The 72089-nt window shown below is 46.4% G+C and overlaps 2 protein-coding genes and 1 long non-coding RNA gene across 3 annotated transcripts in view; 2 read left to right on the top strand and 1 right to left on the bottom strand.

Moving 5' to 3' along the window:
- Window positions 1-14804: 14804 nt before the first annotated feature.
- Window positions 14805-16116, top strand: LOC309565822. The gene is made up of 3 exons (XR_014225834.1): window positions 14805-14890; window positions 14978-15079; window positions 16054-16116. It is a non-coding gene; the product is annotated as an uncharacterized lncRNA (long non-coding RNA).
- A 1394-nt stretch (window positions 16117-17510) lies between these two features.
- ZNF276 (zinc finger protein 276) lies at window positions 17511-64313 on the bottom strand. The gene is made up of 11 exons (XM_082270234.1): window positions 64151-64313; window positions 57774-58083; window positions 57096-57139; window positions 51612-52034; window positions 36467-36539; window positions 31936-32019; window positions 31109-31219; window positions 29135-29210; window positions 28942-29059; window positions 22952-23051; window positions 17511-17842 (listed from the first exon to the last, which is right to left on the bottom strand). Exons 1-11 carry the CDS (start codon window positions 64275-64277, stop codon window positions 17581-17583), a joined length of 1728 nt encoding a protein of 575 aa, XP_082126360.1. The 5' UTR covers window positions 64278-64313; the 3' UTR covers window positions 17511-17580.
- Window positions 64314-67255: 2942 nt separating this feature from the next.
- The window catches only part of VPS9D1 (VPS9 domain containing 1), a 92773-nt gene continuing 87939 nt past the window's right edge, over window positions 67256-72089 (top strand). Inside the window, exon 1 of the mRNA XM_082270233.1 lies at window positions 67256-67430. Within this exon, the coding sequence (XP_082126359.1) occupies window positions 67332-67430 (99 nt within the window). The 5' untranslated portion in view covers window positions 67256-67331. The remainder of the gene's footprint in view (window positions 67431-72089) is intronic.

The raw sequence follows: 72089 nt of genomic DNA, 5'->3' as shown, positions 1-72089 counted from the left end.
AGTGATATCTGCCAATTTTTGCTCCTTAATAGTCCTCTGGTGTTATTAACTCATATTGTGTCAGTTGTGCCTAGGGAGGGTTCGAGCCATGTTTGAGGGTTGGTAGGCAGGACGTAGACCCAATAGTCTAATCAGCAGCTCCTACGGGGGTAGTGCTACACGTGGGGGCTCGTCCGGGATATCTACAGTCCTGCAACACAACCCTCTCAGCCACAGAATCCCCCTCAACGCAGAAATGGATCCTACCGCTGCAGCCGAGTGGTGCAGGGAAGAGAATGTCGTAGTGGAAAATGGCCTGGTGGTTGAAATCAAGGGAGAGGTCTGGAGGGAGGAAAAACTCCTCCCAGTTTTAAGGGCACTGTCCACAGACAGGAAATTCTGGGTGACTGACATAAAGACAGACACCACCGTTCCACACACGTATGCATTGTGTGAGTGGAGGAAGGGGGTCCCTGATTACTTTAAGGGAACCAGTGTAAAGACTACTGACCAAACTTTTCTTAATACATCCAGAAGTCCTTGTCCAAGAAGGGAGTCCAGAGTCACCACCTTTGTCTACCTTTAGCTCAGAACTGTGTGCTGTTCTCGGGGAAATCGTAGCAAAATGTAGTAAGGACTCCCCAAACTATCTGATGACTGGATATAGGAAGCTCAGGACATTCTCTGGGAAACAGCCTGTGCCTTCAACAGAAGATGGGTTTGAAGAGTGGTTAGATACCGCCACTCAGGCTTTGGAAGAGTGGGAGGTACCAGAACAGCACAAGAAACAGAGAATCACAGAAAGTTTAAGGGGACCTGCACTAGAGGCCGTACATAATCTCAAGCTAAGCAAAAAGAACTGTACTGCACAGGATTATCTAGACATTCTACAAGATGTATTTGGTCGGACGGAGAACGTGGCTGAACTTCTTTACCAGTTAGACCACTGTTACCAAGAAGAGGAAGAGAAGTTGTCCGACTTTATTAGACGCCTGGATAAGATCATCCACCAGATCCTGTTAAAGAAAGGGATAGACCCCCGGAAGGTAGATGAGACTCGTGCACGGCAGGTGCTGAGAGGGGCTCAACCTTTAGATCCCATTGCCATACTGTTGCGAACTCGTCAAGATGGTGGCATTCTAGAATACCCTGACCTGATTCGAATGGTCAGAGAGGAAGAGGTCATGTTGGACAACAAAAAGAAGAGTCGTCAGTTTGACTCAACTGCTCGAGTCAGAGTGATAAGTGTAGAAGAAGGTGACTCGCAAGTTGAACTCCTAAAGACCCAGGTGTCCCAGTTGATAGAAATGGTGTCTATCTTGACTAGTCAGGCATCCACTCTAACTAATGGGAACATATCGGAGAAGCCAGATGAACCTGCTAACCGTAGAGCAGATCCGGAACCGAGACCTACAAGACCTACAAGATTGTTAACTTGTTTCAACTGTGGGGGAATAGGACATGTTAGAGGAGTATGTCCCAGCCCAGGAAAGGTTGTCTCAAAACCTCGCAAGCCAGCGGGAAACTTCAGAGGGCCCCGGTGAAGGAGTCAACCGGGTGCCCGCCAGTTTCAGGGGACTCCAGGAGGCTCACTGGTTCAGGGAAACTGAGTCAGGGGGTCAGATCTAGGTACAACGCCCCTAGTTCTATACTCCAGGCTACTGAGGGAAGGAAAATCAATGCACACTGGGCCCAGCGGGAGCCGAATCCAAGAAAAAAAAGGAAAGAAGAAAAGAGCTTGGGTGCAGAGAACTGAATCAGACAACAAGGCCACTTCAAGAGAATTCCCAACTAACTTGGTCGGGCCTTCCCCTGTAGTCTCCGTCCAGGTAGAAGGAATTTACACAATAGCCCTCCTTGACACTGGGGCCCAAGTGACTCTTCTGTATAGAGACTTCTATGATAAACACCTCACCCATCTACCTCTGCAGAAGTTGGAAGATCTGGAGATATGGGGTATCGGGACTCAAAGTTTTCCCTATGACGGGTATCTGCCAATCAAGTTGACCTTTGACCCATCAGTGGCTGGTGAAGCTGAAACCTTCGACATCCTAGCGGTGGTCTGCCCTCATCCGCCAGGGGCCAACAAAAGCTCTCTCATCCTAGGGACCAACACTGACCTGGTAAGGCGCCTCCCGACACAACTGGTCCAGGGACAGGATGCTCCAGCGCCAAGGATTCACCCCATGCTACGGCAGGCCTATCAATGATTAGTATTGGAGCAAGAGACTCCTGCAGAAGGAGTTGGAAGACTCTGGAAGTTGGACAGAACGGAAAAGGTCTTGCAGCCAGGAGAGGTGGCTTGTCTAAAAGCTTCCGTTAAACTCACATGGAAACAGCCGGGCCCTTTTATCATCTTTGAATCAGGCCCACAGGAAGAGGAGAGAGGGATAGAAGTAATCCCTGAAGTGATCCCTTTGAAGGTGTTACAGAAAAACCGTGGAAGGGTCTTAGTGAGTGTCAGAAACACCTCTACTACTACACCGGTGAAGGTACCGGCCAGAGTGCTGTTGGGCCAAGTTAACCCGGCTACCCCAGTTGTCCCATCTGATCTTAAAGAGGAGGAAAGGGGTGAAGTTGTCATAGAAGAGCTCTGCTCTGGAAACGCTGCCCTCCCACCGTTGTGCCTTGGCCCGGGTGAAGAGGGCCAAGGCACAACTTGCTCGATGGCGAGGAATATTTTCTAGGGATGAGTTCGACGTGGGATGCGCCAGGAGTGCCACTCATAAGATCCGCCTGAGTGAGGACAAACCTTTCAGAGAGAGTCCGGCGAGTTCCCTTAGGTGACTTAGAAGATCTACGTCAGCAGCTGGCGGAACTCAAGAAGATTGGGGTTATTCGAGAATCCAGGAGCCCAAATGCTTCTCCGATAGTGGTAGTCCGGAAGAAAAACGGATCTTTGAGGCTTTGTATCGACTACCGAACACTGAACAGAAGAACCATCCCAGACCAGTATACCACTCCTCGAATTGAAGACGCCCTACAGAGCCTGTCAGGGGCGAAGTGGTTCAGTGTGATGGACTTAAAGAGTGGGTACTATCAGATCCCCATGCACCCTGAAGACCGGGAGAAGACAGCCTTCATCACCCCCGTGGGGTTCTTTGAGTTCAATCGCATGCCTCAGGGGTTGTCCGGAGCCCCTGCTACTTTCCAGAGGCTGATGGAAAGGACCGTTGGGGATATGAATTTGATAGAGGCACTGGTATACTTGGATGATGTTATCGTGTTTGGCAGGACTTTGGAAGAACACGAGGAGAGGTTGGAAAAGGTCCTGAAGAGACTACATGAAGAAGGCCTGAAACTTTCTCCTGAGAAGTGTCAGTTCTATCAATCCTCGGTCCATTATCTGGGCCACATCGTGTCTGCAGAAGGGGTGGCCACCGACCCGGACAAGCTGGAGGCTGTCGCCTCCTGGCCGAGACCTACAAATGTGACCGAACTTCGGTCGTTTCTGGGCTTTTGCTCCTATTACAGGAGGTTTGTAGTGGGGTTCGCCAAGATTGCCCGACCCCCTCAATGAGTTACTAAAGAACGAAGAAGATGACGTTCCTGAACTGGTCAAGCCAGTGAAGTCCACCATGGGACCCCGGAAGGCTAAGGAGTCCATCCAGGATCAATGGACCCCAGAGTGTAAAGGGGCGTTCATTCAGCTGAAAAAGAATCTAACCACTGCCCCTGTGTTGGCCTACGCAGACCCCATGAAACCATATGAACTACATGTCGATGCCAGCCGAGATGGGCTGGGTGGGGTACTCTACCAAGAACATGAGGGTCACTTGCGACCTGTCGCCTACGTAAGCAGGAGTCTACTACCTGCTGAAAAGAATTGCCCTACCCACAAACTGGAATTCTTGGCCTTAAAGTGGGCAGTGGTCGACAAACTGAAAGATTACCTGTACGGAGCTAAATTCATTGTCAAGACGGATAATAATCCACTCACCTATCTGTTGACCACAGCCAAGCTGGATGCCACAGGACATAGATGGTTGGCTGCCCTCTCTAGCTTCAACTTCAGCCTGAAGTATCGGCCAGGAGTCGGGAACAGGGATGCAGATGCCCTATCCAGAAGGTTGCATGCACCACCCGAACCTGATGAAGAATGGACCCATTTGGCTCCAGAAGGGGTGCGTGCCCTATATCAGGGAACTGAACTTTGATCCAGAGGAGGATCAGGAGCCGAAAATTTGGGGTTTCGGCTGTCGGAGTACCCAAATACTATTGCAGGGTGACCCAAGTTGAAGGGGAAGATCTACCCGGCTGTCCAAAAGGGACCTGAGGAAGGAGCAGCTGGAAGATCCTCTGGGAAAACTTATTTTGGAAGCCTTGGAGATCCAGCGCCCTGAGTTACTTCTAACAGACTCTCCTCAAGGGGCCCGTCTTTTGCATAGAGAGTGGACCCGACTACAGATCCGAGAAGGGGTGGCCTACCGAAGAGGTCCATCCGAAGATCTGGAGGAGAAGTGGCAACTGTTCTTACCAGCTAAATACAGGGAGAGAGTTCTGACTACTCTTCATGATAATCATGGCCATCTGGGACCTGAAAGAACTTTTCAGCTTGTCAGAGACAGGTTCTACTGGCCCTGTATGAGGGCGGAAGTTGAAGAATACTGTCATTCTTGTGTCCGATGCATACAAAGGAAGACTTTGCCACGTCAAGCAGCCCCAATGGGCCATCTGCAAAGCCAGGGACCCATGGAACTGGTGTGCATTGATTTCCTTTGCCTAGAGCCTGATCTGAGTGGTCAAGGGAATGTCCTTGTGGTAACAGACCACTTTACCAGATACGCCCAAGCATTCCCAACAAAGGATCAGAAGGCCTCAACGGTAGCCAAAGTTCTTGTAGAGAAGTTCTTTGTACATTGTGGGTTACCACAACGCCTCCACTTAGATCAGGGAAGAGACTTTGAAAGCAGACTGATCAAGAGACTGTTAGATCTGTTAGGCATCCAAAAGACTAGAACTACTCAGGAAAAAAAGCTCAGTAAAAAGGTATAAGTAGTGGGGGTGCATCCATCCCGAAATTGTTTCACAAGGAATATCCTGTAGGATGGAACCCAAAGGTGGGCCTCCTGCACGGAAAAAGCGGGGGAATGGGATGTTTCTGATGCTCTTATGTAAACAGTACAGACATATAGTCAGATATTAAAGTAAAGCAGAAGATGTAGATAGAATAAAAAGATATATCCTTTACACATATAAATCACATATAAAATTTACAAAATTGTATACGGCATATATACATATCTCCAGATGCCTGTTAAAGACAAAAGAACAAAAGAGCAGATCCAACTTCAATTTGTGCCATGCACATGTGCTGGGGAACTGAAACTTGGACCCAAAGACCCCTACGCGTTTCGACTAAGTAGTCTTCCTCAGGGGGAAAGGTGGTCCAGAGTTCCTCAGAACATATATCTAAACATACAATGTAGAGAAGAGATTCACATTAACTGACATATTAAATATCAAAATTATGTAGAAAGGCCATTATGTATTGTACACTTGCATTCAGTATTGGTAATTGCACTTAGAAGGTCTGCACATGTAGCATATTCTGCAGGTCTCCCCTCAGGGACCCCCAAGAAAGGAAAGAGCCCGATCCAAGTCAGGGGACCACAAGGGGCAGGAGCAATGAAGGGCCGAAGCCGAACCTGATGGAGACATGGCGGGGTGGCAGGTAGGAGGGGAAAGGGGAAGAAAAAGAGATAGAGTGAAAAGAAAAAGAGGAAAAACGAAAAAGAAAATTGAATAAGAAGAAAGGGAAAAAAAAAAAATGTATATTAGACTATACAGAAGGAGAAAAAAAATATTCAAAAGAATCCAAATTTATTTTTCAAAAATAGTCCAAAGAAATATATATATGTGTGTATATATATGTGTGTATATATATATATATATATATATATATATATATATATATATATATATATATATATATATATATATATATATATATTGGAAAAGGAAAAAAATATATATATATATAAATGTAAAGGACTTGTAAGTCCAAGTACCTGCTTCAGTTGTCAGTCAATAGTCCCCCGAGCACAAAAAAGGACAAGGGGATGACTATGTAGAGAGGCCAAACAAAAAAATATATTAAAAAGCAAGAGGAGGAAAAATCACTCCTCAAGAGCAAGAAACAACGATCTCCAAACTAAAAAAAAAAAAAAAAAAAGGAGGGGAGGAGATAGAGTGAAAGGAGAAGTAGATGCAAAGAGGAGGTGAGACAACAAGGAAAAAATGTATAGTGTGTGTTAAGAATTGCCAAGATGTGCATGAATGAATAAAACAAAAGACCAAGAATAAAACATACCTGCTTTTGGAACTCGACAAACGTACCTCCCCACAGAAAGTAGGGAATGAGCACCTGAGCCGAGAAGTCAGGTATATAAGGAAAAGAAAGACCCACCTCTCGCTCCCATGTACCAATCCCACCATGCCGCCACCAAGGTGAACGCCTACAGCCATCGCCCACTGGTGGAGAGAAACCCCACCTGCCCCCCGTAGCAGACATCCCCCAGACCGCCCCGAGCCAAGGCGGTCATGTGTTGCCGATAACGGGACTAGCTGGTCTCCGATGGAGTCCCCATCATGGCGGAGGTACACATCCGGCCCGACAGGCCGGAAGTGACCTCATCACAGGAGCCGGAAATAGTCCGGCGGCCATCTTGGAACGGGACAAACCAGGGGAAAGAATGCCACGCCGACACAGTATCCGGTGTACGACCACCGGAAAGGAAGGACCCAACCCCAAAGGGGGGAACCTCCTAGCCCCGACACCTCCCAAAGGAGGGCGGGGCCACATGTGCCGGGCGGTCCCTAGAAAGGAGGAGGAACTCCCAAAAAGAAGATCCGAGAGCGGGAGAGTGCAGACATGCGCAGTCCATGATCTAATACTAAGAAAATCATGCAGAGGAATCTGGATGAACAGGGAAAAGAAAATAAATAAAACAAAAAGATAAAAATGAAAAGGAAAATAATACATAATGAATGAATGTACAAATTACAATGAACATAAACAAGAACAAAAAAAAAAAAAAATGGGACACTTGCAATGGACACATGGGAAAATATGAGAAAAAAAAAAAAAAAGGGAGAAAGGATGTATTTCAAAAATAACTAAAAATACATAGGTGAGGATAAATAAATATAAAGGAAAGAGAGAAAAAAGGGAAACATGGTCATTGTGAGATTACATGAGATGTTCAGATCGACCAGATACAAAACCGTCTAAAAAGGGTTTAAAGCTGACAATTTCATTCAGCCCAGGAAATATGTTAGCCTTTAAAGAGTGTATCCATTGCGCTTCTTTTTGTAGGAGCGACTTATTCCAGTCGCCCCCCCTTTCAATTTGTTCAGGTGTCATAGCCTCAAGAGCCCAAAAGGTAAATTTAGGCATATGGTAGCCATGGTTGTTAGCAATATGTTTACCTATAGTGGTGTATGGGTCCCCTATCTCCGCAGAAGTCACATGTTCTTTTATCCTTCTCCAAAATTCCCTTTTTGTCTTGCCTATGTAGAAGGCTCCACATGGGCAATTTAGAAGGTAGACAATGCCTATTGAGAGGCAATTGACATGATGTTTCAAACTGTGTTTTTGACCGTTGGGTAATATGTGAGATCTGGAACTTAGGAGAAAGGGGCACCATTGACATCCACCACAGGGGTATGTTCCCTTGGCCTTCCCCATGTCTTCCACCGAGATGGAGGAGGAAAAGGAACTTGAAACTAATTTATCTTTCAAAGATATAGGTCTTCTGAACGTTATTAGTGGCTTGGGGGGTAACAGTTGTGCAATTTTTTTGTCAGCTTGCAAGAGATGCCAAAAATTGGAAAGATGCTTACGAATAATATTATGTTGAGAATTGTAAGTAGTGATAAAACGCAAAGGTTGCTTAATGGTCATGTTGTCCATTGCCCTATTTTTTAAAAGAGAGGATCTATCCTTGGACGCCGCCTTATTGTAGGCCTTACGCAGACAGTTTTTTGAATAACCCCTATGTAATAGGCGGTTTCGTAGTTGAAAAGCTGCCTGTCTGAATTTGTCATTGTCACTACAAATACGACGCAGCCTCAGAAACTGTGAGTAAGGTATAGACTGAATGAGAGGTTTGGGATGGAAACTGTCCGCTCTCAGGATAGTGTTGCCTGCCGACGGTTTTCTGAACAGATCACTGGTCAGAAAGCCATCGGGGGCAACTTCTATCATTACATCCAAAAAAGATATTTTATCCAAACTATATGACATGGTGAATGATAAATTGAAGTGATTTAAATTCATGGACATAGATGGTTGGCTGCCCTCTCTAGCTTCAACTTCAGCCTGAAGTATCGGCCAGGAGTCGGGAACAGGGATGCAGATGCCCTATCCAGAAGGTTGCATGCACCACCCGAACCTGATGAAGAATGGACCCATTTGGCTCCAGAAGGGGTGCGTGCCCTATATCAGGGAACTGAACTTCGATCCAGAGGAGGATCAAGAGCCGAAAATTTGGGGTTTCGGCTGTCGGAGTACCCAAATACTATTGCAGGGTGACCCAAGTTGAAGGGGAAGATCTACCCGGCTGTCCAAAAGGGACCTGAGGAAGGAGCAGCTGGAAGACCCTCTGGGAAAACTTATTTTGGAAGCCTTGGAGATCCAGCGCCCTGAGTTACTTCTAACAGACTCTCCTCAAGGGGCCCGTCTTTTGCATAGAGAGTGGACCCGACTACAGATCCGAGAAGGGGTGGCCTACCGAAGAGGTCCATCCGAAGATCTGGAGGAGAAGTGGCAACTGTTCTTACCAGCTAAATACAGGGAGAGAGTTCTGACTACTCTTCATGATAATCATGGCCATCTGGGACCTGAAAGAACTTTTCAGCTTGTCAGAGACAGGTTCTACTGGCCCTGTATGAGGGCGGAAGTTGAAGAATACTGTCATTCTTGTGTCCGATGCATACAAAGGAAGACTTTGCCACGTCAAGCAGCCCCAATGGGCCATCTGCAAAGCCAGGGACCCATGGAACTGGTGTGCATTGATTTCCTTTGCCTAGAGCCTGATCTGAGTGGTCAAGGGAATGTCCTTGTGGTAACAGACCACTTTACCAGATACGCCCAAGCATTCCCAACAAAGGATCAGAAGGCCTCAACGGTAGCCAAAGTTCTTGTAGAGAAGTTCTTTGTACATTGTGGGTTACCACAACGCCTCCACTTAGATCAGGGAAGAGACTTTGAAAGCAGACTGATCAAGAGACTGTTAGATCTGTTAGGCATCCAAAAGACTAGTTAATATATAAATAAAGCTGCGCTAACAAATGAAACAGTCCATGTGAATGTCCATAAATGAAAGGGAAAAATGATGACCCTTGTGCAGGTACCGCTTACCAGATTCCAATCATTAAAGAGCCAAGAAATTAAAGGCAGAGTCTTCAAATGTGGAACACAGCAAGCTTCTTAGGGCTCCGATGTAAATCTCCTCAGTGGTATATGAATAGAAGTAGAAAAACAACACCATAGTGTAAACCAGTAACAAAAATAGGAAAAAAATGCGTTGTGACTTGTGCGGGTACCGCTTACCAGAAGTAGCAGATACTGTAGCCAAAATAATGGGAACCGAATCCACAGACCTCAGAAGGCAGCAACCCGTACCGTGGTGATGCAGGTGTCCAGGGATACGTTTAAATGAGGAAAAAAAAGGCAAACGCCATAGCGTAAAACCATAAAACAAACGATGATAACACCCAAATAGTGATAACTAAAAATCCAATAGTGGTGAATAGTGACAGCCACCACCGAAGAGGGTAGGTTCCCTTATTGACTGTACCAAGAAGTTTAGGCAGGTAGTGAGATAAACCGCTTACCAGATAGACTAGAAGGTAGACGTATAATAGAACCTAGAGGGCACCAGTGAGAATGGGTACTCTTACCAGCTCCAGATAATAATTGAGCGGGGGTTCAAAGTGACGCTGGACAACACTCCTGATAGCGCTCGTCAACCAGACTCAGGGAGGGATGCAGGTTACCCAAGAAATGAGGAGGGGAGAGCCATAGCATAAAATCCAACGACTATTTATTGACACAAAAATGTATTGCACTTACAAATATCAGACGACAAGGAACGTAGATGAGAGGGGTTGGAGGGAGGTAACAGCCGCCGGCCGGACGGCACCGCTCGCCCGTCCTTCACAACAAGTAGGTGGGTGTGACGTCAGCACGCCGTGACCTGACTAGTTTCATCAAAGATGATTTTTTTTTTTTGAAAAAATCATCTTTGATGAAACTAGTCAGGTCACGGCGTGCTGACGTCACACCCACCTACTTGTTGTGAAGGACGGGCGAGCGGTGCCGTCCGGCCGGCGGCTGTTACCTCCCTCCAACCCCTCTCATCTACGTTCCTTGTCGTCTGATATTTGTAAGTGCAATACATTTTTGTGTCAATAAATAGTCGTTGGATTTTATGCTATGGCTCTCCCCTCCTCATTTCTTGGGTAACCTGCATCCCTCCCTGAGTCTGGTTGACGAGCGCTATCAGGAGTGTTGTCCAGCGTCACTTTGAACCCCCGCTCAATTATTATCTGGAGCTGGTAAGAGTACCCATTCTCACTGGTGCCCTCTAGGTTCTATTATACGTCTACCTTCTAGTCTATCTGGTAAGCGGTTTATCTCACTACCTGCCTAAACTTCTTGGTACAGTCAATAAGGGAACCTACCCTCTTCGGTGGTGGCTGTCACTATTCACCACTATTGGATTTTTAGTTATCACTATTTGGGTGTTATCATCGTTTGTTTTATGGTTTTACGCTATGGCGTTTGCCTTTTTTTTCCTCATTTAAACGTATCCCTGGACACCTGCATCACCACGGTACGGGTTGCTGCCTTCTGAGGTCTGTGGATTCGGTTCCCATTATTTTGGCTACAGTATCTGCTACTTCTGGTAAGCGGTACCCGCACAAGTCACAACGCATTTTTTTCCTATTTTTGTTACTGGTTTACACTATGGTGTTGTTTTTCTCCTTCTATTCATATACCACTGAGGAGATTTACATCGGAGCCCTAAGAAGCTTGCTGTGTTCCACATTTGAAGACTCTGCCTTTAATTTCTTGGCTCTTTAATGATTGGAATCTGGTAAGCGGTACCTGCACAAGGGTCATCATTTTTCCCTTTCATTTATGGACATTCACATGGACTGTTTCATTTGTTAGCGCAGCTTTATTTATATATTTTCTTCTTGGGGTGTCAGTCGCACTTGAAGCTGCTGCTTTGCTTTTTTGAATTAGCGCAGTTGTTTTTTCTCCTTTAAATCCAAAAGACTAGAACTACTCCCTACCATCCACAAGGGAGATGCCAGCCGGAATGATTTAACAGGACTCTTTTGGACATGTTGGGGACTTTGAGCTCAGAGAAGAAACAGCATTGGGGCAAACATGTAGCTGCCATTGTGCATGCCTACAACAGTACGGTCAGTGATGCTAATGGATATTCCCCTTATCGTCTAATGTTTGGACGAGAGGCTCGGCTGCCAGTGGACTTGGCCTTTGGCATCTCGCCCGATCACACCTCTTCAGTATCTCACAAGGGATATGTGGACCGACTGAGGAATAGTCTGAAATCAGCCTATGATAAAGCTCAGGCAACATCTGATCAACGTGGACTAATAAAAAGGAATTTTGACTTAAAAGTTCGGATCCAAGACTTGCAACCCGGGGACAGGGTATTGCTGAGGAACTTGGGTGTCCCGGGAAAACACAAGTTGGCAGACCGCTGGAAGTCCCAACCTTATGTTATCTGCAAGCAACTACCAAACCTCCCTGTGTATCAAATTCGGCCTGAAGGAAGTGTGGGTGCATTGAAGACATGGCATAGGAACCATCTACTACCTCTCTCTGAAGCAGTTCGCATGCCTCCTGTCGTAGATTCGCCAGAGACCCCTTCGACCTCTCGCCTGTCCAGACCAGTCACCAGATCTCAGTCGACACTCCCCAATGTGAGGGAGGGAAATTCTCCATCTGAAGATCTTGAAGATGAAGAGGAGGTACCTGACTGGATGTGGTCATCTCAGTTACCAGAACCCACACCTGCCTCCCTGTCTTCATCCGAATTGGCTGACAGAGGAACCCTTCGGGCGGAAGCCCCCGAATTCATACCTTTCCACATGCTTCCAGAATAAGTAGTTGATGATGAAGATCCTGAGGAGGAGGTTGCACCTTTCTCTGAAGAACTGACCGCTCTTGAAACATCAGATTCCTGTGTGTTGGAACATGAGGAGGAGGACATTGAAGAATCCCCAGAAGTGGCTGGTCCTAGTACCTCTGAGATCGTGCATCCTAAAGAACAGTGGGAAAGAAGAGTCATTCACCCACCCAAAAGACTGACCTATGACCAATTGGGTGAATGCTCGGAAGAAGCTATCTTTACTTCCAAACAAACTCTTCATCAGCCTAGTTCTTCCACTGCAGATTTGGTGGAGGACAACCCTAGCTCACCCCAGGCACATCTGTACAAGCCACTCAAGTGTCGGGGGTCTGTGAACAGAATTACCTTCCCTCCCCCGACAATTGGTGGGAGGTTCCTATGTCGAACCTGTGTTGTAATATGCAGTTGTTAAGTTTGAACTCTGCTTATGAAAAGGAAGATGATTCCCTGTTATGCATATGTTTAATGTTTTTTTTTTGTGTACTGCCAACATATGCACTGGAGTACATGCTGTTGTCCTCTTTGGGGACCAAAGTTTCTCAAGTGGGGGGAGTGTGTAGCGGGGTCTTCCATTATACAAGTTGTAAAAGACTGCTGCTGGACATTTTAAGGAACTCGGCTCCATCTAGTGGCCAAACTGCCACACTGCAGCTTGGTGATTTTCATCAGAAGTTTCTAGTGGCCAAACTGCCACACTGCAGCTTGGTGATATTAATCAGACGTTCTTTTATACTACGATACCCACAATTCAGTTGGAATACCAGGGTGCATTGCTTCACCGCACAGCCTTTTGGGGGAGGCTTTATAAAGGAAGGGAGGAGCCAGGCTCTGTCTCGTCTCCTCACACAACTAGAAGGAAGCAAGTGCTGTGGGCTGATGCTGCGGACTAAGCCTGAAGCCTGGGCCTGAAGTGACTGAGTGGAAGCATTTCATCTTCAGTAAAGGAGCCTTCCCAGAGAACCCATTGATGCTCTGCAGAGACTGGTGTTGCCCACATCTAACCCCAAGCGCGGCTGGTGACAGAAATCAGAGGTGGAGAGCTCCTGAAGAAAGGGGCTGGTTGGTGAGAAGGGCACCTGGCCACAAATTGATTCCCTGTTGGGAGAAAGTGTCTCCGGGTGGTACTATATCAGTAGCTGATGTTCTGTCACATACTTGAGGCCTAGTGTACCTTCACATAAATCACCAAGTGAGTACCAGTGCATAAAACGCCAGGATACAACACTTGCAACACTAGTGAGCTGCCCATCCCTGTGAGACAAGACATTAGGTGCATGTTTGGAGCCTTTAACTTTACTGTGTCCCTCCTAGAACTGCCTATTACCTCTCTTGGATTATAAATTGTGCACCAACATTTGCTAGCGAAGACATCCATCCGGGAAAAGAAACTGTGTGTGTGGGGTCCGTATAAGTCTGGCCTATATGGTAAAGTGATTGGACGTGTACAGAAAGTAACTTTAAGGGAAGGGCTCCTGTGTGTCATTTAACTACACAAGTAGACCTGTGTAGCTGTATTAATTACATGACTTACCAATTTGATTAAATTCCAGTTCATTAGATGTCTCCTGCAGTATGTTGTGAAGTCCATTTGTATTCTAATGTATGCTGTTCTCATTGCACCCCAGTGAAGTTGTTTTAGCTAAACGTAAACTTTGGTGTCGCACCTGGGCCACAGGGAGCTACTGGAGAAAGGTAACCAGATATTTATTCTCATTTAAAGTGATATCTGCCAATTTTTGCTCCTAAATAGTCCTCTGGTGTTATTAACTCATATTGTGTCAGTTGTGCCTAGGGAGGGTTCGAGCCATGTTTGAGGGTTGGTAGGCAGGACGTAGACCCAATAGTCTAATCAGCAGCTCCAACGGGGGTAGTGCTACATTTATAGATTTTTTTTTTTTTCTTACTAGTAATGGCGGCGATCTGCCATTTTTTGACATTTCAAAAAAAATCCTGGTGTGCAGGCTATAAAATTTTTGTTGGCCATCAACACAACGGCCGATTTTCGTACAGTCAGTACAGATTTCGACAGGGAAAAATCTTATGAGCAAGACTGGGCATGCTCAGAGAAGAAAGAACTCAAAGAAAGCAAACCAGCACATGACATCACTTCTGAAGTAGATTTTTGTTGGGCGAGAAAATTCGTGGGCAGTCTAGGCACATTCCAACCAACACAACACAACTCTGGACAAAAGACGGACGATCGGTCGGCCGATAATCGCTGCGTGTGTACGAGGCTTTAGGCAGTGAAACTGATCAAATCACCTGTGTGAAATAATGGAAAGCCTGAAAACATGACCTGTTGTGGGTATTTGAGGACTGCAGTTGAGAAACATTGCCTTAGTGCAGTGATGGAGAACCTTGGCACCCCCAGACGTTTTAGAACTACATTTCCCATGATGCTCAGCTACACTGCAGAGTGCATGAGTATCATGGGAAATGTAGTTACAAAATATCTGGGGTGCCAAGGTTCCCCATCACTGCCTTAGGGTGTTTGAATCGCGCATGTCCCCCCCCCCCCCCCCAATCACCCCCGATGTCTGTGGGCCCTCAAAGGAACAGTAAGACAAAAAGGTACTGTAATAATAGATTGCTAGTTCTTAGGGTTGCAGTGTTTTGTTTCTGCAGTTTGGCGCTGTCTCTTGCGGTGGAGCGAGGACTTTCTCCCCATTTCCCTGGAGATGTACGCACAGCTCTCCCACCTCTTTCTGGATGGCAGCCCTCTTCTCCATCCCCTGCAGGTCTGTGTTATGGATTGGACAGTAATGTAGAAGATGAGAATTTTGGCTGAGATGTTAAAGTGAATTTTTCTTTGTGTTTGTTTTTAGAACGATCCGCAGACTGTCCTCACCAGGGGGCGCCAGTTTCTTCTCAGCTGCATTCTGAAGGGCCAACACACAAGTTCTGCATTCAGGAGTCGCCTGCCCCAGGTATGCCAGTCCTCATCGTTTTTTGTTGGGGTTCGGTAATATCTGCATTCTTTATGTAATGTTTCTAGCAACGAGAATCTCTGCCTTAGGCTTCATGCACGCAGGATGGGTTTTTTTTTTTTTTAACCCTTCTAGAAGCCAACAGCGTTTTTGCAGAAAAAAAATGGCTGCCACTTGTAAAAGTGTCTAAAGCGTTTACAAGCATATACAGGCGTCAGGCTAAATAATAAAAAATAAATACAAAATAAAAATAAAAATATTAAAGATAAAGTATGAATAAAAATAGATATAAAATAAAATAAATAATATAGCAATAAAATAAAAATTTTAATAAAAATGGAAATTTTGAGTAAAATAAAATTAAAAATACCATCAAAAGAAAATAAAAAATAAATATACAAAAAATGAAATAAACAAATGAAAATAAAATAAAAATGAATTAAAATTAGCATTTTTACCAATTGGATAAGAAACAATTCAGATCTAGCTTTAGCTTTGCATTTTGTGCAAATAAACATTAATTACACAGTACTTCGCCATGAGAACTATTTTGTTTTATTGAGCCTGGAGGATATTAAATCCGCCCCCAAGAGTATTATTGGTGAGACCCGATCTTAACGCCAAGAGGCCTGATATCCACAACACCAGATACAAGTTTGGTTGACCCCCAGACTGAAAAGCTGAGGGTCCATTCTCTGTGGTGAGTGAGGATATGAGAGGGGAGTGCGGAACTCTTCACAGCATGATTACATGAAACACTTCCGCACCTTATTAATGGAGTTTGGAGCACTTTATATGAGAACTTTTGAAAGACTTTGTATACGATTTTTATATATACTTATCCTTTATCACCATCAATGCAATAGAATATTTATAAAATGGTCTGCCAAGCTAAGACCTCATTGTTAGTCGGTGAGTAGAACACGTTTGTTCTTTTTTCTTTAGTATTACTTTGATATTATTGTTCTCTGCAGATTGTGGACTCCTGGGAAGAGAAGGACCCCGAGCTGGCCGGCTTGCTTAGGAACGTCCTGCAGAGTCTGGAGGATGACTGTATGTTCGATGAGCCCCATCTATTCTAAAGAAGTCCGCCTCTAATGAGAGCTCAGGGGGGCAGCGGAGGCAGAGATGTGGTTTGTGCAGGGGGCAGAGGAGGCAGAGATGTGGTTTGTGCAGGGGGCAGTGGAGGCAGAGATGTGGTTTGTGCAGGCGGCAGCGGAGGCAGAGATGTGGTTTGTGCAGGGGGCAGCGGAGGCAGAGATGTGGTTTGTGCAGGGGGCAGCGGAGGCAGAGATGTGGTTTGTGCAGGGGGCAGCGGAGGCAGAGATGTGGTTTGTGCAGGGGGCAGCGGAGGCAGAGATGTGGTTTGTGCAGGGGTCAGCGGAGGCAGAGATGTGGTTTGTGCAGGGGGCAGCGGAGGCAGAGATGTGGTTTGTGCAGGGGGCAGCGGAGGCAGAGATGTTGTTTGTGCAGGGGGCAGCGGAGGCAGAGATGTTGTTTGTGCAGGGGGCAGCGGAGGCAGAGATGTGGTTTGTGCAGGGGGCAGCGGAGGCAGAGATGTGGTTTGTGCAGGGGGCAGCGGAGGCAGAGATGTGGTTTGTGCAGGGGGGCAGCGGAGGCAGAGATGTGGTTTGTGCAGGGGGCAGCGGAGGCAGAGATGTGGTTTGTGCAGGGGGCAGCGGAGGCAGAGATGTTGTTTGTGCAGGGGGCAGCGGAGGCAGAGATGTTGTTTGTGCAGGGGGCAGCGGAGGCAGAGATGTTGTTTGTGCAGGGGGCAGCGGAGGCAGAGATGTGGTTTGTGCAGGGGGCAGCGGAGGCAGAGATGTTGTTTGTGCAGGGGGCAGCGGAGGCAGAGATGTTGTTTGTGCAGGGGGCAGCGGAGGCAGAGATGTTGTTTGTGCAGGGGGCAGCGGAGGCAGAGATGTTGTTTGTGCAGGGGGCAGCGGAGGCAGAGATGTGGTTTGTGCAGGGGGCAGCGGAGGCAGAGATGTGATTTGTGCAGGAAGTATAGAAAGCGATCGATGGCAGGAAGTATAGAAAGCGATCGATGGCAGGAAGTATAGAAAGCGATCGATGGCAGGAAGTATAGAAAGCGATCGATGGCAGGAAGTATAGAAAGCGATCGATGGCAGGAAGTATAGAAAGCGATCGATGGGCGGAGTCATTGCAATGAGCAGCTGACACTGTTTACTGTGTAAATAATTTATTGAATGGCTTTCATGTCAGATAATACCATAAATGATCCACCTACCTATCTAGTTGTATGTTATGACGTAACCCAGAGAGGAGGAAACACTGCTCTGCAGTCTCCAGTTCATGGAGGAGGAAGCACTGAACACTTCGGGGGAGGGGGAGCGGCACCATAAAATAAGACTTTGCTTTATGTTCACTGTGTGAAATCGCAGGATTTGGGGGATTTGCGTTGTGCTTTGTACAGCAAAACAATTAAAAATCGTATAAAAAAACGTTTTGTGTTCCATTTTTTCTTTTCTCTCCAATCCTCAGCTGGGCAATTGTCGGGCCAGTTCTGGTTTCACAGCTTCCATCGTCCCTGAGGGGGTGTCGGCTTCATTTTCGGGGGGCTTGGCCGGGCTCTGGGTGAGGGGGTGGACCATAGACATGTGCACGTTGAGATTGTGCGCCTTCTCAAAACGTTTCCCGCACTGGTCACATGCGAACTCCAGGTCGGCCTCAGCCTTGTGCTTGGTCATGTGATACTTGAGTGACGCGCGCTGTCTGCACTGGAAGCCGCACACTTCACATCTAATGGGGGGAGGGGAATGTGTTAGACAACGCCGTCACATGACCAGTCAGAAGATGCAAACAGCTATGCTTACTTCTAGACAACGCATGACAAATATGGAGTTCCAGGTAGGAGGAGCCAGGAGATGGACAGAACATTCTCTGCTAAAACTCTGTTTTTAGGCTTTTTTTTTTACTTTCTGCTATCTATAGGCATTTATTTTTTTTTCAAAGCATTTATTAACTACTTGCTGACCACCCACAGCAGGCTGGCTCGGCTGCGCGAACCGACATTGGTCGCCACTAGGCGGCGGGGATGCCGATGCACAGGGTTGGCAGCTGCGATCGCTCTCTGCTAAGAGAGAAGGACGGTCGGATTTCATAAACACAACTAATCGTTCTTCTCTCTGCAATGATCACAGAGTGCCTTCTATATAGGATCACAGATCTCTATGATCATTTCACAAGCCCCTCCCCCCACAGTTAGTAAAAACTCCCCTAGGCTCACACTTAACCCTTTGATCACCCACTAGGTTAACCCCTTCCCTGCCTGTGTCATTAGTACAGTGACAGTGCATATTTATAGCACTGATTACTGTATTAATGTCACTGGTACCCCAAAAATGTCAGTTAGTTCACATTTGTGCAATCACAAAGATCGCATGTAATTCGTAGCGCACTGCTCCTAAATCACATGCGATCTCTGTGCGGTGCAAATTCAGCAGTTTGTATGGCTGAATTTGCACCGCAATCACACCCAACTCGCACAGGACCCTGTTTTTGGTCCGCAGCAGAATCGGATCGCATGGTGGTTCACACTAGTGCGATCCGATTCTGTGCGAACTTACAGATCGCAATGCGATATGCGATCTGATCTGGGGGTGTCGTTAACTTTTAATTGACACCCCCAGCGTATCGCATATGGCAGTGTGAACTGCCAGGGGTGCGGATGCGATGCGGGAACACGCTGTATATTCGCAGCGTTCCCGCATTGCACAAATGTGAACCGGCACTTAGGGGTCCGATCTGTCAGCCGCAATGTCGCAGTCCCGCTAAAAATGGCAGATCGCCGCCATTACTAGTAAAAAAAATAAATAAAAATTACATACATTTTTCCCCTAGTTTGTAGACGCGACAACTTTTTGCGCAAACCAATCAAAATACGCTTATTGCGATTTTTTTTTTTTTTGTTTACCAAAAATAATTAGCAGAATACAAATTGGCCTAATAGGATAAAAAAGTGATTTTTACATTTTTTTTTTTTTTTTGTGGGAACGTTGTATAGCAGAATGTGAAAAATATTTTGTTTTTTTCAGAAGTGTCGCTTTTTTTTTTTTTTTTTTGTTTATAACGCAAAAAGTAAAAATCGCACAGGTGATCAAATACCACCAAAAGAAAGCTCTGTTTGTGGGGAAAAAAGGACATCAATTTTTTTGGGGTACAGCGTCGCACGACCGCGCAATTGTCAGTTAAATTAACGCAGTGCCGAATCGCAAAAAATGGCCTGGTCATTAAGGGAGAAAATCTTCTGGTTCAGAAGGGGTTAAAGGATAAGTTCGCCTTATCTGCATTTATTTTTTTTTCAAAAGGTGAACTTATCTTTTAACCCCTTCTGGACCGGAAGGATTTTCCCCCCTTAATGACCAGGCCATTTTTGTGATTTGGCACTGCGTTAATTTAACTGACAATTAAGTGGTCATGTGACGCTGTACCCAAAAAAAATGTATGTCCTTTTTTTTCCCCCACAAACAGCTTTCTTTTGGTGGCATTTGATCACCTCTGCGATTTTTTTTTTTTTTTTTTTTTTTTTTTTTGCGCTATCAACACAAAATGACGAAAAAGAAAGATAGCCCTAGCGGGACTTTATATGAGGTGAATGCAATAGTCACTGGGAGTAAAAGAGTAAGTTTTATTATCAAATAAAAATATATATAATAAATATATGTACATAGTTACAAGACATATAGGGCATATTGAAACTAGTAGCAAGATAACAACATGGTAGCATATTGAACATAATAACAGCATATCAACATCACTATTACATGGCGATAAATACCGTATATACTCGAGTATAAACCGAGTTTTTCAGCATGTTTTTTCATGCTGAAAATGCACCCCTCGGCTTATACTCGAGTCACTGACTGGAGTGTCTTTTTAAAAATGGCGCCGCTCGGCGCCGACGTGTCACTGCGCATGTGCGCCATGCCCGAGAATAGCTGAACACCCGAGCATCGGCGGCGCATTTGCGGTGACGTATGGCGGCGCCGGGTGGCGCGATTTTTAAATCGAAGACGGCGCCTCACCGACAGGTAAGCGAGACGCCTCCGCAGCCCCTGCATTTCCTCATGCAGTGCTGCGGGCATGGTACAGGACATTCTCCTGTACCATGCCCGCAGCACTGCATCTCCTGTGCCATGCCTGTAATTACTGTGCCATCCCTATACCTACTGTGCTATACCTACTGTGCCATCCCTATACCTACTGTGCCATGCCTGTACATACTGTGCCATGCCTATACCATCACCTGTGCCATGCCTATACAATGCCTGTACCATGACCTGTGCCATTCCTGTACCACGACCTGTGCCATGCCTGTACCACGACCTGTGCCATGCCTGTACCACGACCTGTGACATGCCTGTACCACGACCTGTGCCATGCCTGTACCACGACCTGTGACATGCCTGTACCACGACCTGTGACATGCCTGTACCATGACCTGTGACATGCCTGTACCATGACCTGTGACATGCCTGTACCATGACCTGTGACATGCCTGTACCATGACCTGTGACATGCCTGTACCATCACCTGTGCCCTGACCTGTGCCATGCCCTTACCATGACCTGTGCAATGACTGTACTATGACCTGCGCCATCTCCTGTACCATGCCCACAGCCCCTGTTTTGTGTCTCGTGGTGGTCCAGTTGGGTTCAGTAGCTGCTGCATTTCCCACCCTAGGCTTATACTCGAGTCTAAGTTTTCCCACTTTTTTGTGCTAAAAGTAGGGGTCTCGGCTTATATTCTGGTCGGCTTATACTCGAGTATATACGGTAATCTGTATTGGAAACTCATTTTTTAGTTCCTTCCTGGTTGTTAGTACGCGTTTCGTGGGTCCTTACCCCCACTCATCAGGAGTACAAGGATAGATCTGTAGCACAGATGGATGTAGGACTGGTGCAGCAACAAAATACCGAACGCGTGTAGAAGCTTGGAATACACTTCCTCTTCAGGGATAGGATTCTGAAAGCTGGAGAGCAAAGAATCTGCATTTTGTGATTCCACACACGTGCATGTAGTGTGTGCTAGAGGTAAGCGGCCACTACACACCCTATTCGTTTGAGATTGGATCGGTATCTATATTGTTTAAACGGCATACTTCACGATTGATTCATTCATTTATTTGTTTGAGCAGCAACAGGATTCACGTTTTCAGGATTGTACATGTTGGGACTTTGTTTTGTTTGTTTTTTTTACTTTGTCTTATTCCAGCTATTTTTATTTATTGATTACATTGTGGATTGTTTTTGGGATTTACCTTCACATATATTTTGGACATTTTTTTTGGACATTTGTTTGGAATTTTTATTCACTATCACGGTAGATTGCCTTATTGATTTGGTATTTATCATATACATTTGGAGTTTCATATTGCGATCACATTAATTCACAGTATTTTGATCGGTAGTTCTTGCTTTACCGCCGATCATTTATACCACACACAGCAAAATATTTTTTTATGGATTGTGGAAAGTCAGTTTGATTATACACAGCTTCTACAATCAGATCACCTTTATACAGTGCTGATCACTTCTACTACACGGAACACATCTTTGTTCATCCATCTTTACAATAATATGTTTGGAGGCACATTATTGATCACAGGGATTCACAAATATTTTTTTAGTTTTTTATTTGATCACTTTGAATTAGCGCCGATCTCATTTCACTTTATATTATACTATTTACGGTGGGGACGCTGATTTGGATTGGCAGCTTTTTCATTACTTTGTATCATTTGGTCTTATATCAGATTTTTTTCATATTTCATTGGGTTGTTTGGCCTGAAATTGAACCCCTCAGGTAGCGCATTGATCCTCGTTTTGTATCAGATCTATTCTTGTACTCCTGATGAGTGGGGGTAAGGACCCCCAAAACGCGTACTAACAACCAGGAAGGAACTAAAAAATGAGTTTCCAATACAGATTATTTATCGCCATGTAATATTGATATGCTGTTATTATGTTCAATATGCTACCATGTTGTTATCTTGCTACTAGATTCAATATGCCCTATATGTCTTGTAACTATGTACATATATTTATTATATATATTTTTATTTGATAATAAAACTTACTCTTTTACTCCCAGTGACTATTGCATTCACCTCATATAAAGTCCCGCTAGGGCTATCTTTCTTTTTCGCAAATATTAGGGATGGAGGTGTTTACAATTGCAAGTGTTAGACCATCCCCTCTTGACTATCAACACAAAATGACCGACAATTCTGAAAAAATATATATATATATTTTTTTCTTTTTACTTTCTGCTATAAAACCTTCAATAAAAAAAAAAAAAGATGTAAAAAAAAAAAAAAAAATGTTTTTTATCAATTTATTCCAATTTGTATTCTGTCACATATTTTAGGTAAAAAATCCCAATAATTGTATATTGATTGGTTTGCATAAAAGTTATCGCGTCTACAAACTAGGGGAAAGATTTGTGTCATTTTTATTCAGTTTTACTAGTAATGGCGGCGATCTGCGGTGATTTAGCAGGACTGTGACATTGGGGCGGACACCTGACACATTTGAGGGGACCAGGAGGTCCATATGTGGCATCCCCCGCCTGCACCCTAAATCCTGGAACACTTCCAGGTGTAGAGAATCCTTCCCCGGGTCCAGGGGCTGCTGATTGAGCTAATCTGCCTCCCATCTAGTCTATCTGATAGGAGACCGGCTCTCTGCCTCACTTAATGCTGTCAAACACCCACAAAGCTTCCCATTTGTAGGGTCCATGTGATCCACCAGATGTCCCTTACAGTGCGAATGTACTCAACGCTGCCCCTTCAGGTAAGAATAATACATTGGTTTGGGTATGTACTATCAGCAGTGACGGTGTACTTACTGTAAGGGTTTAGCTCCTGAGTGTCTCATCTGATGCACAGATAAGTGTTTGCGTTGTTTGAAGGCCTGTCCACACTGGTCACAGATGTAATTCCTCTCCTCTGGGGATCAGACAACACACAGTAAGATTTCCTATATCATTTACAGCATATAAATAGAACTTCATGCAGCTTAGCGTTCCTTAGGTGTGGTGGCTGCATGGTTTTCTTTCACCCGGTGATCCTGCCAGTAACACACTTCCTGTTCTGGGATACAATGCTCACTCATCTATGGAAAAGCAGCGTTGTCACCCTAAGACAGGAAGTGTTACTAAAGGAGTGTTTCACAGAAGACGTACTATTGGTTCCCAGTGCTGTATTTTGGCCCAGGCCTAGGGCGGCACTTTGTAGGGGGGGGGGGGCAGCAAAAAAGCCGCCCCCCTCCACCTGAGACTCTTTTGGCCACTGGTTGCTAGAGCCGCCTCTCCTACCTCCTTTCTCTCACCTCTCTCACACCCCCTCTCTCTCTCACACCCCCCTCTCTCAACCCCTCCTCTCTTACCCCCCTCTCTCTCACTCCCTCCCTCTCTTTCCCTCCCTCACCCACCCCCTCTCTTAACCCCCCCCCCCCCTCTCGTGAGATCTCAGGGGTTCATGCTGGGACTTGGAGTCCTTCAATTTTGGATGGAGTCACATACCTTAAAAAGAAAGGACTCGGGCAAATTTACATAGGAGTTGGAAGGGGGGGGGGGGGGGGCGCCCAGTTTTAGTCTTGCCTAGGGCAGCACAAAACCAAAATACACCATTGTTGGTTCCCACAATGAAAAGTATTCCCGGATTGGAGGAGGCAAACTTTTCATTCATCCACCCGTCCTCCATTCATAGAGCAATTTTCATCCTGGGAACTGATTGTACGGCTTCTATGAATGGAGGAGGGGCACAGAGAGTGCAATCATAGTCAGCACATGAGGAGTGCCTGTCACGGGTGCAGCTGCTCATATCCACCCCCCTAAGCACCAGAGGATCACTGTGGGGGGGGGGGGGGGTATCCGGGGGCAAAGGACGGTATTTGAAACACAGCAGCCCCCAGTACATGGAACATGTTTCTTTCATAGTAAGTTCCATCCATAGTTACATAGTAGTTACACATAGTTACATAGTAGTTACACATAGTTACATAGTAGTTACACATAGTTACATAGTAGTTACACATAGTTACATAGTAGTTACATAGTAGTTACACATAGTTACATAGTAGTTAGTTACATAGTATTTGAGGTTGAATAAAGCTAACAGTTCCACCTGAATCCCTGGTGCTGCTTTTTTTATTTCACTAAACATCAGCTTTACCCACTTCCGGACCGGAAGATTTACCCCCTGAATGACCAGGCCATTTTTTGCAATACAGCACTGCGTTACTTTGACAATTGCGCGGTCGTGCGACGCTGTACCCAAATAAAATTGATGTCCCTTTTTCCTACAAATAGAGATTTCTTTTGGTGGTATTTGAGCACCTGTGCAATATTTTTATTTTTTGAGCTATAAATACAAAAAGAGCGACAATTCTGAAAAAAAAAAAAAAAAAACTTTTTACTTTCTGCTATATAACATTCCCAATACAAAAAAATGTAAAAATCTATTTTTTTTCTTCATTTTAGGCCAATATGTATTGTGCTACATATTTTTAGTAAAAAAAAAACAAAACAATGAGCGTATCGCGTCTACAAGCTAGGGGAAAGATTTGTCATTTTTATTTATTTACTAGCAATGGAGGCGATCTGTGATTTTTAGCGGGACTGCGTCATTGCGGCGGAAAGATCGGACTCCTGACTGACATTTTTGACACTTTTTGGGGGGACCAGCGACATTACTACAGTAATCAGAAGGAAATGATACATTATAAGAGTCGGTTCACACTAGCGACACTTGTCAGCCTGACAAGTCGCGCTCCGGTGATCGCTACAGGAGCCGTTCTAATAGGAGCGACACAAGACTTAGAAAAAGGGTCCTGTACTATTTCGGGGCGACCTCAGAGCAACTTGCATAGACTTCCATTATGTGAAGTCCCTGCAAGTCGCGGTGCACAGGACTGCACAAGTCGCCCCCGAAGTAGTAAGGAGTCGTGTCGCCCCAGTGTGAACCGACTCTAACACATTGTGTTTATAGTGATCTCCCAGCCTTGTGTTTATAGTGATCTCCCAGCCTTGTGTTTATAGTGATCTCCCAGCCTTGTGTTTATAGTGATCTCCCAGCTTTGTGTTTATAGTGATCTCCCAGCCTTGTGTTTATAGTCATCTCCCAGCCTTGTGTTTATAGTCATCTCCCAGCCTTGTGTTTATAGTCATCTCCCAGCCTTGTGTTTATAGTCATCTCCCAGCCTTGTGTTTATAGTCATCTCCCAGCCTTGTGTTTATAGTGATCTCCCAGCCTTGTGTTTATAGTGATCTCCCAGCTTTGTGTTTATAGTGATCTCCCAGCCTTGTGTTTATAGTCATCTCCCAGCCTTGTGTTTATAGTCATCTCCCAGCCTTGTGTTTATAGTCATCTCCCAGCCTTGTGTTTATAGTCATCTCCCAGCCTTGTGTTTATAGTGATCTCCCAGCCTTGTGTTTATAGTCATCTCCCAGCCTTGTGTTTATAGTCATCTCCCAGCCTTGTGTTTATAGTCATCTCCCAGCCTTGTGTTTATAGTCATCTCCCAGCCTTGTGTTTATAGTCATCTCCCAGCCTTGTGTTTATAGTCATCTCCCAGCCTTGTGTTTATAGTCATCTCCCAGCCTTGTGTTTATAGTCATCTCCCAGCCTTGTGTTTATAGTGATCTCCCAGCCTTGTGTTTATAGTGATCCCCCAGCCTTGGCAATAAACATTTGCTGGAGGCTCTTTTTTTTTTGTGAGTGAGCGGACAACAGCGAGGAAATGCTGTTTTAGGACCGTGAGAGGGGGGGGGATAATCAAGATTTTTTAACGATTAATCGTGCAGCTCTATCAAAAAGTAAAAATTATTGCTTTTTTCCCAAAATTGTCGCTCTTTTTTTGTTTATAGCACAAAAATCACACAGGTGATCAAATACCAGCAAAAGATAGCTCTATTTGTGGGGAAAATAGGACTTAAATGGTATTTGGGTACAGCATCGCACAATGGTGCAATTGGTAGTGCCCAATTGCAAACAACGGCCTGGTCATAAAGGGGGGTAAATCGTCTGAGGCTGACATGGCTAAAGCGGAGTTCCGGGCTCAAAATTAACTTTGGCCCATCCGCTTGCTGTGAATGCCCTGCAACACAATTGGATACTCCCGAATTTTTTCTTTTCTTTACTTACCTTGTTTTTAAAGGAAATATACTCCCCTTCCTTCCACTTCCTCCCTCTGCGGCCGCGGCCCGCGCCGTCACTTCCTGGCTTGCATTGATTCCTGGGAGCTGAACATCATCGCTCCCAGGAATCAATGCGCCTGCACCGGCCCCGCTCGTCACTTCCGGTGCAGGCGCGGCATTCCCTGCTAAACAGCTTCTGGGCATGCCCAGAAGCTGTGGAGGGATGACGCACCGCACCGGAAGTGACGAGTGGGGCCGGTGCAGGGCATTCTGGGAGAAGAGGACGCTGCAGCTTCAGCTGCCCACACCTAAGATGGCAGCGCTGGAGAAGAACTTTTCAAGGTACGTATTTCTTCTAAAAAGTAAGTGCAACCCGGTACAGTACAGAGGCTACCCATTATGGAATGCACTAACCTTGACTGTCCCGGGGGGATTTTTAGCTAAATTTCACCGCCGAGGCCGGAACTCCGCTTTAATAAGAAGTCAATGCAACTCGCCCCCAAGTGGTGCAGGAACCTTTTTCTAAGTCGGAGTGACTCGAGTCGCCCTGATTAGAACGGTTCCATTGCACTGAATTAGAGTGCGACTGGTCAGGTGACTGAGTCACCCCGGTTTGAACCGAGCCTCATACACCAAACGCATAGAGAAAGGAATTTTACTGTAATAATAAATCCTGTTTCTGAGTTCACTGACGGACACAACACCCCCCTCCCCCGCCACCTCTCCCCTTTGGAGTTTCTCCTTCAACACTGCTTATGACTGACTGCGCTGACTACAGCACAGAGGGTGGCGAGTTTTTTTTTGCCTAGTGTCCTCCTGTAGGCGGGACTATAACCCGGCTGAGTCATGGATTATGAAGAAAGGATTCGCCCGTCAATGAATGGAAGAGAAATCTCCTCTGTGATGGCGGAATACAGACAAGATACTGCAAACAACCTGGGCAGAGGAAAGGTTTGCTTTATAACTCTAATAGAGGATGTAAATTTACACCCCGATGTGGGCGTGGCCTCCAAATTTGGGTGTACTGAGCATCCGGGAAATATTCACAGCGCTTCACTTCTTCCACATTTTGTTATGTTACAGCCTTATTTCAACATGGATTAAATTCATTATTTTCCTCAAAATTCTACAAACCCCTCCCCCATAATGACAACGTGAGAGAAGTTTGTTTGAAATCTTTGCAAATTTATTAAAAATAAAAAAGGAATAAAATCCCATGTACATAAGTATTCACACCCTTTGCCATGGCACTCAGAATTGAGCTCAGGTGCATTCTGTTTCCACTGATCATCCTTGAGATGTTTCTACAACTTGATTGGAGTCCACCTGTGGTAAATTCAGTTGATTGGACATGATTTGGAAAGGCACACACCTGTCTATAGAAGGTCCCACAGGTAACAGTGCATGTTAGAGCACAAACCAAGCCATGAAGTCCTAGGAATTGTCTGTAGACCTCAGAGACAGGATTGTATGGAGGCACAGATCGGGGGAAGGGTACAGAAATATTTCTGCAGCATTGAAGGTCCCAATGAGCACAGTGACCTCCATCATCTGTAAATGGAAGAAGTTTGGAACCACCAGGTCTCTTTCTAGAGCGGGCTGCCTGGCCAAACTGAGCGATTGGGGGGAAGGGCCTTAGTCAGGAAGGTGACCAAGAACCCGATGGTCACTCTGACAGAGCTCCAGCATTTCTCTGTGGAGAGAGGAGAACCTTCCAGAAGAACAACCATCTCTGCAGCACTCCACCAATCAGGCCTGTATGGGAGTGGCCAGATGGAAACCACTCCTCAGTAAAAGTCACATGACAGCCCGCCTGGAGTTTACCAAAAGGCACCTGAAGGACTCTCAGACCATGAGAAACAAAATTCTCTGCTCTGATGAAACAAAGATTGAACTCTTTCGCCTGAATGGCAAGCGTCATGTCTGGAGGAAACCAGGCACCGCTCATCACCTGGCCAATACCATCCCTACTGTGAAGCATGGTGGTGGCAGCATCATGCTGTGGAGATGTTTTTCAGCGGCAGGAACTGGGAGACTAGTCAGGATGGAGGGAAAGATGAATGCAGCAATGTACAGAGACATCCTTGATGAAAACCTCCTCCAGAGCGCTCTGCACCTCAGACTGGGTCGAAGGTTCATCTTCCAACAGGACAACGACCCTAAGCACACAGCCAAGATAACAAAGGAGTGGGTATGGGCCAACTCTGTGAATGTCCTTGAGTGGCCCAGCCAGAGCCCAGACTTGAACCCGATGGAACATCTCTGGAGAGATCTGAAAATGGCTGTGCACTGACCCTCCCCCATCCAACCTAATGGAGCTTGAGAGGTCCTGCAAAGAAGAATGGGAGAAACTGCCCAAAAATAGGAGTGCCAAGCTTGTAGCATCATACTCAGAAATACTGGAGGCTGGAATTGGTGCCAAAGGAGCTTCACCAAAGTATTGGGCAAAGGGTGTGAATACTTATGTATATGGATTTTTTTTTTTTTTTAAATAAATTTGCAAAGATTTAAGACAAACTTCTCTCACGTTGTCATTATGGGGGATTGTTTGTAGAATTTTGAAGAAAATAATTAATTTTTGTAATAAGGCTGTAACATAACAAAATGTGGAAGAAGTGAAGCTCTGTGAATACTTTCCGGATGCTCTGTAGATCTCTACCTGTGGTGATTATGGAGTGCGAGTATATGAGTGCAGTCACCTGTGTGGATGAGCTTGACGTGTCTCTGCAGGTATCGGTCTATCATGAAGACTTTGTTGCAGCCGGGGTGTGGACAGGGTCGCTCCCGCACCTCCTCATGGTGTTCCTTTATATGTTTCTGTAAGACAAAGCCCAGAGGTGAGTCTATGTTCCAGGAATGACATTCAGGATCAGCCACTGTGCTCTTACATACCTTCATCCCATCCGCACCTCTGTAGACGGCAGTGCAGCCCTGGTAAGGACACTTGTAGATTGTAGGCAGCTCCTCCCTGGAAAACAAAGTACAATTCATAACCAGAAAGAAAGACCGAAAAGGCACCAAATCCCAATAATAATGAACAGGAAAAATCAACCCCAAAGGGGGGACGAAAAAAAATTGGGGATTTTTTAGGTGCCAGTAATTTAGACATCAAAACATTTTTTCGGTCACAGAGCACAGTCAGTCGCAGAGCACAGTCAGTCGCAGAGCACAGTCAGTCGCAGTCCTACTTTAATGAACAGGAAAAATCAACCCCCAAAAGGGGGGAGAAAGAAATTGGGGATTTTTTTTTAGGTGCCAGTAATTTAGACATCAAAACTTTTTTTAAAAAATTATACAATTTTTTTTTCAATGATTAAAAAATCAGCAAATGATGATGGACAGACATACACCATAATGACTTTCCTAGGAAGCACAAGGATATCTTCTGATCCAAAATCCGGCATTCAAGGTAAACTTTGGTTTAGAAGATATCCTTGTGCTTCCTAGGAAAATCATTTGGATGCTTCTATATCCAAATTAATCAGGTATATATATTATAGATATAAAAGTAGTTATTACACATTATCTTTGATTATTCTATGTTTTTATATATATATATATATTGTGACAGGAAGTCAGGTAAATCTGTGGATGTAGTCACAGACAGGAGATACATTTCCACCTGGTTTAGAAAATTCACCAATTACTATAGGGTGTCAGCTGCAAAGGCAGCAGGAAAGGTAGCCAGGACGGCTTAAGGAAGTTGAAAGGCCTTCAGCTGGTCGGAATTAGGAAGTTAAGGCCTCTATAATTTGTCCAAAGGAAGTCCTATTGATTGCTGCCTCCTGACGCTGTGTGAGCTGGGGAGAGGAGGACAGTCAGATGTGTGCCTCCCGACGCTGTGTGAAGCCTGGGAGAAGGACTGCTGCCTCCGGACGCCGTGTGGGTAGAGGAGGACAGTCAGATGTGTGCCTCCCGACGCTGTGTGAGCATAGGAGAAGACCTCCTGAAGTGATGTGCGCTGAGGAGGGTAAAAAGTGTGAAGTTTACTCAAGGTGAGGTCTTGGATTGTTTCTATGTGGAAAGAAATAAATGAACTGTTTGCTATGTGAAGAGACAAGCAAAGGAATGGTTGCTATGTGAAGAGACAAGCAAAGGGACATGTTCAATGTGAAGAGGAAAAGGGACATGTTCAATGGACATTTGTTGTGTGAAGAAAAAACATGGACTATTGAGTGTCTGCTGATCCTACAGCAGATAATTTGAGCCTCCTCTGTAACTCTAAACTGGTAACCTGTAGACATTTTTAAAATTTCGCCAATAGAGATTTCTAAGTACCGCAGTTTGTCGCCATTCCATGTGTGCGCAATTTTAAAGCATGACATGTTAATTATCTATTTACTGTAATAATGTCATTGGTCCCCAAAAATGTCAGTTAGGTGTCCGATTCGTCTGCCATAATGTTGCAGTCCTGCTAAAAATTGCAGATCGCCGCCATTACTAATAAAAACATATAAATAAATAAAAATGATATAAATCTTTCCACTAGTTTGTAGACGTGATAACTTTTGTGCAAACCAATCAATATGCACTTATTGGGATTTTTTTTTTTTTTTTCTACCAAAAATATGTAGCAGAATACAAATTGGATTAAAAAAATTAGATTTTTTTACTTTTTTTATTGGATGTTTTATGTTTTTAGTGCAAAAAAAATAAAATAAAAAAATCGCACAGGTGATCAAATACCACCAAAAGAAATCTCTATTTTTGGGGAAAAAGGACATCAATTTTATTTGGGTACAGCATCGCACGACCGCGCAATTGTCAGTTAAAGTAACGCAGTGCCAAATAGTCATTAAGGGGGGTAAAACCTTCCAGGGCTGAAGTGGTTAATTGCAATATGGTTTTGAATGGCCCGGTACTCACCGCTCTCTTTTTATGATATTCTTCCAGCCTGGTTTGGGGCCCGGCTTCTTCCTTTCTCGGGGTTCTCGTGTCTTTCTCGCCTCTCTGTGTCTGCTCTTCCTTGGAGGAATCCTGAATGGCCAAATAGAAAGATATCAGCTCTCTGATAGGAGGAAGAGGTCCAATACACGGAGATCAGTCACTTAGAATAAATATTCCTACAGCGCAACCAAAAATCACCATAAAAAGTAATAGAATAAAAATATTTATTGTTAATATTTATTATATATTTATATATATTATATATTTATTATATTTTATTAATATTTATTGTTAATATTGTTAATAATAAACATTTGTGTGTCTCCAATCAAAGTCCTTTTAAATCCACAATACATTACCCCAAAAAACGTAACAAAAAGTCCATGTGTTAAAAAAAAAAACAAAATGCAATATAATATCCAGCCGGTGGTGACGTGCGCACTTTTAGTTACGTGATTGAAGAACACTGCAAAGGATCCCTCTTTATATTGAATTTATTATTTTTTTTAAATACACATGGACTTGTGTTTTTTGGGGGGGTTGATCTTCTAAGATCATAAGGGGGGTTGAATTGAGATTGCAGTTTTTTTTTTTTTTTTTTTTAACGATTAGGCGTTCCGCTCCGGTGTACGACCGGCTTTAGTAGGGGACTCACAAGGTAGAGAAGCAATGACCAGAAAGAAAGCCCGGCACCTCTGATAGCAAGTCAGCAGCGCCCGCTCCTTTATCTCTATTCTCACACCTTTACATCAGAGGAAATCTGTGTTTTAGGATCATCGATTCTCCGCCAGATGAGGATTTATTACCTTTTCTCTGGATACGGTTCAAAGGAGTCATCAGAAGACAGGAGGTCCCCCCTCTCCTCTCCATCCTCCTTACTCTGCAACTCTCTGTAGAGAGAAAATCAGTTTTTTACTTTTAGCAGAATTTACCTGTATAGACCGATATACAAACACACACACACACACACACCTATATATTATATATATATATATATATATATATATATATACACACACACACACACATACATATATATATATATATATATATACACACACACAGTATCTCACAAAAGTGAGTACACCCCTCACATTTTTGTAAATATTTTATCCTATCTTGATGACACTTTGCTACAATGTAGAGTAGTGAGTGTACAGCTTGTATAACAGTGTAAATTTGCTGTCCCCTCAAAATAACTCAACACACAGCCATAAATGTCTAAACCGCTGGCAACAAAAGTGAGTACACCCCTAAGTGACAATCTCCAAATTGGGCCCAATTAGCCTTTTTCCCTCCCTGGTGTCATGTGACTCGTTAGTGTTACAAGGTCTCAGGTGTGAATGGGGAGCAGGTGTGATAAATTTGGTGTTATCGCTCTCACTCTCTCATACTGGTCACTGGAAGTTCAACATGGCACCTCATGGCAAAGAACTCTCTGAGGATCTGAAAAAAAGAATTGTTGTTCTACATAAAGATGGCCTAGGCTATAAGAAGATTGCCAAGACCCTGAAACTGAGCTGCAGCACGGTGGCCAAGACCATAAAGCTGTTTACCAGGACAGGTTCCACTCATAACAGGCCTCGCCATGGTCCACCAAAGGGGTTGAGTGCACGTGCTCAGCGTCCTATCCAGAGGTTGTCTTTGGGAAATAGACGTATGAGTGCTGCCAGCATTGCTGCAGAGGTTGAAGGGATGGGGGAGGGGTCAGCCTGTCAGTGCTCAGACCATATGCCGCACACTGCATCACATTGGTCTGCATGGCTGTCATCCCAGAAGGAAGCCTCTTCTAAAGATGATGGACAAGAAAGCCCGCAAACAGTTTGCTGAAGACAAGCAGACTAAAGCCCCATACACACACGCAGATCGTCGTCATACAAACGTCGGCGGACGAAAGATCTGCCGATTGTATGCGTGTTAGTATGGTGCATCCGACAGCTGTCTGCACACAATCTGCGGACAAGAGTCTTTCTTGCAAACATGAAAATTTTTGTCTGCGGACACCAGAACGGACAATTGTTTGCCTGTCAGTACAGAAATCAGCCGACAGACTGCAGATTTGCAAGACTGGGCATGCTCAGAAAATAAAAAACACAGGGAAAGTTAACCATTACATGACATCACTTCTGCAGTCAGCTGAAGTCTGCGGACAAAATTCTTGTGCTGTCCTTGTGCTGTCTTTGCACTTTTCAACAGACACCGACATCCCGGGGAGAAAAGACGAACATTTGTATGACGACGATCTGCGTGTGTGTATGGGGCTTAAGGACATGGATTACTGGAACCATCTCCTGTGGTCTGATGAGACCAAGATAAACTTATTTGGTGTCAGATGGTGTCAGGTGTGTGTGGGGGCAACCAGGTGAGGAGTACAAAGACAAGTGTGTCTTCCTACAGTCAAGCATGGTGGTGGGAGTGTCATGGTCTGGGGCTGCATGAGTGCTGCCGGCACTGGGGAGCTACAGTTCATTGAGGGAACCATGAATGCCAACATGTACTGTGACATACTGAAGCAGAGCATGATCCCCTCCCTTCAGAGACTGGGCCACAGGGCAATATTCCAACATAACGACCCCAAACACCTCCAAGATGACCACTGCCTTGCTAAAAAAGCTGAGGGTAAAGGTGATGGACTGGCCAAGCATGTCTCCAGACCTAAACCCTATTGAACATCTGTGGGGATCCTCAAACAGAAGGTGGAGGAGCGCAAGGTCTCTAACATCCACCAGCTCTGTGATGTCATCATGGAGGAGGGGAAGAGGACTCCAGTGACAACCTGTGAAGCTCTGGTGAACTCCATGCCCAAGAGGGTTAAGGCAGTGCTGGAAAATAATGGCGGCCACATAAAATATTGACACTTTGGACCCAATTTGGACATTGTCACTTAGGGGTGTACTGACTTTTGTTGCCAGCGGTTTAGACATTAATGGCTGTGTGTTGAGTTATTTTGAGGGGACAGTAAATTTACACTGTTATACAAGCTGTACACTCACTACTTTACATTGTAGCAAAGTGTCATTTCTTCAGTGTTGTCACATGAAAAGATAGAATAAAATATTTACAAAGATGTGAGGGGTGTACTTACTTTTGTGAGATACTGTGTGTGTGTGTGTGTGTATATATATATATATATATATATATATATATATATATATACACGCACACACGAAAAAAAGAAAAAATATGAATGGCGCTGGAAGAAATCAGATCTGACCTAGTGGCCTGAAAACAAAGTCCATAATTGTAAAATTCAGTAATATTATATGAATGCATAAAAGCAACATTAGCGGCGGCTCCCCATAGAGTGCAGGAATTCTCAGTAAGAAACAGACACAAGGGGGCGCCAGACTAAGTGTAGCAGGTTAAAAATAAATGGGTTTTATTAAAAGCCAAATGCCAACTTACATAGGTGGTAGACAGGCAGGTGTTCCATCAGAATCGGCCACCCGTCTGATTAGGTAATGGAAGGGACGTTCCGTCAGCTGAATACTTACTGCGCATGCGTAGCAGGTTTGCTAATGTGACAGAACACCTGCAGGCGGCAGCGGACATCTTACTACACCAAGCTATGTCTTGAATTTCGCAGTCATTTAATGAATAAAGTGAGCGTATATAAATAAATATAAGATATTGAGCTATGTCATGCTGTTTTCATGTTACATTTTCAATCCTAAAGGTTTAGCGCTGAGCAGTGCGGGGTGTACCAAGATGGCCTCCGCTGAGCAGTGCGGGGTGTACCAAGATGGCCTCTGCTGAGCAGTGCCGGGTGTACCAAGATGGCCTCTGTTGAGCAGTGCGGGGTGTAATAATAGTTGTCCTGTGGACAGATTCTCCCACCTGAGCTGTGGATCTCTGCAGCTCCTCCAGAGTTCCCATGGGCCTCTTGGCTGCTTCCCTGATGAATGCTCTCCTTGCCCAGCCGGTCAGTTTAGGTGGATGGCCATGTCTTAGTAGGGGCCCGGCCGGTCAGTTTCGGTGGACGGCCATGTCTTGGTAGGGGCCCGGCCGGTCAGTTTCGGTGGACGGCCATGTCTTGGTAGGGGCCCGGCCGGTCAGTTTAGGTGGACAGCCATGTCTTGGTAGGGGCCCGGCCGGTCAGTTTAGGTGGACAGCCATGTCTTCGTAGGGGCCTGGCCGGTCAGTTTAGGTGGACAGCCATGTCTTCGTAGGGGCCCGGCCGGTCAGTTTAGGTGGACGGCCATGTCTTGGTAGGGGCCCGGCTGGTCAGTTTAGGTGGGTGGCCATGTCTTGGTAGGGTTTCAGTTGTGCTATACTCTTTCCATTTTCCCATGATGGATTGAACAGCGCTCCATGAGATGGTCAAAGCTTGGGAGATTTTTTTATAACCAAACCCTGCTTTACACTTCTCCACAACTTTATCCCTGACCTGTCTGCTGTGTTCCTTGGCCTTCATGATGCTGTTTTTTTACTAAGGTTCTCTAACAAACCTCTGAGGGCTTCACAGAACAGCTGTATTTATACTGAGATTAAATGACACACAGGTGGACTCTATTTACTAATTAGGTGACTTCTGAAGGAAATTGGTTCCTCTAGATTTTAGTTAGGGGTATCAGAGTAAAGGGGGGGGGGTGAATACAAATGCAGCCACACTTTTCACAGATTTATTTGTATCATTTATCATTTTCCTTCCACTTCACAATTATGGCCACTTTGTGTCGGTCTATCACCTAAAATCCCAATAAAATACATTTACCTTTCTGGTTGTAACATGAGAAAATGTGGGAAATTTCAGGGGGTGTAAATACTTTTTCCCAGCACTGTATCCGCTCAGTTTATTGGTAAAATGTCTGTGAAATCCCAGACATAGCTGGGTGTAGTAAGATGTCCGCTGCCGCCTTCTCTCTGCAGGGGTTCTATCACATTATTCCTGCATGCTCAGTAGGTATTCAGGTGACGGAACGTCTCTTCTATTACCCAATCTGAGGGGGGCGCTGATTCTGCTGGCGGCTCTCGGCCCGGTACCGGCACGCTGGGTTAAGGAGCGGTTAACTTTCACAGATGACTACAGGACACCTCCATCTCACCCAGATACAACGTATAGATATATACTGACCTCTCTACCACCTACATTGCCATTTGGCTTTTATTAAAACCCATTTCTTTTTTGATCTGCTCAGGGGTGTCAAACTGGCAGCCCTCCAGCTGTTTTGGCGGAACTACAAGTCCATCATTGCCTGTGGGAGTCATGCTTGTAACTGTCAGCCTTGCAATGCCTCATGGGACTTGTAGTTCCACAACAGCTGGAGAGCCGCCTAGTCTGGCGCCCCCTTGTGTCCCTTTTTTTTTTTTTCCTACACACAGGAGCGAGCGACTCACCCATCTGACAGCTCACTGCCCTCCTCCTTGGCCAGCTCATTGGAGGTCTGAGGGAAATCTCCCCCAACTACTTCTGTAAAAGAAAAAAAAATAAATAAAATTAATAACAATCGTTTTTTTTCACTCTATAAAATGATTAAAATAGAAACAAGCGCCAGGTGATGGCACCCGATGCATGAAAGCCAACATCTCAATGTAACCACAAGCAGAGAATTCTAAAGGCTTTGCACACATTATAATAATATACTGAAAAAAATGCATTTTATTTGAAACATATTTAAAAAAAGAAAAAGTATAAAAGCAAAACATGAGGCCGCAATTGTGATCAGAACATGCGTGGTACAAATCTCTTCACTCCCAACGCATTTCAAACAACATTTTCTTCCTCAGGGAAAACAAGAATAGATACATTTGTTTCTTAGCTTACAGATTGTTTCCCCAGAGGAAGGAAATGTTGTTCGAAAGTATTCGGCCCCCTTGAACTTTTCGACCTTTTGCCACATTTCAGGCTTCAAACATAAAGATATAAAACTGTAATTTTTTGTGAAGAATCAACAAGTGGGACACAATCATGAAGTGGAATGAAATTTATTGGATATTTCAAACTTTGTTAACAAATAAAAAACTGAAAAATTGGGCGTGCAAAATTATTCAGCCCCTTTACTTTCAGTGCAGCAAACTCTCTCCAGAAGTTCAGTGAGGATCTCTGAATGATCCAATGCTGACCTAAATGACTAATGATGATAAATAGAATCCACCTGTGTGTAATCAAGTCTCCGTATAAATGCACCTGCACTGTGATAGTCTCAGAGGTCCGTTTAAAGCGCAGAGAGCATCATGAAGAACAAGGAACACAGCAGGCAGGTCCGAGATACTGTTGTGGAGAAGTTTAAAGCCGGATTTGGATACAAAAAGATTTCCCAAGCTTTAAACATCCCAAGGAGCACTGTGCAAGCGATAATATTGAAATGGAAGGAGTATCAGACCACTGCAAATCTACGAAGACCTGGCTGTCCCTCTAAACTTTCAGCTCATACAAGGAGAAGACTGATCAGAGATGCAGCCAAGAGGCCCATGATCACTCTGGATGAACTGCAGAGATCTACAGCTGAGGTGGGAGACTCTGTCCATAGGACAACAATCAGTCGTATACTGCACAAATCTGCCCTTTATGGAAGAGTGGAAGAAGAAAGCCATTTCTTAAAGATATCCATAAAAAGTGTCGTTTAAAGTTTGCCACAAGCCACCTGGGAGACACCAAACATGTGGAAGAAGGAGCTCTGCTCAGATGAAACCAAAATCAAACTTTTTGGCAACAATGTAAAACGTTATGTTTGGTGTAAAAGCAACACAGCTCATCGCCCTGAACACACCATCCCCCACTGTGAAACATGGTGGTGGCAGCATCATGGTTTGGGCCTGCTTTTCTTCAGCAGGGACAGGGAAGATGGTTAAAATTGATGGGAAGATGGATGGAGCCAAATACAGGACCATTCTGGAAGAAAACCTGATGGAGTCTGCAAAAGACCTGAGACTGGGACGGAGATTTGTCTTCCAACAAGACAATGATCCAAAACATAAAGAAAAATCTACAATGGAATGGTTCACAAATAAACATATCCAGGTGTTAGAATGGCCAAGTCAAAGTCCAGACCTGAATCCAATCGAGAATCTGTGGAAAGAACTGAAAACTGCTGTACACAAACGCTCTCCATCCAACCTCACTGAGCTCGAGCTGTTTTGCAAGGAGGAATGGGCAAAAATTTCAGTCTCTCGATGTGCAAAACTGATAGAGACATACCCCAAGCGACTTACAGCTGTAATCGCAGCAAAAGGTGGCGCTACAAAGTATTAACTTAAGGGGGCTGAATAATTTTGCACGCCCAATTTTTCCGTTTTTTATTTGTTAAAAAAGTTTGAAATATCCAATAAATTTCCTTCCACTTCATGATTGTGTCCCACTTGTTGATTCTTCACAAAAAAACGGAATTTTTGTAAAATCTTACCTGTAAAATTCCTTTCTCTGAGTCCTCCGACAGTCGCCGCCCCTTCATATTCATCACCAATGGGTTATGTCCTCTTATCCGTAGGAGTAGCTAGGCAATAGAATATGTTAGTACAAAAGACTTTTAACATATCCCCACCCCCAGGGGGTGGTCCCCTCAGTACATAACCCTCCACTTCCTGTAACCAAACCAGTTTCAGTGAAATAGCAGTAGAGAGTACATGAAAAACCCCAAAAGAGGGGCGGGGGCGGCGACTGTCGGAGGACTCAGAGAAAGGAATTTTACAGGTAAGATTTTACAAAAATTCCGTTTTCTCTTACGTCCTCCGACAGTCGCCGCCCCTTCATATTCATCACCAATGGGATGTCCCAAAGCAGTGTAAACATGAGGGGTGGGAAGAACGCAGCCGCGCCCAAGGCAACGCCGTCTCCCCATCAGAGAAAGGAACCTTACCAAAGGAAGGAAACCAGTTGGGCATAAGAACAAAACACTCGCTCAACAGGAGCAAGAAAACCCAGGGAAAAAACAAAAGTCCCAAACAGTCAAAGAACCCGCAACAAGGGCTCTAGGGAACAGCCGCACTAAGAACCTTGCGGCCAAAGGAAGCATCAGCCGATGCCTGAACATCTACTCTGTAGAATTTTGTGAAAGTGTGAACGGTCGACCAAGTCGCCGCCTTACACACCTGGGCCACAGAGGCCCCATGACGACAGGCCCAAGACGTACTCAGAGACCTGGTAGAGTGCGCCTTCACAGGTACAGGGGGAACTTTCCCCTTCAAAGCGTAGGCCTGTTCAATGGTCTGTCTGATCCATTTGGCGATGGTAGAAGCCGACGCCGTCATGCCCTTCCGAGGACCTTCCGGAAGAACAAACAAGGCATCCGACTTGCGAAAAGACTCAGTCGACTTCAAGTAGACTCTAATCGCCCGGACAACATCCAAGGAGTGAAGCAGCACCTCCGTCGGATGCTTAGGCTTCGCGCAGAGCGAAGGCAGGACAATATCCTCATTGAGATGAAAGTCCGAAACCCTCTTTGGAAGAAAGGAAGGGTTAGGTCGCAAGACCACCTTGTCCAAATGCACAACCAGATACGGAGACTTGCAGGACAAGGCTGCCAGCTCCGACACTCGACGAGCCGAAGTGATAGCCACCAAAAAGGCGACCTTCTTGGATAACAAAGACAGCGAGATCTCCCTGATCCTTTCAAAAGGAGCACGCTGCAATACAGACAGGACTAGATTCAAGTCCCAAGGGGGTAGAGGGTCCTTCCTAGGAGGGATCAGATGACGTACCCCCTGCACAAAAGTGCTAACCAAAGCGTTAGATGCCACAGGACGCTGAAACAGAACGGCCAAAGCGGACACCTGACCTTTGATCGTAGCCAGCGCCAAACGCTGTTCAACACCCGTCTGAAGGAAGGACAATACCCTAGACACTGAATAAGTGGTAGGAGAGAAACCCCTGGATTCGCACCAGGCAAAATACGCCTTCCAAGTACGGTAGTAAACCTTCCCCGAGGAAGACTTCCTCGCATTGATCAAGGTGTGAATGACCTCAGGGGAAAGACCCCTGTTCTTCAGGACCTCGGTTTCAACAGCCAGGCCGTCAAAGCCAGCGACTGTAAAGCAGGATGGAAGATCGGTCCTTGCGACAGAAGATCTTCTCGAAGAGGCAGACGCCACGGGACGTCGATTGCCAGATTTACGAGGTCTGCGTACCAGGACCGGCGAGGCCAGTCCGGTGCCACAAGAATCACCGCAGTTGGTTCCGAGTGCAACCTGCGAAGGAACCTGGACAGCAATTGAAGCGGTGGAAACGCATACATCAGTCGGTACTGATGCCACGGGGCAACCAACGCGTCCGACGCGTCTGCCCGAGGATCGCGCGTCCTTGCCACGAACCGTGGAACTTTGTTGTTCAGACGAGACGCGAACAGGTCTACCTCCGGAAGACCCCACTTCGCGCACAACATCTGGAAGACATCCGGGTGAAGGGACCATTCCCCCTGGTCCAGGGTCTGGCGGCTCAGATAATCCGCCTGCCAATTTTCCACTCCCGGAATGTGAACTGCTGATATTGCCGGGACATGCGTCTCGGCCCAAGACAGAATCGCAGACACCTCTCGAGCCGCCTGGGCACTCCTGGTGCCCCCTTGGTGATTGATGTAAGCCACCGCCGTGGCATTGTCCGTCTGCACCCTGACCGGACAGCCGTGGAGACTGTCCGTCCAACGACGAAGACAGAGGAGTATCGCTCGCAGTTCCAGAACGTTGATCGGAAGGGAGGATTCCTCCTTCGACCACACACCCTGGGCGGACAGAACGCCCAGAACACCACCCCAGCCCGACAGGCTGGCGTCCGTGGTGATCACCGTCCACGAAAGGGGACGAAAAGACTTGCCCCCCGACACTGAGGGGGACCGAAGCCACCACAGAAGATCCCTTCTGGTCTGAGAACTCAAGGATATCTGAAGATCCAGAGAGTGCGGTCGCCCGTCCCACTTGGACAATATCTCCGCTTGGAGACCCCGAGTGTGAAACTGAGCGAAGGGAATCGCCTCGAAAGCCGAGACCATCAATCCCAGACACCGCATGCACGTCCGAATGGACGAGAACTGATCGTCCCTGAGGGACCTGACTCCCTCCTGAAGAGTCCTGAGTTTGTCGTCCGGTAGGAAGACCTTCGCCTGGACAGAGTCCAGAATCATTCCCAGGTATGGGAGGCGGACTGACGGGCACAATGTTGATTTCGGGAAATTGATCGTCCAACCAAACTCTTGCAGAGTCTGCAACGTGACGGACAGATCCTTCACCAGACCTTGGTTGGTCGCAGACCGAACCAGAATATCGTCCAGATATCCCAGGACCGATATGCCCTGGGCTCTCAACAAGGCCAGAACCGGAGCCAGCACTTTGGCGAACACCCTCGGAGCCGAGGCGAGACCGAAAGGCAAAGCCACAAATTGGTAATGATCCTCCGCTATGGCGAATCGAAGGTACCTCTGGTGACCCTCGAAAATGGGGATGTGAAGATACGCATCCTTCAAGTCGATGGAAGCCATGAACTCCCCCGGAACCAGGGCAGCCACCACCGACCGCAGGGATTCCATGCGGAATTTGCGCACCCGCACAAAGCGGTTCAGCGCCTTCAAGTCCAGAATCGGACGTACCTTGCCCTCTTTCCTGGGCACGGTGAACAGATTGGAATAGAACCCCCGAAATCTGTCCCGATGAGGCACCGGGACCACCACACCCTGAGCCCTCAGGTCCTGCACCGCTAGACGCAGGTCCCGCAAACGCTCCGGGGATAACAGAAGATTTGAGGGAAAAAATCTGCTCTTCGGCCGAGAGAGAAACTCGATCTTGTAACCAGATCGAACGACTTCCTGAACCCACCTGTCCCGAACCCGGGACAGCCATGGCCGAGAGAAAGCGAGCAAGCGTCCCCCCACCCCAGACTCGGGTGAGGGCGCCCCTTCAGGCCGCACTGTTGTGGGCCGCAGAACCGGATTGGCCGGACTTTTGCTTACCAGCCCACGGCTTCTTGTGGGAGCCTTGACCCTTTGACGGCTTGCCCCTATAGTGTGACCGAAAGGCACGAAAGGACCCCTGATGGGGTCGAAAGGAAGCATGCTTCTTACCAGGAGCCGCCTTGGGCTTGTGGGATTGGGGCAAGAGCGTGCTCTTACCACCCGTGACTCCCTTAATTAGTGCATCTAAGGATTCGCCAAAAAGGCGAGAACCATCATAAGGCAGATTGGCCAAAGTCTTACGGGAAGATTGATCCACAGACCAACACTTCAACCAAACCAGGCGGCGATTTAACACCGCCACACTGTGTACACGTGCAGCCAACGGAACCATATCCAGGTCCGCATCACACAAGTACATGACACCCTGGTGGATTTGATCCACCATATCCAAAGTCGCCTGGGGGGCAGAATCAGCCACCAGGACCCGCCTAAGCACCTGCGTCCAGCTCGCGACCGCTTGGGCCGCCATAAGAGAAGCAAATAAGGCTTTTAACATAGAACCCATAATAGAATAGGTGTGACGGGCAAGAGATTCCATCCTCTTGTCCGTGGCATCCCGGAACACCGGGGTGTCTTCAGCCGGAATCGCAGTGGATTTGTTCAAAACCGCTATCGCATGATCCACCGGCGGTGGAATACACCAGCGCTCATCAGTAGCAGGCGTAAAGGGATAGCGTAGCTTAAACCTACTAGGTACAGCAAATGGCTTGCGTATATTACGCCACTGTTCTTTCACAGCGTTTTGGAAATCATCAGTGCAGGGGTACACCTGCGACGTTTTGCGCCTTTTCTGCGTCCCATAAGCAGCCAAGGCAGCTGGAGGACATGATTCTTCCTCTAACCGCAGTGTTTGCTTGATAGAAGCAACCAATTCATCCATGAGTGCAAGCTCCTCAGACGAGCCAGGGGGAGAATTATCAACCCCCTCCACCTCAGCCTCCATTTCTGACCCGATAAGGTCCAGGGAGGAACGGGACCCCGATAAGGAGACCCCAGCCACATCAGCCCCAGCACCATCACCCTCTGAATCAGAGGGAATTGAAACTCTGGGCCTTTTTGTGGATTGAGCAGCCACCAGCATTTGCACCTGAGTCGCAAGGCTAGCCACAATCGCAGCCAAATCCCCCCCAGGGGGGGTGAGTGCAGACCCCTGGCTTCCCACTAAAGTTGTAGGAAATTTGTTTTCCTGAGAATCCATGCCCCTGAAGCAGTAAAATAAATGGGTGACCGCCCCTTTAAGAGAGCGCTGCGATCGTAGCCCACTGCACACAAACACCCCACACAAGGGACCCCCACAGGGACAATTAAACTAAGGCAGGATACAGGGAATAGAGGGAAATGAACCTGGAGATCGCTGCTGCTGCTGCTGCCTGCGGTGCTCCTGAAGGAAAGGAAGTGCTGGTATACAGGGCGCTCTATTAAAGCCTATGGAGGCTACAAGAAAATGGCCACCATGCATTCAAAACATGCGGCCGGAGCGATCGCAGCCAAAATGGCGCCGTTTGGCGCCGAAACCGCCGCTCCCACACCCCATGAGGGTGAAGTAAAAAAACATCCAAATTGCCCAGCAAAAGGAAGCATGTTAAACCGCCGCAGCGGCGCTGCAATGTGCCCCAAGCATGAGAAACTCAAGCCCCACAGCACACAGCCGTTCACATACAGACTGACACAGAGTGCAGCACAACCCCCCCCTCCTGCAGCCCACAGCATGCAACATGAGGGATAGGGAGACAGTAACATTGTGAACACAGGGTAAGGTAACACAGTCCCAGACTGACACCCCCCAGACAGACAGGTCCCCACATACATACACTTACCTCTAACATGGCGTGGGGAACCCGCACAGGCGAACAAACCGCTGAACATAAGGCAGGGAGAGTCGCATCTAGGACGCATCAGAAGGTGGGTTGAGAAACCGCACAGCGTCCGGTGAGGTAGCCACCTCACCTGGCATCCCTGCACGACACAGGGATGGGTCGTTCAGAAAACTCAGGAGCGATACCTGACTGAACGCTCGATGGCGGGCTGAGAAACCACTGACCCACAACCTGCGACCAGGGGGGTCAGCCCGAGACGCAGCCCGCATGATCCTCTTCTTCCGAAGAACTAACTAACGCTGATAAAATAACAGCTAACAAGAAAGAGAGAAAAAACTCAAATAAAATCCAAAGAAAGGAAAGAGAGCTGAGACAAGGTGTCCCAGCACAGAAACATCCAGCCACTCCTGACAGCTAGACAAATGAAACTGGTTTGGTTACAGGAAGTGGAGGGTTATGTACTGAGGGGACCACCCCCTGGGGGTGGGGATATGTTAAAAGTCTTTTGTACTAACATATTCTATTGCCTAGCTACTCCTACGGATAAGAGGACATAACCCATTGGTGATGAATATGAAGGGGCGGCGACTGTCGGAGGACGTAAGAGAAATTACAGTTTTATATCTTTATGTTTGAAGCCTGAAATGTGGCAAAAGGTCGCAAAGTTCAAGGGGGCCGAATACTTTTGCAAAGCACTGTATATACACACACACACACACGTGAACACGTGGAATGCCTGAGTCCCATCCACATTTAGAATTCTCTGCTTATGGAAGTATTACCCCCTAACTCAACCCCTCCCCTCTCCCTGCCATTCTCATATATTAAACTTATTAGATGTGTTACTTAAAGTGGTAGTGAACCGCCATGTTTTTTTTTTTAAACCTGCAGGGTAAAGTTCCAATGTGATAGTATGCGTCGCATACTAGCATATGAAGTAAAATTTACCTTAAAGTGATTGTACAATCTCATTTAAAAAAAATAAAACAAATATGTACCCTCCTCGGGGCAGCTGGTTTTGCACAGAGAAACCCGGATCCTCCACTTCTCAGATCCCTCTTCAGCTCTTCATAAAGTGCCCAGTCATTGAATGGCCGAGTCATCACCTAAGAGAACCGATATGGGTACCCCCATACCAGAAACTTTCACCCCTTCCTGCCCAGGTAAAATGTTCAGCTTTCAGCGCTGTCAAACTTTGAATGACAATTACGCGGTCATCGAACACTGCACCCATGTGATATTTGTATATTTTTTTTACCCCACACAAATAGAGTTTTCTTATAGTGATATTTAATCACTGCTGGCCTTTTATTTTTTGCTTAAAAAAAAACAAAAAAAGACTGATATTTAAAAAAAAAAAAAGATTTTTTTTTAGTTTCTGTCAGAAAACTTTGTAAATAAGAGATTTTTCTCCTTCACTGATGAAGAGGCACCAATATCACGCACTAATAGGTGGCACTGAGGAGGTGGCACTGATAAGCAGCACTGATGGGGTGGCAGTGATGAAGAGGAAACAAAATCACGCACTGATATGCGACACTGATGGGCATTGACAGGCAGCACTGATTGGTGTTACTGAAGGGCACCAATGGGCACTGACTGGCATCGCTTGCTGGGCACTGTTGGGGTTGCACTGATGATCAGTGCCCCGATTCCCTGTACAGTTTCCCCTGTGAGGAGATGCAGCTGATTGGCTCTCCTCTCTCCCTCTGTCAGTGTGATGTGCGGGGAGCTGATATACAGCACTTCCGTGTATACATGTGACTGCCTGTGATTGGACACAGCTGATCACATGGATAAAGAAGTGTGTCATCGGCTCTTTACTGGAGATCAGGATCGCGCCGTATTGTAGGGACATTACCTGCCTGCAATTGCCGCGCCCCCCGCAGGTGACACTGGGGCAACATCCTATGATGTCATCCCAGAACGAGAGGAGATCCCGCCCACGGTCATCATTTTACTATACGGCGGGCAGGAGGAGGTTAAACAACTAAAACACTTAATATGAAAAAATATGACATTTATGTGTCACAGCGCAGATTTTATATCAGGAAATATTCGCTGACTTTTATTTCCTGTTCCCCTCCTCCGCCCACATTGTCTCTGTTCTATAATAAACTTCTATGGCTGCCGGACTCTGAACATCTCTGCTCTAAGATGTGACATCTGTAGGGATCATTGCTCGATGTTTCATGTTATTTGAAAATGCCCCAAAAAGTTTACATTTTGCCCTGAATTCCTCCCAAAGTTTGCAGTAGAATTGCTGTACCTAAAACGTATTGCTGTATATCTGCAGCGTGAGATCATCGAAGGCACTGCCCCGGGGGGGGGGTCCTCTGGTGCTCGGTCACATTTACAGACTTTTGGTGATCCAACCCTTGAAAACGATCCTTTCATCAAGGCTTGCTTATTGAGACCCCGTTCAGACTGTGGCGACACGACTTGCTGGGGCAACCTGTGAAGTAGCGGTGCACTGCGACCTCGGCGCGACTTGCACGGACTTCACATAATGGAAGTCAATGCAAGTCGCCTCCAGGTCGCCCCGAAGTAGTACAGGACCCTTTTTCTAAGTCGCAGCGACTTGTGTCGCTCCTATTAGAACCGGTCCTGTATTACCCAGTGGGAGTCAGGCTGACAAGTCGCGGTCCAAGTCGTACCAGTGTGAATGCGGTCTGAATGTCCAATAGTAAAACTCTTGAAAAAAATCCTTCACAAGTTTATGTCTTTAAATATATGGGGTAAATTCCTCCGCCTCCAATTTTGTGATCCAAAACGAATATGAAAGCGCCCCGCCCCCGTTAGCTCGAGCACAGAAGCGAACGCATACGCAAGTCACGCCCACATATGTAAACGGTGTTCAAACCACACATGTGAGGAATCGCTGCAATCGTTAGAGTGAGAGCAATAATTCCATCCCCCGACTTCCTCTGTAACTCTAAACTGGTAATCTGTAGACATTTTTAAAGCGCCGCCTATGGAGATTATTAAGTAGCAATGTTTGTCGCCATTCCACGAGCGTGCGCAATTTTGAAGCGTGACACGTTGGGTAAGGCATGACACGTAAGGCTTGCTTATTGAGACCCCGTTCAGACTGCAGCGACACAACTTGCTGGGGCAACCTGTGAAGTAGCGGTGCACAGCGTGCACCACGACTTCGGAGCGACTTGCACTGACTTCATATAATGGAAGTCAATGCAAGTCGCCTCCAGGTCGCCCCGAAGTAGTGCAGGACCCTTTTTCTAAGTCGGAGCGACTTGTGTCACTCCTATTAAAACAGGTCCTGTGCTAATCAATGGCGGGCAACCGACCGCGACTTTTCAGGCGACCAAGTCACCTGACAAGTCGCGCTAGTGTGAATGGAGTCTTAACCTCCTCAATACTGGGAGCAACCCCCCCCCCCCCACCTTTCTGCCCAGGCCAATTTTCAGCGCTGTCACGCTTCAAATGACAATTTCACGGTCATGCAACACTGTACCCAAACTAAATATTTATCATTTTCTTCACACAAATAGAGCTTTATTTTGGTGATATTTAATTATTACTGTTTTTTTTTTTTTTGCTAAATAAACAAATAAATGTTTTTGAAAAAAAAAAAAAATTTTTACTGATGTACTGACGGCCGAAAAATGCCAGGACAGTACAAATACCCCCCAAATCACCGCTTTTTGAAAAATAGACAGTATGAGGTATGGCGAGTTTTTTGAAGTTGTAATTTTTTTTGTAATTTTTTGGAAAATGAAGAAAATAAAGAAAAATGTCACAATTGTTTTTTTTTTTTTTTTACACATTCTGTCACCAGTGCAGTAGAGCGTCATCATATAACTGGCGTGGTGGTTATCAGGGACACTGACTGGTGACCATACTGATTAGCCCCATCAGTTATCACATGAAAACCGACCGTCTGCTCTATAAAACTGTTCCGGGGTGACGCCCAGGGCTGCCATCAGGGGGGGGACAGCCCATACACATGTAGGGGGCCCGGGCATCCTGAGGGGCCCCGCTATCCGGCAGGGTCAGGAGATGGCAGGGGTGGGAGGAGCACCTGCTCTTGGTGCATTCTTTTCATGTGGGTGCAGAGGCGCTGCAAGGCCCTGGGGGAATGTTGGTGGTAAAGCCTGGGGGGCCCAGGCCTAAAGCTTTGCAAGGGGTCCCAAATTTTCTGATGGCTGCCCTGGTGACGCCCCAGGCTGCATATCATCCGCTACAGCTACAACCACTTCCTCAAAATTACATACAGGGACAAGATTAGTTTTACTGCGGCAGGCTGGCTATCCTGCTCTACGTCGGTGTGCTAGGGGGCGAGCAACCCCTTCCCTGCCAGTGTCATTAGTACAGTAACAGTGCATATTTTTAGCACTTATTACTGTAGTAATGTCACTGGTCCCCCCCCCCCCCAACAGGGCCATCTTTAACCACTTAAGCCCTGGAGGATTTGGCTGCTAAACGACCAGGGGGTATTTTGCGATTTGGCACTGCGTGACTTTAATGGACAATTGCGCGGTTGTGCGACGCTGTACCTAAACGAATTTGACGTCCTTTTTTTCCCACAAACAGAGCTTTCTTTTGGTGGTATTTGATCACCTGTGCGATTTTTACTTTTTGCGCTATAAACAAAAAAAGAGCGACAATTTTGCAAAAATAACAATATTTTTCAAATTTTTTTATATGAAATTCCCCCCAAAAAAAAGTAAAAATCAAAATTTTTTAACATTTTCGGCCAATTTGTTTTCTGCTACATATGTTTGGTAAAAAAAATTGCAAAAAGCGTATTTTGATTGGTTTGTGCAAAAGTTATCGCGTTTACTAACAAAGGGAAAGATTTTTGTCATTTTTATTGTTTTCTTTTTTTTAACGAGTAATGGCGGCGATCTGCGATTTTTTTTGTGGTACTGCGACATTGCGGCGGACAGATCGGACCCTTGACTGACATTTTTGACACTTTTGGGGTTACCAGTGACATTACTACAGTAATCAGTGCTATACATATGCACTGTTACTGTAAAAATACACTGGCAGTGAAGGGGTTAACTTTATTTGAGAGGGAGGGGCTGTGTGTGTCCCTAGGGGCGTGATTCTAACTGTGATTGGCTGTCTGTTGAGCTGTACTTACACTGATCAACGGTCCTACATAGTAGAACCGTATGATCAGTGTTTCTATACAGGGGAGAATGACAGGCGGCTTGTTTACACAAGCCGCCTGACTTTCTCCCTCTTCCCCGCCGATCGCAGAGTGAGCGGCGGACATCGGGTCTGCCGGTCACACGCGCGGGGGGTCCGTGACTGCGCGGGAGCTCCCCAGAGCCTCACAGGCAAAGTGACGTAAATAAACGTCACCAGCTGACCGCCGCAGTAAATCTACTTGTGGCGGTCGGCAAGTGGTTAAGACAGGGCAAAAGGGGAAGCTGCCCTGGGCCCAGTCGTTGTTGTAGGGCCCAAGGCAGCTTCCCCTTAGAGCCCGCACTGCCCACAAATAACTGAGAAGTGGATTTGAGAGGGCCCAATCAATATTAAAGATAGACCTGCCCCCAAAAGTGTCAAAAATGTCAGTTAGGGGTCCGATGTGTCCACCGCAATGTCGCAGTCCTGCTAAAAAACGCAGATCGCCGCCATTACCCGTTAAACAAAAACAAATAAATAAAAATGACAGAAATATTTCCCCTAGTTTGTAGACGCGATAACTTTTGCACAAACCAATCAAAATACACTTAGTGCAATTTTTTTTTACCAAAAATATGTAGCAGAAAACATTTGAGAATGTTATATAGCAGAATGTGAAAAATATTGTTTTTTTTTTTTCCAGAATTGTCGCTCTTTTCTTGTTTATAGCGCAAGAAATAAAAATCGCACAGGTGATCAAATACCACCAAAAGAAAGCTCTGTTTGTGGGAAAAAAAGGACGTCATTTTTTTTTTTTTTTAGGTAAAAGGTCGCACGACCGCGCAATTGTCAGTTAAAGTAACGCAGTGCCGAATCGCAAAAAAATGGCCTTTTCATTAACCGCTTCCCGACCGCCGCACGGCTATTTACTGCGGCGGTCAGCCCCTCACAGGCAAAGCGACGTAGGGCTATGCCGCTAGCCTGTGAGGCTCTAGGGAGCGAGCGCGCGCCGCCAGAGGCACGCTCCCGCTCGGGTACGGACCCCCCCCCGAGCGTGTGCCCAGCGGACCCGATGTCTGCCGGGCACTCGCGATCTTCCATTACACCGGGGGAAAGGCGGGCGGCTGATGTAAACAAAGCCGCCTGTCATTCTTCCCTGTGTAACAATGGAGATCAGACGGTTCTATTATGCAAGACCGTTGATTTCTGTTCTTACACATCAAGCCACAGCCAATCACAGTTAGAAACACGCCCCTAGGGACACACTTAGCCCCTCCCTCTCCAATAAAGTTAACTCCTTCACTGCCTGTGTCATTTTACAGTAAAAGTGCATATTTATAGCACTTATTTACTGCAGTAATGTCACTGGTACCCCCAAAAGTGTCAAAAATATCAATCAAGGGTCCGATCTGTCCGCCGCAATGTCGCAGTACCGCAAAAAAAAAAAAAAAAAAATCGCAGATCGCCGCCATTACTCGTTAAAAAAACCCAACAAAAATGACAAAAATCTTTCCCTTTGTTAGTAAACGCGATAACTTTTGCGCAAACCAATCAAAATACGCTTTTTGCGATTTTTTTTTTACCAAACATATGTAGAATAAAACAAATTGGCCTAAAATGTTAAAAAATTCTGATTTTTACATTTTTTTTTGGAATTTCATATAAAAAAAATGTGAAAAATATTGCTATTTTTGCAAAATTTACGCTCTTTTTTTGTTTATAGCGCATGATCAAAAAAATCGCACAGGTGATCAAATACCACCAAAAGAAAGCTCTGTTTGTGGGAAAAAAAGGACGTCAAATTTGTTTAGGTACAGCGTCGCACGACCGCGCGATTGTCCGTTAAAGTCACGCAGTGCCGAATAGCAAAATAGGCCCTGGTCAGGAAGGGGGTAAAATCTTCCGGGGCTTAAGTGGTTAAAGGGGAAATCCTTCCGGTCCAGAAGTGGTTAAAGCGTGTCTTTATGGACACCTAAGGATCATCCTAAAATGTTGCAAAAATGATTGCAAAAAAATGGCCTGGTCATGAAGGGGGGTAAATCTTCCAGAGCTGAAGTAGCTAACATAATGCAATTCTTTTTTTTTTTTTTTTTTAATTATTCTTTATGCATTTTACAGTCATGCAGTGCCGAATCGCAAAAAAATGGCCTGGTCATTAAGGGGGAAAATTTTCTGGTCCAGAAGTGGTTAAATACATTTTTTTTTTCACTATGACCAGAGCAATATAAATGTTGCCATAGTAACATTGTACTACTCTGAGGAAGTGATCAGGATTTTTATTTTTTTCATATTAGGTTTGCTTATAGCAGTGCATTACATTGCTATAAGCAAGCATTTTACTGAATGAAACGGAATCCTTCAGTATGTTAGCTGTGATTGGTCAAAGCTAATTACATGGTACATAGCATGTGATCACTGTAACCAATCACAGCTAGAAACACAATGAAAGGCATGAATCAAAGCCATTCATTGTTTACAATTGTCATGTGATTTTCTACGATTGGTCGCAGCGATCACATGTGATCGGCAGGAGGCGGGTACACTGATCAGTCATCGGACACAGCCAGTGACAGATCGCTCTGCAGCTTCATACGTCCAGCCAGAACGATGAAAGTCCCACCCAGCCGGTTGTCAGATGGCCGGTCGCTGCTGCTCTGTCTATAGAGATATATATAACGGACATGGACGCACCTTGTATGGAGTCCAGCTCAGGGCAAGGCGGTGCGGGAGTCTCCAAAGGAAGAGCTGGCGATCTGTTCTGTGATGGAAGATTAGCGGCCCTGGCAGTCTCAGAAAGAGGCATGGTGGTCTCCATCCTATCCGATGGGCTGTATCCTATGGGCACAGGACCCGCGCCTGCGCTGACTGCGGGCATTCCATTACCGCTTGGCATCCTCCGGACTTCCTCATGGTGAGAGTCTGAGGTGACAGAGTCCGAGTCGGCTTCCATGATGTAGTCGTGTCCCTCTCCACACCCCCACACTGCCCGGATGATGCCATAGTACTGGGCAGAGAGTACCTCCTGCAGGCTGGGTACGGAGGGGCAGCCTCCGGCATGGCTGTGGCTCCAGCTCACCAGGCTGTGCAGGCATTCCGGGCTGGAGGTGATCAGATCTGCAAAAAGAAAAAACAAATCAGAATTACTAAAGTAAAAAAGCAGTTTGCTGTCCATGCAAAACATTGGGAGGGATTTACTAAAACCGGAGAGTGCAGAATCTGTGCATGGCAGCCAATCAGCTTCAACGATGCCTTGACAATAAAATCTGGAAGCTGATTGGTTACTGTGCAGAGCTGCACCAGATTCTGCTCTCTCCTATTTACTTAGAGGACCTTCTTATATGTGGGGTCTCCCCACCCCCCCCACAGAGGACCTTCTTATATGTGGGGTCCCCCCCCAACAGAGGACCTTCTTATATATGGCCCCCCCCCACAGAGGACCTTCTTATATATGGGCCCCCCCAACAGAGGACCTTCTTATATATGGCCCCCCCCCACAGAGGACCTTCTTATATATGGCCCCCCCCCACAGAGGACCTTCTTATATATGGCCCCCCCCCCACAGAGGACCTTCTTATATATGCCCCCCCCCCACAGAGGACCTTCTTATATATGGCCCCCCCCCCACAGAGGACCTTCTTATATATGGGCCCCCCCAACAGAGGACCTTCTTATATGTGGGGTCTCCCCCCAACAGAGGACCTTCTTATATATGGGGCCCCCCCCCCACAGAGGACCTTCTTATATATGGGCCCCCCCAACAGAGGACCTTCTTATATGTGGGGTCCCCGCCCCCCCAGTAACTGGCTGATGGTGGTGGAACTTACAAGGGGAGTCACCTGATTATTATTCATGAAGTGGGCTGTATAAGTTATGACTTTTACACATGAATTATACAATGCCTGGAAAAAGTATTCACACCCCTTGAAATTTTCCACATTTTCTCATGTTTCAACCAAAAACGTAAACTTATTTTATTGGGATTTTATGTGATAGACCGACACAAAGTGTCCATAATTGTGAAGTGGAAGGAAAATGATAAATGATACAAATAAATCTGTGAAAAGTGTGGCTGCATTTGTATTCACCCCCCTTTATTCTGATACCCCCAACTAAAATCTAGAGGAACCAATTGCCTTCAGAAGTCACCTAATTAGTAAATAGAGTCCACCTGTGTGTAATGTAATCTCAGTATAAATACAGCTGTTCTGTGAAGCCCTCAGATGTTTGTTAGAGATCCTTAGTGAACAAACAGCATCATGAAGGCCAAGGAACACACCAGACAGGTCAGGGATAAAGTTGTGGAGAAGTGTAAAGCAGGGTTAGGTTATAAAAAAATCTCCCAAGCTTTGACCATCTCACGGAGCGCTGATCAATCCATCATGGGAAAATGGAAAGAGTATGGCACAACTGCAACCCTACCAAGACATGGCCGTCCACCTAAACTGACCGGCCGGGCCCCTACCAAGACATGGCCGTCCACCTAAACTGACCGGCCTGGCCCCTACCAAGACATGGCCGTCCACCTAAACTGACTGGCCGGGCCCCTACCAAGACATGGCCGTCCACCTAAACTGACCGGCCGGGCTCCTACCAAGACATGGCCATACACCTAAACTGACCGGCCGGGCCCCTACCAAGACATGGCCGTACACCTAAACTGACCGGCCGGGCAACTACCAAGACATGGCCACCCACCTAAACTGACCGGCTGGGCAAGGAGAGAATTCATCAGAGAAGCAGCCAAGAGGCCCATGGGAACTCTGGAGGAGCTGCAGAGATCCACAGCTCAGGTGGGAGAATCTGTCCACAGGACAACTATTAGTCGTGCGCTCCACAAATCTGCCCTTTATGGAAGAGTGAGAAGAAGAAAGCCATTGGTGGAAGAAAGCCATAAGAAGTCCTGATTGCAGTTTGGGAGAAGCCATGTGGGGGACACAGCAAACGTGTGGGGGGAGGAGCTCTGCTCAGAGGAGACCAAAATTCAACTTTTTGGCCTAAAAACAAAACTCTATGTGTGGGGGAAAACTAACACTGCACATCACCCTGAACACACCATCCCCACTGTGAAACATGGTGGTGGCAGTATCATGGTGTGGGGATGGTTTTCTTCAGCAGGGACAGGGAAGCTGGTCAGAGTTGATGGGAAGATGGATGGAGCCAAAAACAGGACAATCTTAGAAGAAAAGACTTGAGACTGGGGGGAGGTTCACCTTCCAGCAGGACAACGACCGGAAACATCCAGCCAGAGCTACAATGGAATGGTTTCATGTGTTAGAATGGCCCAGTCACAGTCCAGACCTAAATCACATTGAGAATCTGTGGCAAGACTTGAAAATTGCTGTTCACAGAGGCTCTCCATCCAATCTGACAGAGATGAGATATTCTGCAGAGAAGAATGGGCAGAAATGTCCTCTCTAGATGTGCAAAGCTGGTAGAGACATCCCCAAAAAGACTTGCAGCTGTAATTGGAGGGAAAGGCGGTTCTACAAAGTATTGACTCCGGGGGGTGAATACAAATGCAGCCACACTTTTCACAGATTTATTTGTATCATTTATCATTTTCCTTCCACTTCACAATTATGGCCACTTTGTGTTGGTTTATCACATAAAATCCCAATAAAATACATTTACCTTTCTGGGTGTAACATGAGAAAATGCGGGAAATTTCAGGGGGTGTGAATACTTTTTCAAGGCGCTGTATTTATTAACTTGAATGCTAATTTTGTTTTTAACCCCTTCAATACCGGGAACTTTCACCCCCTTCCTGCTCAGCTTTCAGCACACTTTGAATGACAATTGCGCTGTCCTGTAACACTGTACCCATAGGACATTATTATCATTTCCCCCCACAAATGAAGATTTGTTTTGGTGGTATTTCATCCCCTCTGCGCTTTTTGTATTTTTTTGATAAACAAATTTAAAAAAAACATTTTTCTTTTTCGTTTGTGTTATAAAATTTTGTAAATAAGTAAATTTTATCCTTCACTTATGGGCACTGATGAGGAGGCACGAATATGAAGCACTGATGGGCACTGATAGGTGGCAGTATTATGCAGCACTGATAGGCTACATTGATGGACACTGATGAAGAGGCACTAATAGGCAGCACTGATGAAGAGGCACTAATAGGCAGCACTGATGAAGAGGCACTAATAGGCAGCACTGATGGGCACTGATAGCCAGCACCACTGGGCACTATTGGGTAATGATGGGAACTGATAGGCAGCACTGATGAGGAGGCACTAATATATAGCACTGATGGGCACTGATGAAGAGGCACTAATATGCAGCAGTGATAGCCAGCACTAATGAGTAATGATGGGCACTGATAGCCAGCACCAATGGGCACTGATGAGGAGGCACTGGCAGGCATTACTGATGGGCACTGATTGATATCTGGGGTGGGCACCTCGAATAATCAATGTGCTGATTATCAGCGCAGACCCCCCCCCACACCCCAAAAAAGCCAATTTGCGGCACTTCCTGGTTGATGCTATGATTGGTCACAGCTGATCATGTGGTAAGGAGCCTCTGTCACAGGCTCTCTACCAAGATCAGAGATGCGATGTGTTGGAGCGACACCCCGCACCACCAATCACTGTTCTTATCCTGATCAACTGATCCCCTGCCCAACAATCATTCTGCTCTGGGCCGGGCAGGAAGGGGTTAAATAAAATACATTGCAACAATTTTGGTGTTCAGACGCAGATCTCACTTAGAAGAGTAAATCTGATTGGTGGATACAGAGGCAGATCTTATTTAGAAGAGTAAATCTGATTGGTGGATACAGAGGCAGATCTTATTTAGAAGAGCAAATCTGATTGGTGGATACAGAGGCAGATCTTATTTAGAAGAGCAAATCTGATTGGTGGATACAGAGGCAGATCTTATTTAGAAGAGTAAATCTGATTGGTGGATACAGAGGCAGATCTTATTTAGAAGAGTAAATCTGATTGGTGGATATAGAGGCAGATCTTATTTAGAAGAGTAAATCTGATTGGTGGATACAGAGGCAGATCTTATTTAGAAGAGTAAATCTGATTGGTGGATACAGAGGCAGATCTTGTTTAGAAGAGCAAATCTGATTGGTGGATACAGAGGCAGATCTTATTTAGAAGAGTAAATCTGATTGGTGGATACAGAGGCAGATCTTATTTAGAAGAGTAAATCTGATTGGTGGATACAGAGGCAGATCTTATTTAGAAGAGTAAATCTGATTGGTGGATATAGAAGCAGATCTCACTTAGAAGAGTAAATCTGATTGGTGGATATAGAGGCAGATCTCACTTAGAAGAGTAAATCTGATTGGTGGATACAGAGGCAGATCTCACTTAGAAGAGTAAATCTGATTGGTGGATATAGAGGCAGATCTTATTTAGAAGAGTAAATCTGATTGGTGGATATAGAGGCAGATCTCACTTAGAAGAGTAAATCTGATTGGTGGATACAGAGGCAGATCTCACTTAGAAGAGTAAATCTGATTGGTGGATATAGAGGCAGATCTTATTTAGAAGAGTAAATCTGATTGGTGGATATAGAGGCAGATCTCACTTAGAAGAGTAAATCTGATTGGTGGATATAGAGGCAGATCTCACTTAGAAGAGTAAATCTGATTGGTGGATATAGAGGAAGCTTTACAGCTCAGACAGGTTACCCGCACGGCACACAGGAGAGGCGCTCTCTGCGTTCCGGCTGCAGCGGAGTTCATAGAATTCAGGTAGATGGAAATTGCAGGACTTTAGCATAGTCGAAGTATTTGCTCGGCGGAATTGTTCGGCAGTTTCCCATTTGTCACATCTGGACCCCGCCGGCACTCAAAGCCGCTCTCCATGTAATTACCTTAGTGGTTCATTTTACACCAAGCACAGTTTTTTGGGTTTTTATTTAAGGGTGTGAATGCGATTGGTAGCTTCCTGTATGTGGGCGGGAGTATACCTGGCCACACCCCTCCTGGATTACAAACATGTAACTAAAAGGGATTCCCAGATCACTCATAAAAGACGGTGCTGGAGACTGTGGCTATTCCCTGCGCAGGCACCCTGAACTCTCTATTATGAGACGCACAGCGATCTGCGTAGAGCGGGAAAATAAACACATTTTCTATATCTCACCCCAACCACCCGATTACAATTCACACGTAAACGCGGGAATCGGACGCGGCAGAGCCGCCCTCACCTGCACAGGGGCCCGTGGTAATCACATCCGGATTCTGAGGTTTGCTGTGGAGATAAAACAGAAATCAGAAATGTTCGTCTCATTCTTTTCCAAAACAAATAATGATCGATGATCGATGGTTCTGATGTTCTGTATAGGAAGTCTCATATCCAGACGTAACGTGCGAATCGTCCGTCCGCATTACACCGCCATAGACAGCAAAGTATGACATGTGCGGTCCTGGATTTGATATCCCAGGTGAAGGGAAACTGGGCGGACCCTGAGTGATGGCCCAGTGGGGGGGGGTCATACCTGGGGGGACCCTGAGTGATGGCACAGTGGGGGGGGTCATACCTGAGGGGACCCTGAGTGATGGCACAGTGGGGGGGGGGGGTCATACCTGAGGGGACCCTGAGTGATGGCACAGTGGGGGGGGGGGGGTCATACCTGGGGGGACCCTGAGAGATGGCACAGTGGGGGGGGGGGGTCATACCTGGGGGGACCCTGAGTGATGGCACAGTGGGGGGGGGTCATACCTGGGGGGACCCTGAGTGATGGCACAGTGGGGGGGGGGGGCCCTGAGTGATGGCACAGTGGGGGGGTCATACCTGGGGGGACCCTGAGTGATCGCATGGCTTTGTTTACAAAATAATGGTGAGGTTAAACACAGCCCCCTCCCCCCCATCCCCGGGATCAGACCTGGTTATGTTGCCGTCCTGGCCGGTCGGGGAGAGGTTCACCCTCTGGATGAAGGTCCTCAGCACGCTGCGGCATTTGTAGAACTGGGCGTGGCAATCCTTGCATACAAACTGCGGCAGTCGGGGGTCTCGGCGGACCGACACCCCGACCAGCTGCTGGAAGTCGGCGAAGAAGACCTGATCCATCCGCTTCTGCTTCTCCGAGCTTCCGCCGGTGACCGGAACCTTCCCGAAGGCCTGCCGCAGGCTGCGGGACGAGAACTTCCCATGGCAGAGCCGGCAGTAACCGGTACTCAGCGTCTTACCGATACCTGGAGGGGGAGGAGACAAGAGAAGGGGCGGTCACTATCATTCCAATCAATACATCCAATATGTATCAATTATTTCCAGGGATGGAGATACAAAACATTGTTACATTGTTCCAGCCGGGACCCAGCTCTGTATACCGACCTGGCTGATGTCCCTGGAAGGTGGAAGGCACTGTAGTAGACACCAACGCTACACCACTACTACACTAAACACACCACTACTACACTGCAACTACACCACTGCTACACTGCAACTACACCACTATTACACTGCAACTACACCACTGCTACACTGCAACTACACCACTACTACACTAATCACAACTACTACACTGCAACCACCCCACTAAACACAGCACTACTATGCTGCATTGTGAATAGAGGAGGGGGCGGGCGGCACAGTTGGTGGGCGGAATATGGATTGTATTTCCTGGTTGGATGGGGCGGGGACAGGGAGATGATGTCACACCCCCCACCTTCTCCAATCAGAGAACACTTCACACTCATTCACAAAATGCAATCTGTACTGTGAATGGAGGAAATCAGCCGCTGCCCCCCTCCCCCATATCAGAGGAGACACGGCTCAGTCTGAGACCCAGAAACAAGTGGAGATTAGTGTAGCAGAGGTGTGGTGTGGGGGTGTAGTCAGTGGGTGGGATTAAAACATTTTAGTAACCAGTTCCGACTTTCAATGCACAGTGACCAGCGTGCCCCCTTTCAATGCAGAATGACCAGCGTGCCCCCTTTCAATGCAGAGAGACCAGCGTGCCCCCTTTCAATGCAGAGTGACCAGCGTGCCCCCTTTCAATGCAGAATGACCAGCGTGCCCCCTTTCAATGCAGAGAGACCAGCGTGCCCCCTTTCAATGCAGAGTGACCAGCGTGCCCCCTTTCAATGCAGAGTGACCAGCGTGCCCCTTTCAATGCAGAGAGACCAGCGTGCCCCCATTCAATGCAGAGAGACCAGCGTGCCCCCTTTCAATGCAGAATGACCAGCGTGCCCCCTTTCAATGCAGAGAGACCAGCGTGCCCCCTTTCAATGCAGAGTGACCAGCGTGCCCCCTTTCAATGCAGAGTGACCAGCGTGCCCCCATTCAATGCAGAGAGACCAGCGTGCCCCCTTTCAATGCAGAATGACCAGCGTGCCCCCTTTCAATGCAGAGAGACCAGCGTGCCCCCATTCAATGCAGAATGACCAGCGTGCCCCCATTCAATGCAGAATGACCAGCGTGTCCCCTTTCAATGCAGAGAGACCAGCGTGCCCCCTTTCAATGCAGAGTGACCAGCGTGCCCCCTTTCAATGCAGAATGACCAGCGTGCCCCCTTTCAATGCAGAGAGACCAGCGTGCCCCCTTTCAAAGCAGAGAGACCAGTGTGCCCCCTTTCAATGCAGAATGACCAGTGTGCCCCCTTTCAATGCAGAATGACCAGCGTGCCCCCATTCAATGCAGAATGACCAGCGTGCCCCCTTTCAATGCAGAATGACCAGCGTGCCCCCTTTCAATGCAGAGAGACCAGCGTGCCCCCTTTCAATGCAGAGAGACCAGTGTGCCCCCTTTCAATGCAGAATGACCAGTGTGCCCCCTTTCAATGCAGAATGACCAGCGTGCCCCCATTCAATGCAGAATGACCAGCGTGTCCCCTTTCAATGCAGAGAAATCAGTGTGCCCCCTTTCAATGCAGAGTGACCAGCGTGCCCCCTTTCAATGCAGAATGACCAGCGTGCCCCCTTTCAATGCAGAGAGACCAGTGTGCCCCCTTTCAATGCAGAATGACCAGTGTGCCCCCTTTCAATGCAGAATGACCAGCGTGCCCCCTTTCAATGCAGAGTGACCAGCGTGCCCCCTTTCAATGCAGAGTGACCAGCGTGCCCCCTTTCAATGCAGAGAGATCAGTGTGCCCCCTTTCAATGCAGAATGACCAGCGTGCCCCCTTTCAATGCAGAGAGACCAGTGTGCCCCCTTTCAATGCAGAATGACCAGCGTGCCCCCATTCAATGCAGAATGACCAGCGTGTCCCCTTTCAATGCAGAGAGACCAGTGTGCCCCCTTTCAATGCAGAATGACCAGCGTGCCCCCTTTCAATGCAGAGAGACCAGCGTGCCCCCATTCAATGCAGAATGACCAGCGTGCCCCCCTTCAATGCAGAATTACCAGCATGCCCCCTTTCAATGCAGAATGACCAGCGTGTCCCCATTCAATGCAGAGAGACCAGCGTGTCCCCTTTCAATGCAGAATGACCAGCGTGTCCCCTTTCAATGCAGAATGACCAGCGTGCCCCCTTTCAATGCAGAGAGACCAGTGTGCCCCCTTTCAATGCAGAATGACCAGCGTGCCCCCTTTCAATGCAGAGAGACCAGCGTGCCCCCATTCAATGCAGAATGACCAGCGTGCCCCCATTCAATGCAGAATGACCAGCGTGCCCCCCTTCAATGCAGAATTACCAGCATGCCCCCTTTCAATGCAGAATGACCAGCGTGCCCCCTTTCAATGCAGAGAGACCAGTGTGCCCCCTTTCAATGCAGAATGACCAGCGTGCCCCCTTTCAATGCAGAGAGACCAGTGTGCCCCCTTTCAATGCAGAATGACCAGCGTGCCCCCATTCAATGCAGAATGACCAGCGTGTCCCCTTTCAATGCAGAGAGACCAGCGTGCCCCCTTTCAATGCAGAATGACCAGCGTGCCCCCTTTCAATGCAGAATGACCAGCGTGTCCCCTTTCAATGCAGAATGACCAGCGTGTCCCCTTTCAATGCAGAGAGACCAGCGTGCCCCCTTTCAATGCAGAGTGACCAGCGTGCCCCCTTTCAATGCAGAATGACCAGCGTGCCCCCTTTCAATGCAGAGAGACCAGCGTGCCCCCTTTCAATGCAGAGAGACCAGTGTGCCCCCTTTCAATGCAGAATGACCAGTGTGCCCCCTTTCAATGCAGAATGACCAGCGTGCCCCCATTCAATGCAGAATGACCAGCGTGCCCCCTTTCAATGCAGAATGACCAGCGTGCCCCCTTTCAATGCAGAGAGACCAGCGTGCCCCCTTTCAATGCAGAGAGACCAGTGTGCCCCCTTTCAATGCAGAATGACCAGTGTGCCCCCTTTCAATGCAGAATGACCAGCGTGCCCCCATTCAATGCAGAATGACCAGCGTGTCCCCTTTCAATGCAGAGAAATCAGTGTGCCCCCTTTCAATGCAGAGTGACCAGCGTGCCCCCTTTCAATGCAGAATGACCAGCGTGCCCCCTTTCAATGCAGAGAGACCAGTGTGCCCCCTTTCAATGCAGAATGACCAGTGTGCCCCCTTTCAATGCAGAATGACCAGCGTGCCCCCTTTCAATGCAGAGTGACCAGCGTGCCCCCTTTCAATGCAGAGAGATCAGTGTGCCCCCTTTCAATGCAGAATGACCAGCGTGCCCCCTTTCAATGCAGAGAGACCAGTGTGCCCCCTTTCAATGCAGAATGACCAGCGTGCCCCCATTCAATGCAGAATGACCAGCGTGTCCCCTTTCAATGCAGAGAGACCAGTGTGCCCCCTTTCAATGCAGAATGACCAGCGTGCCCCCTTTCAATGCAGAGAGACCAGCGTGCCCCCATTCAATGCAGAATGACCAGCGTGCCCCCCTTCAATGCAGAATTACCAGCATGCCCCCTTTCAATGCAGAATGACCAGCGTGTCCCCATTCAATGCAGAGAGACCAGCGTGCCCCCCTTCAATGCAGAATTACCAGCATGCCCCCTTTCAATGCAGAATGACCAGCGTGTCCCCATTCAATGCAGAGAGACCAGCGTGCCCCCCTTCAATGCAGAATTACCAGCATGCCCCCTTTCAATGCAGAATGACCAGCGTGTCCCCTTTCAATGCAGAATGACCAGCGTGCCCCCTTTCAATGCAGAGAGACCAGTGTGCCCCCTTTCAATGCAGAATGACCAGCGTGCCCCCTTTCAATGCAGAGAGACCAGCGTGCCCCCATTCAATGCAGAATGACCAGCGTGCCCCCCTTCAATGCAGAATTACCAGCATGCCCCCTTTCAATGCAGAGAGACCAGTGTGCCCCCTTTCAATGCAGAATGACCAGCGTGCCCCCTTTCAATGCAGAGAGACCAGTGTGCCCCCTTTCAATGCAGAATGACCAGCGTGCCCCCATTCAATGCAGAATGACCAGCGTGTCCCCTTTCAATGCAGAGAGACCAGCGTGCCCCCTTTCAATGCAGAATGACCAGCGTGCCCCCTTTCAATGCAGAATGACCAGCGTGTCCCCTTTCAATGCAGAATGACCAGCGTGTCCCCTTTCAATGCAGAGAGACCAGCGTGCCCCCTTTCAATGCAGAGTGACCAGCGTGCCCCCTTTCAATGCAGAATGACCAGCGTGCCCCCTTTCAATGCAGAGAGACCAGCGTGCCCCCTTTCAATGCAGAGAGACCAGTGTGCCCCCTTTCAATGCAGAATGACCAGTGTGCCCCCTTTCAATGCAGAATGACCAGCGTGCCCCCATTCAATGCAGAATGACCAGCGTGCCCCCTTTCAATGCAGAATGACCAGCGTGCCCCCTTTCAATGCAGAGAGACCAGCGTGCCCCCTTTCAATGCAGAGAGACCAGTGTGCCCCCTTTCAATGCAGAATGACCAGTGTGCCCCCTTTCAATGCAGAATGACCAGCGTGCCCCCATTCAATGCAGAATGACCAGCGTGTCCCCTTTCAATGCAGAGAAATCAGTGTGCCCCCTTTCAATGCAGAGTGACCAGCGTGCCCCCTTTCAATGCAGAATGACCAGCGTGCCCCCTTTCAATGCAGAGAGACCAGTGTGCCCCCTTTCAATGCAGAATGACCAGTGTGCCCCCTTTCAATGCAGAATGACCAGCGTGCCCCCTTTCAATGCAGAGTGACCAGCGTGCCCCCTTTCAATGCAGAGAGATCAGTGTGCCCCCTTTCAATGCAGAATGACCAGCGTGCCCCCTTTCAATGCAGAGAGACCAGTGTGCCCCCTTTCAATGCAGAATGACCAGCGTGCCCCCATTCAATGCAGAATGACCAGCGTGTCCCCTTTCAATGCAGAGAGACCAGTGTGCCCCCTTTCAATGCAGAATGACCAGCGTGCCCCCTTTCAATGCAGAGAGACCAGCGTGCCCCCATTCAATGCAGAATGACCAGCGTGCCCCCCTTCAATGCAGAATTACCAGCATGCCCCCTTTCAATGCAGAATGACCAGCGTGTCCCCATTCAATGCAGAGAGACCAGCGTGCCCCCCTTCAATGCAGAATTACCAGCATGCCCCCTTTCAATGCAGAATGACCAGCGTGTCCCCATTCAATGCAGAGAGACCAGCGTGCCCCCCTTCAATGCAGAATTACCAGCGTGTCCCCTTTCAATGCAGAATGACCAGCGTGTCCCCATTCAATGCAGAGAGACCAGCGTGCCCCCCTTCAATGCAGAATTACCAGCATGCCCCCTTTCAATGCAGAATGACCAGCGTGTCCCCATTCAATGCAGAGAGACCAGCGTGCCCCCCTTCAATGCAGAATTACCAGCATGCCCCCTTTCAATGCAGAATGACCAGCGTGTCCCCATTCAATGCAGAGAGACCAGCGTGCCCCCCTTCAATGCAGAATTACCAGCATGCCCCCTTTCAATGCAGAATGACCAGCGTGTCCCCATTCAATGCAGAGAGACCAGCGTGCCCCCCTTCAATGCAGAATTACCAGCATGCCCCCTTTCAATGCAGAATGACCAGCGTGTCCCCATTCAATGCAGAGAGACCAGCGTGCCCCCCTTCAATGCAGAATTACCAGCATGCCCCCTTTCAATGCAGAATGACCAGCGTGTCCCCATTCAATGCAGAATGACCAGCGTGCCCCCTTTCAATGCACTCTGGAGGAAGGAGCACAGGAGGCACAGCAGTATTGTGTGGGGGAGGGGAGTGTTGTCAGATTTGGATACACTAACAAACTCCACCCAACACTTTATAATCAGATAACCCCCCTCCCCCACAGAAGGTGATTACAGGGGGGTCTGCAGCAGCAGTGGGCGGAGTTATGTAGTATGTGGGGGGAGGGGTGGAGTTCTCTCTCCGGTGTCTCACCCGCTCCGTTCTCCTCCTCGGGCTGCGGCCTCTCCCCTCCTCCTCCCCCTCCGTCCTCTTCTCTGGCGGCTCCCCGGACACTTCTCCGGTGACATAACGAGCTCCGCCCTCTCCGGTCCCGCTTCATTCCGCGGCTTCACCCGCCGACACCGAGCGCCGGAGCCGCCATCAGCGAGAGACCCGGAGGAAACAGCGCCACCGTGTGTCCGCACAGCGGTACTACACCCTCCCCCATCATATCACTGTACAGAGAGAACAGCGCCACCGCCTGTCCGTACAGCGGTACTACACCCTCCCCCATCATATCACTGTACAGAGAGGAAACAGCGCCACCGTGTGTCCGCACAGCGGTACTACACCCTCCCCCATCATATCACTGTACAGAGAGAACAGCGCCACCGCCTGTCCGTACAGCGGTACTACACCCTCCCCCATCATATCACTGTACAGAGAGGAAACAGCGCCACCGTGTGTCCGCACAGCGGTACTACACCCTCCCCCATCATATCACTGTACAGAGAGAGAACAGCGCCACCGCCTGTCCGTACAGCGGTACTACACCCTCCCCCATCATATCACTGTACAGAGAGAGAACAGCGCCACTGCCTGTCCGTACAGCGGTACTACACCCTCCTATCATTATCACTGCCAGCAATCGCTCTCTGTGGAGACAGACCACTGTTCTGTCTGTAATGAACACTGAGATCCTCTTATTTAGGAACACCGATCTCTGTGTTAATGTAGAAAGCCCATCCCCACAGTTATACAGCACCCCCTAGGTACACATTTAACCCTTTGATCGTCCCTGGTGTTAACCCCTTCCCTGCCAATGTCATTAGTACAGTGACAGTGCATATTTTTAGCACTGATTACTGTAGTAATGTCACTGGTCCCCCCAAAAGTGTCAAAAATGTCAGTTAGGGGTCCCATCTGTCCGCCGCAATGTCGCAGTCCTGCAAAAAATCGCAGATCACCGCCATTACTAGTAATAAATAAATAAATAAAAATGAAATAATTCTTTCTCCTAGTTTGTAGATGCGATAACTTTTGAGCAAACCAATCAAAATACGTTTATTGCAATTTTTTTTTGGGAGTAGCAGAATACAAATTGGCCTAAAATGATGAAAAAATTAGATTTTTACATTTTTTTATTGGGAATTTTATATAGCAGAATGTGAAAAATATTGTTTTTTTTCCAGAATTGTCGCTCTTTATTTTGTTTATAGCGCAAAAAATAAAAATCGCAGAGGTGATCAAATACCACCAAAAGAAATCTCTATTTGTGGAAAATTGATAAAAAAAAAAGATAACTTTTGCAAAAAATTTATCAAAATACGCTTTTTTCTATTTTTTATTTTACCAAAAATTTGTAGCAGAATACAAATTTGTTTAAAAAGGATGAAAAAAAAATCAATTTTTAATTATTTTTTTTTTCGGGGATAATAATTATATAGCGGAAAGTGAAAAATTGTTTTTTTTTTTGTGTTTTTTCAGAATTGTCGCTCTTTTTTGTTTATAGCGCAGAAAATACAAAATCACACAGGTGATCAAATACCACCAATAGAAATCTTTATTTATGGGAAAAAAGGACATCAATTGTATTTGGGTACAGCGTCACATGACCGCGCAATTGTCCATTAAAGTAACGCAGTGCCGAATCGGAAAATATGGCCTGGTCATTAACCGCTTGCCGTCCGCCGCGCGACTATTTACTGCGGCGGTCAGCCCCTCACAGGCAAAGTGACGTAGTGCTACGTCGCTAACCTGTGAGGTTCTAGGGAGCAAGCATGCGCTGCCGGAGGCGCGTTCCCGCACGGTCACGGACCCCCCTGCGCGGGTGCCTGGCGGACCCGATGTCCACCGGGCACTCGCGATCGTCGGTTACACCGGAAGAAAGGCAGGCGGCTAATGTAAACACAGCCACCTATCATTATTCCTTGTGTAAGAATGGAGATCACACGGTTCTACTATGTAGGACCATTGATCTCTGTTCTTACACCAGTAGCCACAGCCAATCACAGTTAGAAGCACGCCCCTAGGGACACACTTAACCCCTCCTTCCCCAATACAATTAACTCCTTCACTGCCAGTGTCATTTTACAGTAACAGTGCATATATATAGCACTGATTACTGCAGTAATGTCACTGGTAACCCCAAAAGTGTCAAAAATGTCAGTCAAGGGTCCGATCTGTCCGCCGCAATGTCGCAGTCCCGCAAAAAAAATCGCAGATCGCCGCCATTACTCGTTAAAAAAAAAACAATAAAAATGACAGAAATCTTTCCCTTTGTTAGTAAACGCGATAACTTTTGCGCAAACCAATCAAAATACGCTTTTTGCGATTTTTTTTTACCAAACATATGTAGCATAAAACAAATCGGCCGAAAATGTTAAAAAATTTAGATTTTTACATTTTTTGGGGGAATTTCATATAAAAAAATGTGAAAAATATTGTTATTTTTACAAAATTTACGCTCTTTTTTGTTTATAGCCCATGATCAAAAAATCGCACAGGTGATCAAATACCACCAAAAGAAAGCTCTGTTTGTGGGAAAAAAAGGACGCCAAATTCGTTTAGGTACAGCGTCGCACGACCGCGCAATTGTCCGTTAAAGTCACGCAGTGCCGAATAGCAAAATAGGCCCTGGTCAGGAAGGGGGTAAAATCTTCCGGGGCTTAAGTGGTTAAAGGGGAAATCCTTCCGGTCCAGAAGTGGTTAAAGCGTGTCTTTATGGACACCTAAGGATCATCCTAAAATGATTGCAAAAAAATGGCCTGGTCATGAAGGGGGGTAAATCTTCCAGAGCTGAAGTAGCTAACATAATGCAATTCTTTTTTTTTAATTATTCTTTATGCATTTTACAGTTGATAAAATAGAGGAGAAATGATAAAATAACACATTGTAATTTTTAATTTTGAACACCGGAGACCGGAATGTAAGAATCGTTTTTATTAGAATGAAATCATCAGCTGAATGTTCACAGTAATTGCTGTAATGTTTTCCTCCGACCAGCAGGTGGCGCTGGGCAGAACTCTCTCTCCTGTGTCTGGCTTCTCCCTGAGCCAATCAGAATAATGTTTTTGTACGCCGGGATTATTTTCCGGCCGGGAAGCGGAGCGGCGTCTCTCGGGTTCCGGAAGCTGGGTGGTTCCGGGTGTTTATTATTGGTCCGCCCGCTGTCATGGCCTCCCCGGCCGGGGACGGAGCTCTGAAGCCGCTGCAGAGAGCCATGAAATTGGCCAACACAGCCATCAAGCTGGACACCGGGAACCGGCACCGGGTGAGGAGGGGGAGGGGACTCTACACCGGAACCCTCCCGGATTAGAACATAGGGGGGAGGGGGGTGCTGACATTTCTTGTACACCATAAAAATCTGTATTTTTATTTCTATGCGGGGAAATTATTTATAGAAACCCCAAACATCTTCCATTTCCCAGCGGCGGCGACCCCGGAGAATAATAAAAGGGCGGTGACCCCGGAGAATAATAAAACGGCGGTGACCCCGAAGAGTAATAAAACGGCGGTGACCCCGGAAAATAATAAAACGGCGGTGACCCCGAAGAATAATAAAACGACGGTGACCCCGGAAAATAATAAAACTGCGGTGACCCCGGAGAATAATAAAACGGTGGAGACCCCGGAGAATAATAAAACTGCGGTGACCCCGGAGAATAATAAAACGGCGGTGACCCCGGAGAATAATAAAACTGTGGAGACCCCGGAGAATAATAAAACGGCGGTGACCACGGAGAATAAAACTGTGGAGACCCCGGAGAATAATAAAACGGCGGTGACCCTGGAGAATAAAACGGTGGAGACCCCGGAGAATAATAAAACGGCGGTGACCCCGGAGAATGAAACGGTGGAGACCCCGGGGAATAATAAAACATCGGTGACCCTGGAGAATAAAACGGTGGAGACCCCGGAGAATAATAAAACGGCGGTGACCCTGGAGAATAAAACTGTGGAGACCCCGGAGAATAATAAAACGGTGGAGACCCCGGAGAATAATAAAACGGCGGTGACCCCGGAGAATGAAACGGTGGAGACCCCGGGGAATAATAAAACATCGGTGACCCCGGAGAATGAAACGGTGGAGACCCCGGAGAATAAAACGGCGGAGACCCCAGAGAATGAAACTGCGGAGACCCCGGAGAATAATAAAACGGCGGAGACCCCGGAGAATAAAATGGCGGAGACCCCGGAGAATAATAAAACGGTGGAGACCCCGGAGAATAATAAAACAGCGGTGACCCCGGAGAATGAAACTGCGGAGACCCCGGAGAATAATAAAACGGCGGAGACCCCGGAGAATAAAATGGCGGAGACCCCGGAGAATAAAACGGCGGTTGCGATATTCTTAGGTCATGTGATATTTGCGGAGCAGTTTATTAACCATTTGCAGACCGGGTGTTTTTTCTGACATTTGTGTAGAAGTAAAAATCTGTATTCTTTGCTAAAAAATGAATTTGAACCCCAAACATATTTTTCGCAGAGACCCTGGAGAATGAAATGGCGATCGTTGCGATATTTTATGTCTCGCGGTATTTGTGAAGCCGTCTTACAAGCGCAATTTTTTGAGAAAAACACTTTTTTGAATTAACTGCTTGCCAACTGCGTAATGTAAATGTATGGCGGCAGCTCGGCGCTATTGTACAAAATCACTTACCTGTGCAATAGCCACTAGGGGGCGTGTGTGCGCCGATTGGACAGAGGGAGAGCCAATCAGCGGGTCCGATGTACAACGACCCCCGCAATCTCTCCTGAGAGAGGCAGAACGGCGGTAAACAAGGGGAGGGGGAAGGAATGGAGATCTTTACCTCTCCTAAGCAGGAACACAGATCTCTGTCTTCCCCCCTAATTAGAGCACCTCCCCTGCAGTTAGAAAGCACTCCCTAGGGACACATTTAATCCTTTGACCGCCCCTGATGTTAACCCCTTCCCTGCCAGTGTCATTATTACAGTAGCAGTGCATATTTTTAGCACTGATTACTGTAGTAATGTCACTGGTACCCCCAAAAGTGTCAAAAATGTCAGTCAAGGGTCCGATCTGTCCGCCGCAATGTCGCAGTCCCGCTAAAAATCGCAGATCGCCGCCATTACTAGTAAAAAAAAATAAAAATAAATAGAAATAATAAAATAAATCTTTCCCCTAGTTTGTAAATGCAATAACTTTTGCGCAAACCAATCAAAATACGCTTATTGCGATTTATTTATTTATTTTTTTACCAAAAATTTGTAGTAGAAAACATGATAACCAATCCGCTCACAGGTCGTTCCCATTGGGGGTCGGCGGATTGGGCATGCTGTGTTTTATTTATTTATATATATATTTTTTTATATTTGTATTTTTTTCTCCTTTACCTTTTGTGCTCCTGTCATTTTCTTCATTTTCCTAACTGTTGTTCCATGTACCGAGCAATGAGTCAGAAATAACAAATAATTGGAAATGTTATTGTTGAAATTGTTAAATTAAAATTCCAATAAAAATTAAAAAAAAAAAAAAAAAAAGATGAAAAAAATTAATTTTTAATTTTTTTTTTCGGGGATAATAATTATATAGCAGAATGTGAAAAAAAAAATATATTTTTTTTCAGAATTGTCGCTCTTTTTTTGTTTATAGCGCAAAAAATCGCAGAGGTGATCAAATACCACCAAAAGATCGATCTATTTGTGGGGAAAAAAAAGGGCATCAATTTTATTTGGGTACAGCGTCGCACGACCGCGCAATTGTCCGTTAAAGTAACGCAGTGCCGAATCGCGAAAAAATTGCCTTTTAATTTTTAGCACTGATCACTATATTGATGTCGCTTCTCCCCAGAAAAAGTGTTAGGGGTTCAATCTGTCCGCCGCAATGTCGCAATCCCGCTAAAAATCGCAGATCTCCGCCATTACTGGTAAAAAAAAGAAATAGTCCATAAATCTTTCCCCTAGTTTGTAAATTTTGGGCAAACCAATCAAAATACGCTTATTGGGATTTGTTTTCTACCAAAAACGTAGCAGAACACAAATTGTCCTAAAACGATGAAGAAATTCGATTTTTTTTTTTTTTTTTTATTGAATGTTTTATATTAGAGAGTAAAAAAATGTTTTGTTTTTTTTCAGAATTGTCGCTCTTTTTTTGTTTATAGAGCAAAAATAAAAATCGCACAGGTGATCAAATACCACCAAAAGAAATCTCTATTTGTGGGGAAAACGGATAAAAAAAAAAGGATAACTTTTGCGCAAATGAATCAAAATACGCTTTTTGCTATATATTTTTTTTTTTACCAAAAATTTGTAGCAGAATACAAATTTGTTTAAAAAGGATGAAAAAAATCAATTTTAATTTTTTTTTTTTTTTCGGGGATAATAATTATATAGCGGAAAGTGAAAAATTGTTTTTTCTTTTTGTGTTTTTTCAGAATTGTCGCTCCTTTTTTGTTTATAGCACAGAAAATAAAAAATCGCACAGGAGATCAAATACCACCAAAAGAAAGCTCTGTTTATGGGAAAAAAGGACGTCAATTTTAGGCAAACCAATCAAAATACGCTTATTGGGATTTGTTTTCTTCCAAAAACGTAGCAGAACACAAATAGTCCTAAAATGATGAAGAAATTCGATTTTTTTTTTTTTTTTTTTTTTTTTTTTTTTTTTTTTACTGAATGTTTTATATTAGAAAGTAAAAAAATGTTTTGTTTTTTTTTTTCAAAATTGTTGCTCTTTTTTTTCGTTTATAGCACAAAAAAAAAAAAAAAAAAAAAATCGCACAGGTGATCAAATACCACCAAAAGAAAGCTCTATTTGTGGGAAAAAAGGAGATCAATTTTATTTGGGTACAGCGCCGCACGACAGCGCAATTGTCAGTAAAAGTAACGCAGTGCCGACTTGCAAAAAAATGGTCTGGTCATTAAGGGGGAAAATCCTTCCGGTCCAGAAGTGGTTAATGTGCGTTTTATACCGGATTTCTGTGCGTTTAGCACTGATTTTCTTTTAATAATCTCTCCGGCAGTTTTCCGCTATTTGGCGGTTTTTATCTTTCCTTCTATGGAGTAAATTTTACCCCCATGACCGTCCCACCACCTGCACTATAATAGTGGAAGGTGATTGGATCTTCTGTACCTGCATGTCACGCCTGTCTGGACTCTTATCATTTGGAGGTGTGACCTCCTGGTACAGCGACATTTTATATCAATATCGGGGGAGGTGCACTCGGGTGATCAAAACGCACATCAGTTCCGCTCGCTGTGATTGGATGTTCATTGAGGAATTCCCCTCCGTTATATCGATCAGCGCCGCTTCCTCGCACTTTATGGATAATTGTTTATTCTATATCTATGTTTAGTGCGGCAAAACTTTTTATTGTTTCCCGTTTATTCTGATTGGTCCTTTTGTGTTGCCAGCAGCTCCCACTTTTATATTTAGTCTGTATGCCTGCGCAATCATTTTTTATTTGATTGTTACCGGGGGGAGGGGTCTGCATGTAAATTCAGCCTGTCTAGAAATGTCCGCTCCTCCAGACTGCGCAGCGCTTTACATCCTTACATGAAGGAATTTTGATGTTTGCTTAAAGCGGTGTCCCCCCCCCCCCCCCAAAAAAAAAATAATAATTTAGCAGCTACACATACATTTAGATGTCCCTTTTTTTCCCCACAAACAGAGCTTTCTTTTGGTGGTATTTGATCACCTGTGCGTTTTTTATTTTTTGCGCTATAAACAAAAAAAGAGCAACAATTTTGCAAAAAATAACAATATTTTTCAATTTTTTTTATATGAAATTCCCCCCCCCCCCCCCAAAATAATGTAAAAATCTAAATTTTTTAACATTTTTGGCCAATTTGTTTTCTGCTACCCGTGTTTGGTAAAAAAAATCGCAAAAAGCGTATTTTGATTGGTTTGCGCAAAAGTTATCGCGTTTACTAGCAAAGGCAAAGATTTTTGTCATTTTTGGTGTTTTTT

This window comes from Pelophylax lessonae, assembly GCF_965119305.1.
Source record: "Pelophylax lessonae genome assembly, chromosome: 10".
NCBI classification, from domain to species: domain Eukaryota; kingdom Metazoa; phylum Chordata; class Amphibia; order Anura; family Ranidae; genus Pelophylax; species Pelophylax lessonae.
The sequence above is the reverse complement of the archived record's forward strand: the minus strand, read 5'-3'. Positions and strand labels throughout refer to the sequence as shown.

Coding starts and splice junctions, on each gene's coding strand:
- ZNF276 (XM_082270234.1), bottom strand. CDS start 64,277: ATGAAGCGGGACCGGAGAGGGCGGAGCTCGTTATGTCACCGGAGAAGT. Junction 52,035..57,095: donor TACCACGGGCCCCTGTGCAG/GTGAGGGCGGCT, acceptor TTCTTTTTGCAG/ATCTGATCACCTCCAGCCCG. Junction 31,220..31,935: donor GAACCGTATCCAGAGAAAAG/GTAATAAATCCT, acceptor TTGGCCATTCAG/GATTCCTCCAAGGAAGAGCA.